Source organism: Carex rostrata, chromosome 30 (genome assembly GCF_964058835.1).
Source record: "Carex rostrata chromosome 30, lpCarRost1.2, whole genome shotgun sequence".
Lineage (NCBI taxonomy): Eukaryota > Viridiplantae > Streptophyta > Magnoliopsida > Poales > Cyperaceae > Carex > Carex rostrata.
Window position 1 is genome coordinate 1995730 of NC_135947.1, and position 72089 is coordinate 2067818.

The following is a 72089-nucleotide window of genomic DNA, read 5'->3' on the forward strand; positions in this document are numbered from 1 at the left end:
TAATAACATGTCTAAGTAATTCGGACTTCACAGTTAGGTCCTTCACCCTAGCTACCTAGACCATAAGCTTTTGTTAGTCTCTTCTTTCCTCGAATATTGGTACTTCATGATTAAGTCCATCATACCAATATCTGATTCAATTTGAGATGTCCTAATTAGGGTTTGATATCACGGTTAGGTCCTTCACCAAGTCTCTAACCTTAATTTCTATAGTTCCGGCTTAGATTACAAATTGGTTAGATCCTAATCCAAACCTAAGGTATTTGCATTCATAATTTGATATTCTCCTCTCATCCTAGCAATATTGGTTCTTTCGAATTCACCACGGGACTACATCAATTTCAAATACCAACTATGTAGTTAACACAAATGATAAATCACAGAAATTAACAATCAAATCCCATAAAACAATCATAATAAAAACAAATAACCGAATAAAATAGAATTAAACAAATTCATGTATTGACCTAAACCCCTAGAGAGAGGTCCACTCTCTCTTGGAGAGATCCATTACAAAAATTGGGAAAAGTAAGAAGAAATATAATAAAGAAATAATTACACCCTTTATCAAATTAAAAACCTCAATCTTGTCGAAATCTTGGATAGATCTTCTTCTTCTTCTCCTTCCTAGAAAAGTCTCTGGAACTCTCAGAATTGCTACAGATTTATCGTTATATTTTATGGAAATGGACATGCACTAAGGGGTGATGAGAGAGATGAGAATGATGCCTTGAATGAGAATAAACCTCCTCTTTTATAGCCAAAGACCATGCCCAATTTAAAGGCTAGAAAGTAGGGTTAGTGGGTGCTATCTTTGGATTGTTTCCCAGACTGTGATGTCTAAATTTGGCTGTTTAAAACGCGTCCTTGGTGCGCCAGAAATAGAAAAAACTGTCAAAACGTGTAATTCTGGCTATCTGCGGGTCCAGTGCGTCTGCACTGGTGGTGAGTGCGGATGGCTGGGCCGCACTGGCCTTGAATTCCTGAACAATCTGAATCTTTCAAAAATCGGCTAAGTACTGAGTGCAGATGGGTTGACCTGCACTGGCTGTGAGTGCGGACATATTACGCTCGGACTTTTTCTTCTAAAGTGCTAAGGTGTTGGAAATTCGGCTAAGTGCTGAGTGTGTCCGCACTAGATTGAGTGTGTCCACAATGGTAGCCTTTTTCTTCATTTTTCATCGTTTCCTACAGTCAAAAGCCAAGCAAATGCAGTAACTTGATTCTAGGTGTATTCTAATAACTTTTTATTCAAAATACATGATATTTGGTGTTGTTTTATGATAAAATCTAGATCGAATGTGTATATAATTTATGCTTATCATGTAAGGTGTAAAATCAAGGCTAATAAAATTTAGAACCCTTGTTGCAACTATATTAGTCAATTTACAAGGGCATGAACCTACCACAATAGTATAGATCGGAGTGTTGAACCACAATAACAGTTTTGGAAAATTAAATTATATTTATTTAATAAGCTATCCAATTCAGGTTTTGTGAGTTGGTGATTAAAACTAAATTAATTAAACTAAAATCTAATTAGGGGCCAAATTCTCCTATTTTGTAGTAATGAGCAGTAGGGGCCTTGTATTTTTTTGGTTAGATATTAATACTTTCAGTGTCATATGTAAAAAAAACTTAGATATTTATACCTTTGTGGATATAAATACTTAGAAGATAAGATATTAGCACTTAAAAAAAATTAATACTTTGATGCATAACTTGTTATGATAATATCTTTTCGAGTTCCCCAATCATTCCTACGTCAACCTTCCTCTAACAAATATAGTTGACCTGATAGGTATAAATACTTCAGTGTATAAGTATAAATGCTTTCAATACTTAGATATTAATACTTTCAGTGTCATATGTCAAAAATACTTGGAAGTATAGGTATAAATACTTGTACGGCAAGGTATAAACACTTGCGTGACGACGAGCTTGAAAGTACGTCATCATGGATCTCATTTGAAGGAGAAAATTGCGTAGATATTTTAGAAAAAAATTCAAATTGTGTAGTTTTTGTGGTCCCGTAGGAAGTTATATGTATGCATTTAATTTTTGGTGGTCCCCGGGTACTGTAGCGCAGCTGTATCGCGGGTACAGTATGAGTACTATAGCGCGGGTATTGTTATCTTCGCGCTACATAATCCATGCAATAAATAATTGTTCACATTATAAGGATAAATACTTCCGTACATAGGTATAAATACTTCCGTTCATAGGTATTAATACTTTAGGAAAAAAATCGAATTGTGCAGATTTTGTGATCCCCACAAACAGTTATACTTTTCACATTTAATTTTCAGTGGTCCCCCTACAGGTACAGTGCGGATACTATTATTAGCTCCCATCTACTAATTATAATAGTACATGAACAACAATATTCTCAATAAAACAATGGTCACACTGTCTCTAACGTCACTAGTGGAAAAACTGGAATCAGGATCGGCTATAAGAAACAACCGATACTAATACCTATCTGGATCGTTTTTATTAATAAAACCGATCCTAAAAACTAATAAGATCGGATTTTTTGGTCAATCGATCCTAATTTATGAACTTTTGGTATCAGTTCTTATTAAAAATCGATCCTGATAGTATCAGGATCGATTCTAACAAACAACCGATCCTAATTAGCATATATTAGAATCGGTTGTTTATAAAAAAACCGATCCTAATACTATTAGGATCGGTTATTTGAAACAACCGATTCTAATACTTTTTTTTTCAAAGTTGGTTCTGCAAAGCAAAAAAATAGAATTAGGATCGGTTGTTTATAAACAACCGATCCTAATAGTATCAGGATCGGTTTTTTATAAACAACTGATCCTAATACTTTTTTTTCAAAGTTGGTTTTGCAAAAAAAAAAAATTAGTATCAGGATCAGATTTTTATAAAAAACCGATCCTGATACTAATTTTGTTTTTTTTTTTTGCAGAACCAACTTTGAAAAAAAAATAGTATTAGAATCAGTTGTTTCAAATAACCAATCCTAATACTATTTTTTTCTTTGCAGAACCAACTTTGTGTGGTGCGCTGTATGTAGTCTAAAATGCTCTGTTCGAATTGAAAGCAAATTGGCACAGTGATAGCTTCAAAATTGAGATAGCAAATTTCATTTTATAATTAAATTTAAGTTTAATTGATTTATGAATTGAAATTTCTACAAATTAGTTTTTTTTTCAATATTTCAAAATATTTATGTTTGTAATTTTAATATTGAGAAGTATATGTAATTAGGCATTTGTGTTATATGTAATTAGTGTGGTGATTAATAGAATATATATATGGCTGTTGTATATGGCATATGGTTCAATTATAATTTTTTTTTGATGAAAGTTAATGTAATTTATATTATTAAAATTTATGTGATAATATAATTAATTATTTGACATGGATATTTCATTTTGAAGTCATTTTGACTATTGAATTTTTTTATACAATCATGCATGATGCATCAATGACTTGTGCCATATAATAATATACATAGGACTTGAACCCTTGTTGTGTGGGGTTGTGAAGGAACGAATACGAACATCAGCATTTGGTCGATCGGAACCGTTAAAATGAAAGAATGTCATATTAATTTCACCATTATAAAATTTGATATAATTCGGGATTCGTTTACTAGTTCATCAAAGCAAAACAATATAGCAACATCGCACGACCGTAAATAATTTACGTTGGATCAAAACTTACAGTTGTCGGGCCTTCGGCACTTTTACGTTATTAATGTTCCATGTTATATCTTGATCATTTTAAAAATTATTACATGTCATTTAATTATAGACCCACCATTGGATGATCATGCAGAAATGAACGGTCTGCATTCCATTTAACAATTTGATGCCATTAATAATAATAAAATTGTACAAAATTGATCATAGTAGAGTTGATTTGGCCATACAAACACAAATAAATAAATTTTATATTTTTCACATTTTTCTTAATATTTATCTGTGTACATGCATTACCAAACAGAAAAGAAAATAAATGGTAGCCGTTTGATGGTTGATAGACCATCAATATGAGTGGGGTTTACCTCAGTGATCTTTCTTATATATAGTATTAGGATCGGTTTTTTATAAAAAACGATCTTGATACTATTTTTTTTTCAAAGTTGATTCTGCAAAAAAAAAAAATTTTAAAAAAAATAATACTATTAGGGTCGGTTTTGTATAAAAAACCGATCCTAATAGTATCAGGATCGGTTTTTTATAAAAAACCGACCCTGATTATTTCTTTTTTTTTTTTGCAGAACCAACTTTAAAAAAAAAATAGTATCAAGATCGGTTTTTTTATAAAAAACCGATCTTGATACTATTTTTTTCAAAGTTGGTCCCGCCAAAAAAAATTAGTATCAGGATCGGTTTTTTTATAAAAAAACCCGATCCAGATACTATTAGGATTGGTTTTTTATAAACAACCGATCCTAATGATAACTCCCTATTTAACCTGCTTAGGGTTCTTCTTATTTTCATTTCGCGCCTCTCATTTTCAACTTAGCGTCTCTCTCTCTATCTCCGTCTCTCCCTCTGTACTCTTTGTGTCTCTCTCTCTGTCTCCGTCTCTCCCTCTCCTCCGTGTCTCTCTCTCTCTTTCTCTCTGTCTCTTCCTCTCAAAGCCGAGCCTCTCGCACCTCCGGCTCAATTGTGTTAGTTTTTAATTTTTTTTATTGTTTCAAAAATTAATTAATGGTGTTTGTATATTGTTTTACAGTCTTGAGGACATCTCGCTCAAGTTACTTAATCATCCGGCCGATCAACTATCACGGTATTAGCTTTATCTAATTTTCTCATTATTATACTTTAAAAACACATTTTTTTTGTATTTTTTATTGTAAAATGTTTTTCCATCTAATTGTTACCTTTATTTTTATTTTTAGGATCTTTTTTAATCTCAAGTGATGTGATTGCAAAAGAGGTAATTATTGATTTTTTTATTGTTGTGCTTTACATTAATTGCATAAATGTGTGTTAATTAAAGAAATAGCTCAATTAGTCACTTGTATGTTTGTTAATTAATTTTTTTTGGATTTAAATTTCTTGTTATAATATGTAATGCTTCACAAAACTTTTTATGAACATGAATTTTTTGTAATAATTTAAGATGTGTATGATATTTAATTTATGATGTGTATATGATATTTGATTATTGTTTCTTACTATGCAAAAAAAAAAATATTTAGGATGCTGGCCAGCAAAATATATATGGAAGCTGGTCAAATAAATAAAAATATTATTTTAGCTTCAATAAAACATCAGGATCGGTTATTTTAAACAACCGATCCAGATTACTACTATTAGGATCGGTTATTTTTTAAAAAACCGATCCAGATTTCAGATCCTCATTCCAAAAAAAAAAAAAAAGTATTAGGATCGGTTTTATATAAAAACCGACCTTGATAGTGCGTATCTGGATCGGTTCTTATTCAAAAACTGATATAGATATGTTATTTTTAATAAAAAAAAAATTTGAAAATATTATCAAGATCAGTTTTATATAAAAACCGATCTTAATAGTTTGTATCTGGATCGGTTCTTATTCAAAAACTGATCTAGATATGTAATTTTTAATAAAAAAAATTAAAAAATATTATGAAGATCAGTTTTATATAAAAACCGATCTTGATAGTATGTATCTGGATCGGTTCTTATTCAAAAACTGATCTAGATATGTAATTTTTAATAAAAAAAAGTTTCAAAAAAACTATCAAGATCAGTTTTAAGATCAGTTTTATATAAAAACCGATCTTGATAGTAAGTATCTGGATCGGTTCTTATTCTAAAACCGATCTAGATAACATCTATTAAGATCGGTTTTATTAAAAAACCGATCCTAATAGTATCTATTTGGAACGGTTCTTTAAAAAATATAAAACCGATCCTGATAGTATCAGTATCGCCTTCATCAGGATCGGTTGGATTCTGATACTGATATGTGTATATAACCGATCCTGATTCCATATTTTCCACTAGTGTGTAATCTTCTGCAAAACAATGATTTTGTATATATCTAAATAAATAGTAATTTTTTTCCAAAACATATATTTTTTTTTGGTATCAATGCATATTTTAATATAGAGGTCATAATAAAAAGCAGCTAAGAGGAATTTTGGCACCGATTTTTTACCCCCTTAAATTGCCAACTTCCGTTTCAAAGAAAAAAAGAAATCACCAAATTTTTTTCTTGCCCAAAAAGAAAAAGCCTATAACAATCCAGTAGGCTTAAATCAGCCTTGAAGCAACCATGTCAGAGTACCCAGTTCCCACTATGGGTTAGCACAATTGAATCAAAATAAAATCGGCCGATATTTACCCAAAATACTTTATCAACTAGTTTTATTTAATAATAGATGGCCCAATGAAAATAAAACTGGACCATGTTTACCGAAAATACTTCATGAGCTAGTTTATTTAATAAAAAATGGCCCAATGAAAATATCAACGTCCTTTCTGAGAAGTGGACACTAAACCATCAAGATGGAAAAAGCAGTCTCACCAATCGCAAATTCACTACTCAACGAAGTTTCCAATTCTCGCTCGAAAGCTCAGAAATGTGGCATTGTGCTTCTTTGTATCTGTCTCTAGCACCCGTGAAATCTCACCGGGTTGTTTCTTTCTCGTGCACGGGAGCCCGCTTAGTTCGGATCCGGTGTGTCTCTTCACCTTCCGTTGTCCATCTAAGGTCGCCTCGCCCGTGATAAAACCAGCTTCTTCTCCATCCAAGGTAAAAACTAAGTGATCATTGTTGTAGATCTATTTATAGATGTCATGGTGGTTTGAATATCAATTAGGAGTGCCGTTACATGAATGAAAGGAATTTAGATTGCAGGGTTCTCTCAGGATATCTTGTTTTTCAATTGGTACTATTGTTTAGGAGAATTGAGTATTGCTCTGATTTATTCCCAATTTCATATTCAGTTCAGTAGAAATGATCAAATGAGGTCAACTCCATAGCTTATTTCTACAAATTATTGCAAATTTATTGGGTCACACTCAATTCAGAAGTCTTTTTAGGTTTGTGGTGACTTTAGATTTAGTTTTGTGTACCAGCTGTTTGGTACCAATATTGTAATGAACTCTTTATAGTTTCAATAGGTGCTGGTGGATATGATTGACATTTATCAAAAACATAAACAGGGACTGAAAGTAGATTAGTTTCCTTTCCATCTATGCAACTCATTGTAGATTTGGTCTGTGTAGGTGACGAGCTCCAACTTAAACAGTTACCATTCAAGGTGACCAAGATGGGATCAAATTGGGCTTATCTCCCAGCAGAGTTGTTAATCCCCATATCTGAGAAGGCTTCCACCACCAATGTTCAATATGTTCATCTGCGGACAGTTTGCAAGGCATGGCAAAGAGCCTTAACTCCCAACCCCTGTCATCTTCCTCGCCAACCCCCCTGGCTTCTCCTTCCCCCTCGTGGTGTTTACAACCGAAGTGGCCTCGAAAATTGCCACCTATCCTTTTACGATCTCTCTCAGTCCAGAACCCATCAGTTTGGGTCATGCTAGTGTGTTACAAGAGTGTATCGTTGCACAACCCCATCCCCAGAAGGTCCATTGAACTTCCTTTGATGCCCCTCCAACCATTTCTAAAAGGGGGAGCTCTATTCATTCGGTCTCAACACTTTATGTACAAAAGGTAGTGTTGTCTTGCAATCCGTCAGAACGTGGTTATGTTGCTATTGCTTGGTTATTGGATCTGCCAAAGTGGGAGTTGGGCTTCTGCCGAATAGGTGATACTCACTGGACTGGAATAATGATGAGGGATGCGTGTCAAACTTTGATGTACACAGTGAATGCTAAACTGGAAGTGTTAGCCTATGACCTTGAGAGCCTTACCATGAGGACCTTTCCTTCTAAAATCAACTTCAACGGCATGCGTTATCGCATACATCTAGTTGAGGGAGATGCCGAAGATGACGGCCCCTTGTAGTCCTCACCACTGAATACCTCGGAAAGCCTAAACAAATTTATGTTTACAATCAGATTAATTATGAGCAGCAATGGTGTCAAGTAAAGAACATTGCAAATAGTGTTCTATTTCTCAGTCGTGATAATATATTTAACAGTTGTGATGATTGCACTAAACACTACTACTGTCACACCCTGACAACAGGACGGACAACTTGCCGCGCTCATCTGCGCAAAGCGATTCCATAATCATACGCAATATATATATACATACATTACCAATGACAAGACAAGAGCCACAACACATGAATAAATTTTTCTTTAAAGTTTAGAAATTTACATGAAACAAACAAATTGAAAATAAACCTATTATGGTACAATAAAATCCAATCGAAATACCATAACAGATTTATTTAAAGTGAACCAAATACTCATCTTTGTGGCATGTCATGCAGTCCTCTAGTTCGGCATCTCACAAAGTGAAACAAATTGAAAATAAACCTCTTATGGTACAATAAAATCCAATCGAAATACCATAACATATTTATTTAAAGTGAAACAAATTGAATATAAACCTCTTATGGTACAATAAAAACTAATAGTATCAGGATCGGTTTTTTTATAAAAAATCGATCGTGATAATAATTTTTTTATTTTTTTGCAGAACCAACTTTGAAAAAAAAAATAGTATCAGGATCGGTTTTTTTATAAAAAACCGATCCTGATACTAATTTTTTTTTCAAAGTTGATTCTACTAAAAAAAAAATTAGTATCAGGATCGGTTTTTTATAAAAAACCGATCCTGATACTATATATAAGAAGAATCACTGAGGTAAACCCCACTCATATTGATGGTCTATCAACCATCAAACGGCTACCATTTATTTTCTTTTCTGTTTGGTAATGCATGTACACGGATAAATATTAAGAAAAATGTGAAAAATATAAAAATTATTTATTTGTGTTTGTATGGCCAAATCAACTCTACTATGATCAATTTTGTACAATTTTATTATTATGAATGGCATCAAATTGTTAAATGGAATGCAGACCGTTCATTTCTGCATGATCATCCAACGATGGGTCTGTAATTAAATGACATGTAATAATTTTTAAAATGATCAAGATATAACATGGAACATTAATAATGTAAAAGTGCCGAAAGTCCGACAACTGTAAGTTTTGATCCAACGTAAACTATTTACGGCCGTGCGATGTTGTTATATTGTTTTGCTTTGATGGACTAGTAAATGAATCCTAAATTGTATCAAATTTTATAATGGTGAAATTAATAGGACATTCTTTCATTTTAACGGTTCCGATCGACCAAATGCTGATGTTCGTATCCGTTCCTTCACAACCCCACACAACAAGGGTTCAAGTCCTATGTATATTATTATATGGTACAAGTCATTGATGCATCATGCATGATTGTATAAAAAAATTCAATAGTCAAAATGACTTCAAAATGAAATATCAATGTCAAATAATTAATTATATTATCACATAAATTTTAATAATATAAATTGGGTAAATTTCACTTTAGGTCACTAAACTTTGTTATTTGTCACAAATTGGTCACTCAAGTTTGATTTGTCCCTTTTGAGTCACTCAACTTTCTTATTTTTCCCAATCAAGTCCCTCTATTTTTTCCATCCAAAATTTTAACGGAATATGCTAATTCCGTTATAATTTTGGATGAAATATGCTAATTCCGTTAATATTTTGGAGGGAATGAGTATATTCCGTTAATTTTTTGGACCGAATAAGAATATTCCGTTAAATTTTTGGATGGAAAAGTATAGAGGGAGTTGATTGGGACAAATAACAAAGTTGAGTGACTCAAAAGAGACAAATCAAACTTGAGTGACCAATTCGTGACAAATAACAAAGTTTAGTGACCTACAGCGAAATTTACCCAATATGAATTACATTAATTTTCATCAAAAAAAATTAATGTAACAACTGATTGGTTTTGCAAAAAAAAAAGAATATAGACTACATACAGCGCACCACACAAAGTTGGTTCTGCAAAAAAAAAAAAAATAGTATTAGGATTGGTTATTTGAAACAACTGATTCTAAAACTATTTTTTTTTTCAAACTTTGAAAAAAAAAGTATGAGGATCGGTTGTTTATAAAAAACCGATCCTGATACTTTTTTTTTTCAGGATCTTTTCATCATTGCAACCATTCAGAGTGTGGAGAGAGAGAAAGCAAGCATGTGAAGTATCAAGTATGTGATATCGGCCAATTTTGCATTCCATTTGTATAACTCATATGTTTATTCAAGGAATAAAAAAAAATTATCTTTCTAGTTTCTTAAACAATATGTATTACTTTCCATAAGTAAATTATGAATTAGGATCGGTTTTATTGATAATAACCGATCCAGATACTATCTGGATCGGTTTTATTGATAATAACCGATCCAGATACTATCTGGATCGGTTTTATTGCTAATAACCGATCCAGATACTATCAGGATCGGTTTTTCGTAAAAACTGATCCTGATAATATCATGATCAGTTCTAATAAAAAACTGATCCTGATAGTATCAGGATCAGTTCTAATAAAAAACTGATCTTGATAGTATCAGGATCGGTTTTTAGTAACAACCGATCCAAATAATTGAACTATTAGGATCAGTTTTTTTATTAGAACCGATCCTGATACTATCAGGATCAGTTTTTACGAAAAACCGATCCTAACAGTTCATAAATTAAGATCGGTTCTCTATAAAAACTGATCTGAATAGTTTTTAGGATCGGTTGTTTTGTGAAAACCGATCCAGATAGGCCGATCCTGATTCCGGTTTTTCCACTAGTGACATGAATGGTAAAACCTGACCTTCCGTCTTTTATTTAACTACCGAATCCCTTTAGTTTATTTTCTTAACTACCGAATCCCTTCAGTTTATTTTCTGAAAACCGCCAAGTCTTTAAATACAAAGCCAATTAAATATCCCATCGTATACAAAGCAATAATTGATTTGTTTCCATTTTGTCTCAAAACCGCCTATATGCTCTCTATATATCAATTAAAGAATAAAATAAGCAATAAGACATTGCTAAAAATCAAACAGGAATTCTCTTTGGCACTATATATATCTTCTGCTCCTCTTTTCCTTGCACATCTGATCAAGAAAAAAGATGTATATCTGAGTTGAATTTTGAATCCGTCTCCATGACTATGAACTATCGTTGCAATCTGATTTGAAATTCTGAATTTCTCTCTATCAGGTAACCGGACTTCTCTATAACTGTGTTTTCGTTTTGTATGGTTGATTTGAATATTGGTATTACATATTGAATTATGATGGCATATTTAACCGGATAGTGGGTCTGAGGTTGAAATTTTGATATGTGATTGTAGCCTCTCATTGTTGGATGGATTTCCCAATGGGTTGGCGGCCTTCTAATGTTGGATGGATTTCCCATTGGATTGGCGGATTTCCCAGTCCGCTCCTCCTTATTTTATAACATGTGTATATGCGCTATTTTTTCGGTCTCATGACTTTATGTACGAAAGGTGGTGTTGTCCTGCAGTCCTTTAGAACACGGTTCTGAAAATTGGAATCGAAATTGGAATCGGTTCTGAAAATTGAAATCGACCGAATCGGATAGAAAACTCTGTTTTTTTTTTAACAGAAACACATTTTGTACTAAATTTGTCAAATAACCTACTCCAAAACTCATAATAATTATATTTGAAAAGTAACAATGAAATTTATAGTGCGTGTACATTATTAGCTCCCATCTGCTAATGGTTACATTGTTTGATCGGGGCAAGATCCGTTTTTCCTAACGGAGACAAATAATTTTGGTAAGATGTTAATTAATTTCAAGGAAAAAAACAAAAGCCATAATAAACATGTGCAAAACGCAATGCACATATTTGGATTTTTGTGCCCTAGAATTTTGTAAATGAATTGTATTTCGTTTACCTTTCTAAAATTGCTTTCTGAAGTGTTCAAGAAAAAAATTCGTATCAAGAAAAATTTCGTATCAGAATCTAGCTTGAAAATGTCCTAATTGAGTAGTACTAAAATGTCTTTCGTGTTGTTAAATTATGTAATACATGATCTTACTTTTAAGGAATCAAATGAAATTATTTCACCATTTCTTTTTCTGTTTTCTATAATGCAGATGGTAGATAAATGGATAATTTGATAATTGATTAAATGGACAATTTGGCAGTACATGAGGTGGAGGAAAAATTATTTATGGCATTTTTCTAAAGATGATTCTCAGGAAAAGAAGTTGATGCTGTTAACTATTTGGTTTCTACTTTAGATATAAATATCCACATTTACCGGTGTGCTAATCTGGTGTTATTTGTTTGTCTTTAAAAGGACTTTATGATGTATGATGTATCAATTTGGCTTAGTATTGTGGCTTGAATGTATGCTAGTAATATGGTAATAATGGGGCACTCTTGAGGCAATTTCACTGTAATGCAATATCAGTTTGCTAATGTTAATGTGGTGCGATATATATCATGTATATTCTTTCATTTCCAAAATGTTGTATAATGTACAAATCATTGTTGGACATTTGAGCTTTGGTGCTAGTTGAAACTGGACGTCAATTTTTATTTTTATTTTTAATGTCTAAAGCATTGATTCTATACATGAATGCATTCGGATTGTTAAATCATTTAGTTCACAAAATTCTATAACTACACAATATAACATAACGGTAAGCATGGTTCTGAAACTCGGAATCGGAATCGGAATCGGAATTGAATACTTGACCGTGAAATCAGAATCGAATGAATTGGTCGAAATCGGAACAATCGGATCGGAAACTCGGATTTTTTTGGCAGAAGCATATTTTTACCAGATTTGTCAAATAATTCATTCCAACACTCAAAATAATTAAATCTGGACATATAACTATCAAATTTGCACTGTATTACTTAAAAAAATAATATTTATCTAATTTAAAAACAATAAAAAATGAATAAATTCACAAAAGACAAATGAAATATTTTATTTTAACTTTTATATTTTCTTATTTTATTTTGTATATGGTTCATAGGAAATATTTTATTTCATAAATAATTAATGTTTTAATTTTACTCATGGAAAAATAATAAACAACTAAAATAAAGTCGCTATTTAATAATTAACCGGCCCTTAATTAGACAATCTAAACATCTCTTTTTAATAAATGTTGGTTAATAACCTGTCCCAGTCCGCTCCTCCTTATTTTATAACATGTGTATAGAGTCTAGACATGGTCCACTATAAACCATGTTAAAATTTCAAAACAGTGCTATACATCATACATAAACCTAGTCTATTCAGTATTTTATAAGGATTAAATCTTTCTTGTTCTTCGTTCTCAATCAAAATTACTCCCCTCTTCCTGCTGGCGAATCCCCAAATCCTTCCGACTCTTTCATAAAATACAAAATTGACTCAATTGAATCACCAAAATACAAAATTCTTTTCTTCTGCTGACTGTTTTCTCGACCTACGACAGCACAACCGGCTTTGAATTGGCTCAACTCGGAGTAAAACTCGGTTAACTCGGCTTGACAAAGCCAGAAAATCGGGAAACTCAGCCGAGTCAAGCTTCATCTGAGTTTTGCTGAGAAACTCGCGTAGGCACGAGACTCGGGTATAACTCGGCCCGGTCCCGTCCGATTTTTCGAACCATGATGGTAAGACAAGAATTTCAGGATATGCGTAATAAATTGTATAGTAAACATGAAAACTATACACGATTCAGAATTTTGTATGAAGCTCTTTCATCTGAAATTTTGCAACTGGTATACTCATTTCTTCAAGAGACAAATTTTTAAAATAAACTGGTGCACTCATTGTACCCTATACGACAAATTTTCTTTCGTAACAGTGGAATTCTATAAGATAAAACTAGAGGAGTTAAAAAAGATGATTACAAATGGAGATGCATTATATTTGGACTCCCAGAAGTGAAACTGGACCAGAAAAACATATCAAGTTACATAAAATTTTGTGTTAGGAGATGATCTAAAATAATACAATATTAAATAGGAATGAACCATAAATAACATTTTTATTACAATGAAATTACTAGAAGGGATACAACAGTAGTAATAGACTTAAAAGCGAAGGAGTACATAATTCTGGGATGTAATTCATGAAATTTAAGGATAAACTTCAATGATTGATCGAACACCGAGGGAAGCAACAATCTTGTAAGAAGTAAATCCTGCTTCTTTAAATAAGTTCCACCACTCCTCCTCATCTCGCTCCTTTCCATTCACTACCGTCATCATTAAAATATCAAATAACAGCTGTGATTCTCGGTGCATACTACCAACCGAACCAACAACCATCTCTATAATGATGACCTTACCCCCAGCATCTCTTGGAGGAATCGCCTCTTTGCATCGTTGTAATATCTTTATGCAATCTTCATCGCACCAATCATGGAGGATCCACTAAGTGAAATTGTAATTGATGGAAGATGATAAATTTATGTATGCTAGTAATTGATATTAATTAAGACACACAAACACAGAAAAATATACTAACAGGATTTTTTTTTACTGTACCTTGAGAAAAACAGCATTAGCAGGTGGAATGTTGCTAAACATGTCTCCTGAAACAAATTTTACTAAACCATCGGTTGGAAGGTGGCCTACTACTTGAGGCAGGTCCAAAACAATGCACTCTATTTTTGGAAAAGCCTTAGCTATTGCAATAGCAACAGATCCAGATCCACCACCTACATCAACTAAAGAAGATATTCCCTGGAATACATTACCATGGTCATTGATTATATAATCAGATATAAAGGAACTATCACTTTTCATTGCATCGTTGAACAGCGTGTTAAATTCAGGCCTTTGGCCTGTCAGTTCCCATATGGTGCAACCATGGCCCATCTGACAGTTGTCAAGCTTATCTTGTTTGAACCAATCACCCAAATAAAGTGATGGTTTAACTAAAGTAAAATCCAACATAGCTAAAGGAAAAGGCAACAAACTCGATGAGTCGGCTTTGTTAATAACAAGGCGTGAGATCGGAGTAAGGTCATAGACTGCCTCTTTGTTGTTGCTAGTATCCTGAACAACTAGGAAACCTAAATGAGTAAGCATGCGCAGAAGGCGCCACAAATTAGGTTTGTTGTTTATGGGAAGTGAAAGCGCTGCATGAAGCTCATGAAGTGTCATGGGCTGGCCATTGTTGTGGATTGTAGTGGGAATACCGAGTTGAATTGCACATTTTAGAGTCATGGATTTGAGAAAACTGAAGGTTAGGTTCCATAACTCTGCTTGAGCATTGAGCATGTCACGACACTCCATGTTGGCTTTTAGTTCAGTTTTTGGGGTGCTCTTAGGAGGGTTGGATATATGGATGTTATTGCTTTTTGGTTTCTGCTTAGTGCTTAATTATGATGGAAATTTATAGCGAGCTAGCGGAATGTTTGCATTGTAAACCAAATATTTGGACTTAATTTTATATTGAAATAAGTCATGCATATATATCCAATTAATAATGCACTCAGTTGAAATTGAGCATGTTTACTTTAATAGACAAAGGAAAAAAAAAAAAAAACTTCTGTTGACTAGTATATATACGCACTTAATTTTTTTTAATACCCAAGTATATAAATATATAGAAAGTTCAGAAAAATAATTAATAATTAACTTCAAATCCTTGGTTGCATAATATTAGCTGTATACACTAGAACTGTAATGATGAGTATTTTAGAGATACGAAATTGTGCTTGAATTATACTTTTTTTGCTTTTAAATTTGTTACCTTTAATACGTTAAAGAAATATTTGTTGCAAGCGCACAACCGATCAATGTAGTATTTAGGGTGTCGAACCACAGAGAGTATGATAGATACTTAGCTTAAACTTTGTCAATTAGTTTCATAAAATAAAAGAAAATAAAGTGCAAATAAAGTAGAATATTAGGGGGTTTGTTCTATCAATTCTAATTTTGAGTTTAGTACCCTAAGAAAGGAGTTTTTAAACAAAGAATTAAATAAAACAAAGAAAATGAAAGAAAGTAAAGTGCAAATAAAGTAGAATATTGAGAGGTTTGTTCTATCAATCCTAATTTTGGGTTCAATACCCGATGAAAGGAGTTTTTAAACAAAGAATTAAATAAAACGAAGAAAATAAAGATTGGTTTGCTTTTTAGTTGAGTAGATCTAAGGGTATTCGGTCTACACTCCCTCGATAATTCTATCTATTCGGTTTTGTTTAAATTCATGTATAATTTGATGAGGTTTCTAACCTAATATGTCATTAAGGTTTACTTTAGTGAAATAATAACGTGTCTAAGTAATTCGGACTTCACGGTTAGTTCCTTCACCTTAGCTACCTAGACCATAAGCTCTTGTTAGTCTCTCATGTCCTCGAATATTGGTACTTCACGATTAAGTCCATCATACAAATATCCAATTCAATTTGAGATGTCCTAATTAGGGTTTGACTTCACGGTTAGGTCCTTCACCAAGTCCCTAACCTTAATTTCTATACTTCCGGCTTAGATTACAAATTGGTTAGATCCTAATCCAAACCTAAGGTATTTGCATTCATAATTTGGTATTCTCCTCTCATCCTAGCAATATTGGTTCTTTCGAATCCAACACGGGACTACATGGATTTCAAATACCAACTATGTAGTTAACACAATAATAAAACAATCATAATAAAAACAAATAACCGAATAAATAGAATTAAACAAGTTCATGCATTGACCTAGATCCCTAGAGAGAGATCTACTCTCTCTTTGAGAGATCCATTACAAAAATTGGCAAAAGTAAGAAGAAATAGAATAAAGAAATGATTACACCCTTTATCAAATTAGAAACCTCAATCTTGCTGAAATCTTGGATAGATCTTCTTCTTCTCCTTCCTAGAAAAGCCTCTGGAACTCCGAGAATTGCTGCAGATTTATCGCTGTATTTTATAGAAATGGACATACACCAAGGGGTGATGAGAGAGATGAGAATGATGCCTTGAATGGTAATAAACCCCCTCTTTTATAGCCAAATACCATGTCCAATTTAGAGGCTAGAAAGTGGGGTTAGTGAGTGCTATCTTTGGATTGTTTCCCAGACTGTCATGTCTAAATTTAGCTGTTTAAAACGCATCCTTGGTGAGCCAGAAATAGAAAAAACTGTCAAAACATGTAATTTTGGCTATCTGCAGGTCTAGTGCGGTGGTGAGTGCGGATGGCTGGGTCGCACTGGCTCCAACTTTCTTTATTTAACTTCCTGAAAATTCTACATATTTCTCTGAGTGCGTCCGCACTAGCTGTGAGTACTGAGTGTGGATGGGTTGACCCGCACTAGCTGTGAGTGCGGACGCATTACGCTCAGACTTTTTCTTCTGAAGTGCTGAGGTGCTGGAAATTAGGCTAAGTGCTGAGTGCGTTTGCACATGTAGCCTTTTTCTTCATTTTTCATCGTTTCCTGCAATCAAAAGCCAAGAAAACACAGTAATTTGATTCTAGGTGTATTCTAATCATTTTTTATTCAAAATACATGATATTTGGTTTTGGTTTATGATAAAATCTAGATCGAATGTGTATATAATTTATGCTTATCAAATTCCTCGAAGCTTGAACCTTGCTTGTCCTCAAGCAACATTACAATTCGATCTCTAATTTAACCCCATATCAACTATACATTTCTCAAATTTTTGAAAAATTTGTATTATCTTGCCAAAATTTAAAAATCTCAATGTAAATTTTCTACAAATCTAAAGTGCAACCCTTAGTTAATCATGCTTCACCCCATAATTTGATTACTCTAACTTTCATTTCCTTAAAGGTTTAGAATTTGTAAACTTTGAATATCTAAATTTGTTACAAAAAATGCATTATTATTTGTAGAAATTCTTTTAAAAACCCCCCCAATCTTGAATTAAGCTTATGTTAGAAAGTCACGGACTTCATATGTTAATATTTGCAAAAAAAAAATTCTTTTGTTGCTTTTATTTTATGACACTATAATTTCTTTATCCTTAGGACAAAACCGGTTAGTTATAGGTAGCTAATCCATACCCAACCGTTTTGAAGTCCATAGGGATGAGGTGGTTTTGAAGAGGTAACTAGTGCCGGAGGTTGTTCGGTCCCAAGTTGATCCAAGCCTCTTCAATTTCAACCCACCTGATGAGCCTTACTCTTTCCAACCCAACGGTATCCACCAAGGTGTAACCTTCCACCTCATCATCCCCGAATGGAATTTGCAAGTGTCAGACAATTTTTGTGATGATGTCCCCAATGCGAACTCTACCGCACGTCTGCCTGTTATGTGCCACATTTTCCATATGCTTGGCCAAGTTGTACCAGAGATTCGGCATGTAGCCCATCTCATTATTATTCTTCGGAGCATGCAGCACACATAAACCATATATCCGAAGTTGAAGACCGATGCGGTCTCCCCTCGGGCAAAGAGAGTGTGAGAAAGTACCCTTTAGAGATAATGGATTGCCGGGTGGGGGACATTCTTGACCTGTTGACGATCGAGGTAGCCATCACAGCAGGTGAGGATGCGGAATTGATGCTCTGGCATGTCATTGAAGAAATAGAGGACAGTGCGCATCAACTTGACATTCTCAGTTGGCAACCCGAGATCATTCATAAGTTCGGTGGTGTGCAGTTCATGATGAAATCCCCCAAGGTTAAAGCTCATGAAATGCGAGGCCCGGTCAAATTCATAGGGGGAGAGGAATTTGATGGTGAGGTTTTGGTAGGTTTTGACCTCATCGCATAGGAACCCCCACAGCCCAAGATTCTCGGTAAGCATCAGCACCGTGGCTGTGAGTCCCAACTCATTGAGGGTGCTTTGACAGATCCATCTGGACGGTTCGAGGATTATGTTGAACGTGAGAAGGTTCTTCCTTATCTCTTGGTCATTGTTCAGTGGCTTGGCTGGTCGATACTGAGGTGCTTAGTTACTACTTTGAGCTTTGCTCTTCTCAGCCCTTGACCTCTTGGATTTTCTCAACATTTTCACTACAATTAAGAAATGGAAAGAATTAAGATTTTCGAAATTTTTGGTGAAATCTGACGGAGTGCGGACGCAGTGGGTACATTTGGTTCCATTCTGGTGCAATTCTGACTTTTCCTGAGCCTAATGCGGACGCACTGGCTCTCAGTGTAGGTGGTCTAGCATAATGCAGACGCACTCAAAGTCTATTTTAACCATTTTCACCAATTTTGGTACCATTTCACAGATCTAACTAGTAAATAATAAAACTAAGAGTAAGGAGAGATCAAACCTCATCGTAGATCGCAAAAATTTCAAGAAAATCCGAAGAAATATGAGATTTGGCAAAACGGTGCTTGAACGGCTTGAGAGAAGGGTTGAACTTCAGTTTTGGGGAGAAAAGAGGAGGAGAAGAAGAAAGTGGGTAGAGAAGGGAGATGAGAGGGAGAAATGAGGGGAGAAGAAGGGTTTTCGATTTTGGGAAGAGAGAACCGGGTTTTGGAGGTTTGAAAATGAAAAAGGCGGGAAGAAAAATGGAAGGGTCGGCTTTCAAGAGAAGAGATATGGGCTCGAGTGTGGACGCATTGAGTCCAAAAATTTCAAATTTCTGAAATTTCCAAAAAATTATGAAAATTTTAAAACTAACCTCGGGTGCGGACGCACTGGGGATAGTGCAGATGCACTAGGCAAATGAGTGCAATTTCCAGGCTGCCCAAACCTTTTGTCTGGGTCAGTGCGAACGCACTTAGGCTATTCTGTCTATTTTTCGCCCTGAAAGTCTCGCAAGGTCAGTGTAATGGAAAATTTGAAAGAATTAAATTTGAACTAAGTAAAAAATTAAAGTGCAAAAAGGAAAGAAAAACAATAAAAAGCTTGGGTTGCCTCCCAAGAAGCGCTCCATTTTACGTTGTGAGCTCGACATGATTCGTTCTCATTAATGAGTGTATGGGTCTTCAAGGAGAGTGCTCTCCTTTTTGCCTACCGGAGTCACATAATTTAAATGTTTGAGGCGTTGTCCATTCACCTTAAATGACCCGGTTCATTTGCTCCAAATCTCAATTGCTTCGTGGTTGAACACCCTATTTACCTTGTACAGGCCATTCCATTTTGATCTTAATTTTTCCAGAAAGAGTCAGAGTCTTGAGTTGTACAATAGAACCATGTGTCCTTCCTTAAAATCTCGTCTCAATATGCGTTTATCATGCCACTTCTTCGTCTTCTCCTTCTAAAGCTTGGCATTTTCATATGCATTGAGGTGCAACTCTTCCAACTCGTGAAGGTTGAGGATTCTCTTCTCACTGGCAGCCCTCATGTCAAAATTTAGGGCCCTAATTGCCCAATAGGCTCTGTGCTCGAGTTCAACCGGCAAATGACACGGCTTTCCATATACAAGTTTGAAAAAAGTCATACTTATGGGTGTTTTGAAAGCGGTCTAGTATACCCAAAGAGCTTCATCTAGTTTGAGAGACCAATCTTTTCTTAATGTGTTCACCACTTTTTGTAGGATGCTCTTTGAGGATGGTAGGGTGTGGTCACCTTGTGCTTTACCCCGTATTTGAGTAGAAGATTGTCAAATTTGCGGTTGATAAAATGAGAGCCACCATCGCTAATCACTACCCGGGATACTCCAAACCTAGGAAATATAATTTTCTTAAAAAGCTTTCTTACCACGGCGGAGTCGGCGATTGGGCTGGCCACGGCTTCAACCCATTTCGATACGTAATCTACCACCACAAGGATGTAATTGTTGCAAGAACTCGGAAAGGGACCCATGAACTCAATCCTCCAAACATCCAATAGCTCTACTTCTAAGATTCCGTTGAGGGGCATCTCATGTCTTCGTGATATATTTCTGGTTCTTTGACATTTATTTCACGTAAGCACATAATTCCTTGCGTCTTGAAAGAGCGTGGTCCAATAGAACCCAGCTTGAAGAACTTTTACGGCGGTTTTGTCGGTTGAAGCATGTCCTCCATAGGCGGATAAGTGGTAACAATGGAGAATTTGCTTGGCTTCCTCTTGAGGTACACATCTCCTATGAATCCTATCTACCCTCAATCTAAACAACAACGGTTCATCCCAAAAATATTGTTTTACATCGGAAAGGAATTTCTTCCGTTGTTGAAAGGTTAGATCCGGGCGTATGATTCCGCATGCTAGGTAGTTCACGAAATCCGCATACCATAGCACCTCTTAGTTGTTGACTGCATAGAGTTGCTCGTCGACAAAGGAATCATTAATGGGCATGTCATTCTCTTTCGGTTCATTGGTAATGCATGAGAGGTGATCCGCCACTGAATTTTTGATTCCCTTTTTGTCCTTGATTTCTAGGTCGAATTTTTGGAGTAGGAGGATCCACCGAATTAGGCGTGGTTTGGCTTTCTTTTTGTTGAGAAGATATCGGATTACCGCATGATCGGTGTACACAACCACCTTAGATCCCACTAAGTAGGATTAAAACTTGTTGATAGCAAATATGACGGCTAAGAACTCTTTTTTCGTGGTTGTGAATAAGATTTAACACAGTATTAGTTAGGGTTTAGATCATTTGTAGAGTTCTTCTGTTTTGGAGAAAGGGAAATAATGCTTAGGTGCTTGTGAAGGATATTTTTCTTTTTTACTTGTAAACAAGTATTGTTTCCTTTCCATCTCCTCAACTCATTGTAGATTTGGTCTGTGTAGGTGGCCCAGATGGGATTGAATTGGGCTTATCTCCCAGCAGAGTTGTTAATTTTCATATCTGAGAATGCTTCCACCACAACGTTCAATATGTTCATCTTCGGGCAGTTTGCAAGGCGTGGCGAAGAGCCTTAATTCTCATTTCTTGTCATCTTCCTCGCCAAACCCCCTGGCTTCTCCTCTTCCCTCGTGCTACTTTCCGTCCAAGTGGCATCAATAATTTCCACCTTTCCTTTTACAACCCCTCTTAGTCCAGAACCCATCGGTTTGAGTTGCCATACGTGAGCAACAAGTGTTGGATTTAGAGGCGTGGTGAAGAGCCTTAATTCCCATTCCTTGTCATCTTCCTCGCCAAACCCCCTGGCTTTTCCTCTTCCCTCGTGCTACTTTCCGTCCAAGTGGCATTAATAATTTCCACCTTTCCTTTTACGACCCCACTTCGTCCAGAACCCACCGGTTTGAGTTGCCATACGTGAGCAACAAGTGTTGGATTTAGATACGTCTAAATGCAATAAATTAAATTGGACATGCGTGCATTATCATTATATGTCTAATACTGTCATGAATATTAATGTCAAAATAAGTGATTAATTAAGGAATGACATTATACGTATTCCAATTAGGGTTTGGAACCAAAAATGTATAGAAATAAATTTGATTAATTATAATTGTGAATGGACCGATTATAGTTAGTCTAACTAATATACATATGATAATTTCAGCACTTACCTAAAATTAGTGTAAACTAATTTTAGCACTAACCTGGAATTATTTTTGGCTATAGTTATTTTGGCATGTTCTTTTTAGCTATATATGGTTATTTTGGCATGTTACGCCAATTTTAGGCTATGGTTATGCTAAATTGAGGACCTAGCACTTGTATTTAAAGGCTGAGTCTCCAAGGCTTGCAATGATCATCACAATTGTCTGCTCCATTGAAGACAAGATACTTTGTCATATTTTTTGGATAGCTAGAGAAAAGAAAGAGAGGATTGCAAGTTCTTGGAAGGACTCGAGAGCCAACAACTCACGTCAAGACCAGGAGCTTATCAACCTAAAGCATTGGAAGCTATCTGATTGATAGCATACAGAGGCTTTCGAAGATGGAAAGTAAGTTCCGCTGTGCATTAAGTTTAATTTCTTACATAGGAGTAGATCTTGGTTAGGGTTTCAAGTAATTAGGAAAACCTACAAAATAAATCCAACACGTGGTATCAGAGCCAAGTTATGTAGGAATTAAGGTTTTAATGATCTAGATGATACCCTTAAGCCATCTTTATTAAGTTTTAATTGCTTTATATTTTGTGTCAAATTTAATTGTTGCAATTAGTTTGATAAAATTTGCTTTAATTAATTTTTTATGCATTTTTTTTTTGAAATTTCAAATTGTGCCATTCTTTGCGCTTTGTGCAATCTTCGAGAGGTTTTGTTTGAGATTTTGATTTGCATAATTTATTGATTTCTTGGAATAATATGAACGTGCCCTAATTTGCGTTCAAAAGGTTTTAAGTTATGCAACAATTTAGGGTTTTAAAATTCGAATTAGGGGCAATTAAGTTCGTTTTTTTTCTTTTCAGTTTTCCGGGTCTGAAATTGATTAGCCTCTAGATCATTATACCGGTTACAGACCTTAGGAACAATTGTAAGTAATTATTAAGTAAAGTATGCAATTATTAGCCTAATTAGTTATAGAATTTAGCCATTATCTATAATTAGTATTTAACTAATTAAGGGTAGGATAAAATAAAAAAAAGAATTTGGTCATGTTTATAGCTAATTTGAGGATAAGATTATTTAATTATTTATAAACAAGATTATTTGGTTATTTCCAAATATAAGCACAAAGTTTTAGTTTTATCTAAATAGAAGCGTAAAGTTATTTGGATATTTCTGAATAACATTATTTCATTATATCTAAATAAAAGCATAAAGTATTTCTAAAAAATATATATTTTGGAGAATACTAATTAAAGTGTTTCTAAAGCCTAGTATTTATTTTTGATGAATATAGTTAACATATGAAAATTAGTTTATTCTAATTAAAGCTCCCATTAGTTACTATACTCTAATTAGGACGAGTAGTCATTTTAGGATACGTCCTAGAATAGGCTTTAGGCATAGTTTTAGGATCTATTTAAAGGCAATTAGGATTTACATGTGTCATTAATTTTATACAAGTTGAGCACTGATTGTTTGCAAATGAACCTCTATGTGCAAAACAAGTGCAGGGTGGCACATGACAAGTTTAAAATGACATGCTAGAAATGGATTTGAGTGTTAGCTTTCCCAAAGGAGGGTTAGTGCTTGCTGAAATTATTTAGTGCATAAGGGTAGTGTATTTTAATAAGTTGCAACACACATGGACTAATGATGTCTAGAAAAGCATCGGGGGCTTGCAGTATAAGTGATCCGTCTGTGATCCTCCTCCCCTCGTTGACTGGCCTGGTCGTTAGTTCATGGATATGTTAATTTGACCCAAAGGTTGATTGACAAAAAAGTTACATGTTTGTACTTTATTCACTACACCAGAGTGCTTGAAGGTAATGATTGCACCCAAAGGTGTTTCATTACTGAATGATGTTTTGGCTAAAGATTTAATGGAGCAAATAGTTTTACACAAGCCTTTAGATAGATTTTAGAATTATGATTAAGGATCAAATTGTGACGCATCGTATCTAAATTATTTCTTTGTTCTTGAATTTTCAGATCTAAACATAATGTCAAATCTAAGTCAAATTAAGCCCCTCATGGGGAACAATTTCAAACAATGGGAGGAAAAGCTGAAATTAGTCTTAGGGATCATGCAATTGGACACATCACTGAGATTTGATCGCCCCAATCCTAATAAAGAGGGTGAGAAAACTCCCCAAGAGAAGGCTGATATTGCAAAATGGGAGCATTCAGATCGCATGTGCATAATGGTGATGAAGCAAACAATCCATGAGACTTTTCGAGGCATAATACTTGATACAAAAACCGACACTATTAAATACCTTAAAATTCACAAAGAGTAAAAAGACTGAAGTTAGTACACTCTTTGTGAAGTTGGCAACAATAAAATACAAGGGAAAAGAAGGGATTAGAGAGCATGTTATTGAGATGACAAGACTGCAACGTGCCTTGATAATTGTCAAAGGGAGACGTGGACACTATCTGAGTTTGAGACTCAATTGGTGCAAGAGGAAGAGAGACAAAGAATGACTAAGGGAGAAAGTGTTCATGTAGTAACATCTAATCCCAAGGGTAAAGGCAAGAAGCGCAAGTTTACTGCCAAGGAAAAGGAACCCACCAATGCAGCTGCAGACAAAGATGAGAAGAAGAGAAAAAAAGATACTTCTGATGATTCAGAACAAAGGAGATGCTTCTTCTGTAAAGCACCTGGGCATACAAAGAAATTTTGCACCAACTATCATGCATGGAAGGCAAAGAAAGAAGGTATGTCTCTTGGTTTAGTTTGTTCTGAAGTTAATTTAAGTTCTGTATCTAGATATACCTGGTGGTTAGACTCAGGTGCAACATCTAACATCAGTATATCGATGGAAGGATGCCCAAGTTGCCGCAAGCCAAGTGAGGCTGAGTGCTACATTTACGTGGGAAACAACAACAGAGTCAAAGTAGAAGGAATATGGTATTTTAGATTATTATGCAGGACATGATTTTATTTGTATTTTGATGCATTAGTGGTTCCATCCTTCAGACGAAACTTAATTTCTATTTCCTATTTGGACAAGAAATGTTTTGTATGTTCATTTGGTAATGGAAATTTTAGTTTATATCAAAGTTCAAAACAAGTTACTTTTGGTGTCTTGTCTTCTTATGATAATCTTTATGTTCTAGATATAGATACTTCACATTAAGAGGTTTTGCATATAGAAACTAGAAAACGTAAATTAACTTGCGAGAAATCAGCAACATTATGGCACAAGCGATTAGCACATATTTCTATGAAAAGAGTTGAACGTCTTATGTCTAATGATATTCTCCAACCTTTGGATTTTACAAACTTAAGTGACTGCGTAAATTGTATAAAGGGAAAACAAACTAATAAACGTAAATATAATGCCAAAAGGTGTAATGACGTTTTAGAATTGATTCATACCGATATATGTGGTCCTTTTCCAAAGGCTACAAGAAATGGTCATCGGTATTTTATCACATTCATAGACGATTATTCTAGGTATGGCTATATTTACTTGATAAAGGAAAAGGCTGAAGCTTTAGACGTGTTTCAAAGTTTTAAAGCGAAAGTTGAGTTACAACTTAACAAACGCATAAAAGCTGTCAGATCTGATCGTGGTGGTGAATACTATGGCTGATATGATGGATCAGGAGAACAACGTCAAGGTCCCTTTGCAAAATACTTAGAGGAATACAGAATTGTGCCTCAGTATACATTGCCAGGTTCATCTGCAATGAATGGTGTTGCTGAGAGGCGCAATCGCACCCTTAAAGACATGGTGAGAAGTATGATTACTCGTACAACTCTACCTGAGAATTTGTGGGGAGAAGCCTTAAAGACTGCAACATATATACTTAATAGAGTACCTACTAAAGTGACTAATAAGACCTCTTATGAGATTTGGGTAAGTTGCAAGCCTAGCCTTAATCATTTTAGAGATTGGGGATGTCCAGTTGAAGCTAGGCCTTACAAGTCACAAGAAAAGAAACTGGATGAAATAACTGTTACTTGTTAATTTATTGGGTATTCTGAACGCTCTAGGGGTTATAAGTTTTAGAATTCAAAACAACATATAATTTTCGAGTCAGGAAGTGCGAAATTCTTTAAGGATAATGAGTTTGTAGGGGGAGATATGATAAAAGATAATATTTTCTAAGAAAAAGAGACGAATAAGGATGAGATTAAGGACCAAAGTCTTGATTTTGTCCAAATTTCGATTCCGTCAAATATTGAAAATACATCTAATGTCAATAGGCAAACTCCATCTCAAACAGAGGCTTAGCATGATGTAGAGAACACAAATAGACCTGAATCTGACTCAAATCCTGACATTGTCATGAGTGATGTTGTTGGCTATGAGCCTGTGAGAGATTTAGAAGTTGGCAATGATGTTCCTTCTCCTGTTAATGATCAAGTTGTAGAAAATCTTCAACGAAATATAGAACCTGCACCAATTAGGAGATCTACTAGAGAGAAAAGATCTACAATATCGAAAGATTTTGTTTATCTTCAAGAACATGAGTTTTACATTGGCATGATTGAAAATGATCCTGTAAATATCAAACAAGCTATAGAAAGCTCTAACTCTCAAAAGTGGAAGATACCATGAATGAAGAGATGAAATCCATGTATGACAATGATGTTTGGGATATTGTTCCATTGCCTAAGGATAAGAAATCCATTGGTTGAAAATGGATATTTAAGACTAAGCGGGATTCTAAAGGCAATATTGAAAAATACATGGCATGTCTTGTTGCAAAAGGTTTCACACTGAAAGAAGGCATTGATTATAAAGAGACATTTTCTCCAGTTTCATCAAATGACTCTTTAAGGATTATATTGGCACTGGTAGCACATTTTGATTTAGAGCTCCATCAAATGAATGTAAGGACAGCGTTTCTCAATGGTGACATTGATGAAACAATTTACATGAAGCAACCAGAAAACTTTGTATCAGGTGAATCAGATTCTATGATTTGCAGACTTAAGAAATCCATCTATGGGCTTAAACAGGCATCTCGACAATGGTATTACAAGTTTCATAAAGTTGTTAGCTTATTTGGGTTTCAGTCTAACTTAGTTGATGAATGTATATATCTTAAGTTCTGTGGAAGTGTGTTTATTTTTCTAGTTTTATACGTCGATGACATATTGCTTGCTAGTAATGATAATGATATGTTGCATCAAACAAAGAATTTTTTATTTAAGAACTTTGAAATGAAAGATATTGGTGATGCTTTATTTTTTCTAGGGATTGAAATACTTAGGGATAGATCCTGAGGTATTCTAGGTTTGTCCCAAAGGAACTATATCGATAAGGTTTTAAACAGATATGGCATGCAAAATAGTAAACCGGGAGATACCCCTGTAGCGAGAGGTGATAAGTTTAGCCTTAAACAGTGTCCTCAGACTGACTTAGATAAGAATATTATGAAAGATATCCCCTATACCTCCGTTGTTAGCAGCATCATGTATGCACAGGTGTGCACACGTCCGGATATTGCCTTTATCACCGGAATGCTAGGAAGATATTTAAGTAACCCAGGAATGAAGCACTGGAAGTCAGCCAAGTGAGTGCTAAGATACCTTAAAAGAACAAAGGATTACATGCTCACGTATAGGAAATTGGAATAGCTCGAGGTCATTGGATATACCGATTCTGATTTCGGTGGTTGTGTAGATGGCATGAAATCAACATCAGGATACATCTTTATGATGGCAGGCAGTGCCGTCTCATGGAAGAGTGCTAAATAGACTATCATAGCATCTTCTACAATGGTAGCCAAATTTGTCGCATGTTATGAAGCCTCAAACCACGGTGTATGGCTCAAGAACTTTGTCACAAGGCTGTGTGTTGTGGATTCTATCCAAAGGCCACTAAAATTATTGTGTGACAATAATTCTGCTCAAGCATAGTTGTAAAACAAGTAAAAGAAATGATAAAAGAAATAGCCATGACAAAACCCGAAGTACTAAGAAGATTAGTCGAAAACTTGCGTCTTTCGCTTCTCAACTCTGTTTTCAAGCTTAGCCGCCAAGTCCAAACCCTAGAAAATGCTCCTCTTGTCCAGAATGACCTATCTGGTGCAAGAAATATCACTTATAAGCTTTTCTGACTGACCTTCCATCAATAGGCCTTGTTTCCAGATTCTGAATTTGTTTTTGGAAATGCCTGACACGACCCATATAAAATCATGTACGGGCCGTGTGCCTATGTTCCTTCTTTGGTCGAGTCAGCGGTCGTGTCTATGGTCAAGGCGAGGTTGATACGGTACGCACAAGATGCTACACGGACCGTGTAAAAACTTTCAAAATCCATATTTTTCCTCGATTTCGCCTGATTCCTGCAAAATAAGAACAAACTTGCAGTAGTACCATATTCTATAGATATTTCAATGAAATACGACCGATTTAATAGTTGTAAACACAGGTTTTGGTACAAAATACAGATCGGGATATAAATAAGTTTGCGAGATATCAAATTTCTCCAAGCTAAAATCTTGCTTGTTCTCAAGCAAAAATTCCAACTTAAGTATCGGGCTGGTCTTTGGACTCACCTAAATGCAAATTAAGTTCCTAAATGTGAAGAATTTACGTGAGTTTTCTATAGTTAAAAATCTCGAGAATCCTTTTGGTTAACAACTTGGACTTTCCTTTATAAATTTTGATTCACCCCACAAATTGACTAATCAAACTTCATATTTTAAGATGCTTCAATAGTTGTAAAGACTAATTACTCGAATTGATCAATATTTCATTCTTTCACTAAATCAATGCCCTCATTTTTGGTGATTACTCGTTTTGCCCCCCAAGCTTGGAACAAGCTTAGGCTAGAAAATCGCGGACTTTGTGTATTGATATATGCAAAGTTTTGATTTTCCACTACTTTTTCTCTTTCTTCTTTCTCTTTTTTTTTATATATTTTTTATTTGGGACTTATTGCTAGTACTCTTATGTTTTCCATCTTTTCACCATTCATTTATTTTATTCATTTGCATATACAATGAACACACACATCTAATGATATTCTTTCATACCAATAGATATCTCAATCTTTCTTTTATTTAAAAAATCTCCATTTCCCTATTTTAAAAGGCACAATTCAATTTCAAAATGCTTTCTTGATACAGTTCAACTTTTCATCTTTTCAATTTTTCAAAACATCTGTTCGCACAAAAGTGTATCACAAAGTTTCAACACAGCAAGCAATACCTTTTAAACCTTGAGTTAACTTCCGATTAAGACTGCAAGTGCACAATCCTATCGTATAGTAAAATGAGGTATCGATCCACAGGACGGTTCAAATATAAACTGGACTCTACTTAAATTAATTAGGTACTAGAAGTGGGAAAATGTTGATTTGGTTTGTTTAAAACTTTAAATTCATAAATTTAATTGCAATAAATAACTAAAATAAAGTTTCCATTTAATAATTAACCGGCCCTTAATAAGACAATCTAAACATCTCTTTTTAATAAATTCAGGTTAATAACCTGTCCCAGTCCGCTCCTCCATATTTTATAACATATGTACGAAAGGTGGTGTTGTCCTGCAATCCTTTAGAACACGATTATGAAAATTGGAATTAGAATCGGAATCGGTTATTTGATCATGGAATCAGAATCGGGTGAATCAGTCGGAATCGGCCGAATCGGATCGGAAACTCTATTTTTTTTAACAGAAACACGTTTTGTACTAAATTTGTCAAATAACCTACTCTAAAACTCATAATAATTATATTTGAAAGGTAACAATCAAATTTATAGTGCGAGTACTATTATCAACTCCCATCTACTAATTATAATAGTACATGAACAACAATATTCTCAATAAAACAATGGTCACACTGTCTATGATGGGGGAAAGATCCGTTTTTCCTAACGGAGACAAATATTTTTAGTAAGATGTTAAATTCAAGGAAAAAAACAAAAGCGATAATAAACATGTGCAAAACGCAATGCACATATTTGGATGTTAATTGTGCCCTAGAATTTTGTAGATGAATTGTATTTGGTTTATCTTTCTAAAATTGCTTTGTGAAGTGTTCGAGATATAATTCGTATCAGAATCTAGCTTGAAAATGTTATAATTTAATAGAACTAAAATGTCTTTCGTGTTGTTAAATTATGTATTACATGCTCTTACTTTTAAGTAATCAAATGAAATTATATATTTCACCATTTCTTTTCCTTTTTTTCTATAATGCAGATGGTAGATAATTTGATAATTGATTAAATGGACAATTTGACAGTACATGAGGTGGAGGAAAAATGATTTATGACATTTTTCAAAAGATGATGATTCTCAGGAAAAGAAGTTGATGCTGTTAACTATTTGGTTTCTACTTTAGATATAAATATCCCCATTTACCGGTGCTAATCTGGTGTTATTTGTTTGTCTTTAAAAGGACTTTATGATGTATGATGTATCAATTTGGCTTAGTGTTGTGGCTTGAATGTATGCTAGTAATATGGTAATAATGGGGCACTCTTGAGGCAATTTCACTGTAGTGCAATATCAGTTTGCTAATGTTAATGTGGTAGGATATATATCATGTATATTTTTTCATTTCCTAAATGTTGTTTAATGTAGCAATTAAAATATAATGGTTAATCATATAGCTTGTATGAGGTTGTAAAAATCATTGTTGGACATTTGAGCTTTGGTGCTAGTTGAAACTGGACGTCTATTTTTATTTTTATTTTTAATGTCTAAAGCATTGATTCCAAACATGAATCAATTTGCATTCAGATTGTTAAAGCATTTAGTTCACAAAATTCTATAACTACACAATATATATAACATAACGGTAAGCATAGTTAAATTAAAATTGCATCCCTTACCATGCGGCCATTCGTGAGATCTACATGAATGGTAAAACCTGACCTTCCGTCTTTTATTTAACTACCAAATCCCTTTAGTTTATTTTCTTAACTACCGAATCCCTTTAGTTTATTTTCTGAAAACCGCCAAGTCTTTAAATACAAAGCCAATTAAATATCCCATCGTATACAAAGCAATAATTGATTTGTTTCCATTTTGTCTCAAAACCGCCCATATCCTCTCTATATATCAATTAAAGAATAAAATAAGCAAGACATTGCTAAAAATCAAACAGGAATTCTCTGTGGCACTATATCTTCCGCTCCTCTTTTCCTTGCACATCTGGTCAAGAAAAAAAATGTATATCTGAATTGAATTTTGAATCCGTCTCCATGACTATGAACTATCGTTGCAATCTGATTTGAAATTTTGAATTTCTCTCTATCAGGTAACCGGACTTCTCTATAACTGGGTTTTCGTTTTGTATGGTTGATTTGAATATTGGTATTGCATATTGAATTATGATGGCATATTTAACCGGATAGTGGATCTGAGGTTGGAATTTGATATGTGATTGTAGCCTCTCATTATTGGATGGATTTCCCAGTGGGTTGGCGGCCTTCCAATGTTGGATGGATTTCCCATAGTATTGGCGGATTTCCCAGTCCGCTCCTCCTTATTTTATAACATGTGTATATAAGCTATTCTTTTGGTCTCATGACTTTATGTACGAAAGGTGGTGTTGTCCTGCAGTCCTTTAGAACACGGTTCTGAAAATTGGAATCGAAAATTGGAATCGGTTATTTGACCATGGAATCAGAATTAGGTGAATCAGTCGGAATCGACCGAATCGGATAGGAAACTCTTTTTTTTTCTAACAGAAACACGTTTTGTACTAAATTTGTCAAATAACCTACTCCAAAACTCATAATAATTATATTTGGAAAATAACAATGAAATTTATAGTGCGTGTACATTATTAGCTCCCATCTGCTAATGGTTACATTGTTTGATGGGGGCAAGATCCGTTTTTCCTAACGGAGACAAATATTTTTGGTAAGATGTTAATTTCAAGGAAAAAAGCAAAAGCCATAATGAACATGTGCAAAACGAAATGCACATATTTGGATTTTTGTGCCCTAGAATTTTGTAAATGAATTGTATTTGGTTTACCTTTCTAAAATTGCTTTATGAAGTGTTCAGGAAAAAAATTCGTATCAAGAAAAATTTCGTATCAGAATCTAGCTTCAAAATGTCCTAATTGAGTAGTACTAAAATGTCTTTCGTGTTGTTAAATTATGTATTACATGATCTTACTTTTAAGGAATCAAATGAAATTATTTCACCATTTCTTTTTTTGTTTTCTATAATGCAGATGGTAGATAAATGGATAATTTGATAATTGATTAAATGGACAATTTGGCAGTACATGAGGTGGAGGAAAAATTATTTATGGCATTTTTCAAAAGATGATTCTCAGGAAAAGAAGTTGATGCTGTTAACTATTTGGTTTCTACTTTAGATATAAATATCTCCATTTACCGGTGCTAATCTGGTGTTATTTGTTTGTCTTTAAAGGACTTTATGATGTATGATGTATCAATTTGGCTTAGTATTGTGGCTTGAATGTATGCTAGTAATATGGAAATAATGGGGCACTCTTGAGGCAATTTCACTGTAATGCAATATCAGTTTGCTAATGTTAATGTGGTAGGATATATATCATGTATATTCTTTCATTTCCAAAATGTTGTTTAATGTAGCATTTAAAATATAGTGGTTAATCATATATTAGGTTGTACAAATCATTGTTGGACATTTGAGCTTTGGTGCTAGTTGAAACTGGACGTCAATTTTTATTTTTATTTTTAATGTCTAAAGCATTGATTCTATACATGAATGCATTCAGATTGTTAAAACATTTAGTTCACAAAATTCTATAACTACACAATATAACATAACGGTAAGCATGGTTCTGAAACTCGGAATCGGAATCGGAATTGAATACTTGACCGTGAAATCAGAATCGAATGAATTGGTCGGAAACGGAAGAATCTGATCGAAAACTCGGATGTTTTTGGCAGAAGCATATTTTTACCAGCTTTGTCAAGTAATCCATTCCAACACTCAAAATAATTAAATCTGGACATATAACAATCAAATTTGCACTGTATTACTTAAAAAAATAATATTTATCTAATTTAAAAACAATAAAAAATGAATAAATTCACAAAACACAAATGAAATATTTTATTTTAACTTTTATATTTTCTTATTTTATTTTGTATATGGTTCATAGGAAATATTTTATTTCATAAACAATTAATGTTTTAAATTTACTCATGTAAAAATAATAAACAACTAAAATAAAGTCGCTATTTAATAATTGGACCCTGATAACAATCCCCGCAGGTCTATCCCCGCAAAATACCCCGCACAAACTGCCAAAAATATCATGGGGGGGGACCGCCCAGTCATTAATGCTCCGCAGAAACTCTTAGTATTTAACTTGAAGCATCAAAGTATTTATCTTGAATTCGCAAAGTATTAATCCCTATGCAATGATCTCTATTTAGGAAAGAATAAATCAACCCATGAGTTGTCCCCGCACAAAATTTCCTTTTTTTTTGAATCATCCCCGCACAACTGGGACCATTAAATAAGCAATCCCCTCATAAATACTTGCCATTTATCCCCGCACAAATTTTCCTTTTTTTCTGGATTGTCCCCGCAAAACTGGGGACCATTAAATAAACAATCCCCTCACCCAATGATAAATACTTCTCAGACATAAGGATAAATATTTTATGATACATTGATAAATACTATATGTTACATGAATAAATACTTATCAGACATAATTGCAACTTTTAGTACAATATCAATGATAGATACTTCTCAGACATAAGGATAAATACTTTATGATATATGGATAAATACTATATGTTACATGGATAAATACTTCTCAGACATAATTGCAACTTACAGTAAAACATCTGTGACAATGATAAATACTTCCCATATATAATCGTAAATACTTGTCAGAACAACGATAAATATTTTCTTGAACTTTGTTCTTGAACTTGTCAATAAGTAATGTTTAATCAAATCAAAGTATTATCATGTCAAGGACAATGATAAATACTTCTCAGACATAAGGATAAATACTTGTCAGAACAATGATAAATACTTTCTTGAACATCAATAAACAGATTAATATTTATTAGCGGGAATTGTTATTAAAGGATAGTATAATTAATGCGGGGATTGTTATTAAATGGCAGTAATTAATGCGGGGATAAATGGAAATTCTTAGAGGAATTAATGCGGGGATAAAAGACAATTAAGGGAGTTAATTTGGAGAGAGAGAGTGCGGGGTTAAATGGGGGGACAGAGTTGAGGGGATTGTTATAATTATTCTTAATAATTAACCGGCCCTTAATTAGACAATCTAAAAATCTCTTTTTAATAAATCTTGGTTAATAACCTGTCCCTCGTTATTTTATAACATGTGTATAGAGTCTAGACTAGAGGTGCTACTTTTACCCGATTACCCAGATCCGATCCGGAACCGAACCGGATCTGACCCGGAACCGACCCGGATCCGATTAATTTGGATAGGGTATGGTTTAAAAAATATAACCGATTAAATTATGGGTATGGGTACAAAATTAATAATTTAATATCCGACCCGGATCCGAACCGGAACCGATACTGTAATGGGTAGGATATGGGTATCATTTAATTATCCGACCCATAACCGGACCCGACCCGATACCCGTATAAATACCCGATAAAATATATATTAATAACTCTGCATCAAGCTTTTGTGTTAGATAATATATTTCAGCTGAGCTATAATTTGATAAAACTTAACCAAATTTATGCTACTGTTTTACACTACCCTTTAATTACATCCTTAACTAGCCCTTTAATTATGCTCTTTAATTTTTGTTCTATATTATACACATGTGACACATGACACTTGATTATCAAATTTATTCTTCCATAACCAGCTTATTTTATACCTTTTTTCTTCTATTACATTCAATTCATAGATTTATTTGAATTATAGAAAAGGAAATCATCATCTCTAATATTTTACTTTCTAAAAATTATATCTCCTCCATCCTCCTGAATTCAAAAGCTATTAACAAAAAACTGAATTCAATATTTTTTGTTACACCATGAGTACTCAAAACAACTAACAACCAACTAATAATTTAGAGTTATTATTTTTATTTTGCTATGTAGCATGATATATTTTATTATTTATAAACATGATTAATAGTATAATTTTTATTTTGCAGTAGTTTTTAATTTATATTGTAATGATTTATTATATGAGATGTTTAAGAAATTATAATTATATTTAAATGTAAATAATTTCTCGAATACTTTGGAGTTGTGACCTATACCCGCTCTGGATCCGGAACCGCCCCGTATCCGAACCGGACCCGATAATCCACAAACAAGTTACGGGTATCTATCTACCCGGAACCGAAAGACTGGACCCGAAATATCTACGGATAGATAGGTATCCGGATCCGGACCCGACCCGATTTGAAACAAATAAGTATATGGATCGAAATTTGGACCCGAACACTTTTAGGGTCCGGGTCCAAATATAATAGTACCCGGACCCGACCCGACCCGATAGCACCTCTAGTCTAGACATGGTCCATTATGAACCATGTTAAAATTTCAAAACAGTGCTATACATCATACATAAACCTAGTCTATTTAGTATTTTGTAAGGATTAAACCTTTCTTGTTCTTCGTTCTCAATCAAAATTACTCCCCTCTTTCTGCTGGCGAATCCCCAAATCCTTCCGCCTATCTTTCATAAAATACAAATTTGACTCAATTGAATCACCAAAATACAAAATTATTTTCTTCTGCTGATTGTTTTCTCGACCTACGACAGCACCACCGGCTGAGACTCGGTCCTGGTTAGTAGAACCTGTCATTTTTGCTTTGAATCGGCTCAACTCGAAGTAAAACTCGGTTAACTCGGCTTGACTCAGCCAGAAAATCGGGAAACTCGACCGAGTCATTTGAGAAGCTCGCGTAGGCTCGAGACTCGGGTAAATTTCGGCCCGGTCCCGTCCGATTCCGAGTTGACTTGGAATCGGCCGATTTTTCCAACCATGACAGTAAGGCAAGAATTTCAGGATATGCGTAATAAATTGTATAGTAAACATGGAAACTATACACGATTCAGAAGTTTGTATGAAGCTCTTTCATCTGAAATTTTGCAACTGGTATACTCATTTCTTCAAGAGACAAATTTTTACAATAAACTGGTGCACTCATTGTACCCTATACGACAAATTTTCTTTCGTAACAGTGGAATTCTATAAGATAAAACTAGAGGAGTTAAAAAAGATGATTACAAATGGAGATGCATTATATTTGGTCTCTCAGAAGTGAAACTGGACCAGAAAAATATATCAAGTTACATCAAATTTTGTGTTAGGAGATGTTCTAAAATAATACAATATTAAATAGGAATGAACCATAAATAACATTTTTATTACAATGAAATTACTAGAAGGGATACAACGGTAATAGACTTAAAAGCGAAGGAGTACAGGATGTAATTCATGAAATTTAAGGATAAACTTCAATGATTGATCGAACACCGAGGGAAGCAACAATCTTGTAAGAAGTAAATCCTGCTTCTTTAAATAAGTTCCACCACTCCTCCTCATCTCGCTCCTTTCCATTCACTAACGTCATCATTAAAATATCAAATAACAGCTGTGATTCTCGGTGCATACTACCAACCGAACCAACAACCATCTCTATAATGATGATCTTACCCCCAGCATCTCTTGGAGGAATCGCCTCTTTGCATCGTTGTAATATCTTTATGCAATCTTCATCGCACCAATCATGGAGGACCCACTAAGTGAAATTGTAATTGATGGAAGATGATAAATTTATGTATGCTAGTAATTGATATTAATTAAGACACACAAACACAGAAAAAAATACTAACAGGATTTTTTTTACTGTACCTTGAGAAAAACAGCATTAGCAGGTGGAATGTTGCTAAACATGTCTCCTGAAACAAATTTTACTAAACCATCGGTTGGAAGGTGGCCTACTACTTGAGGCAGGTCCAAAACAATGCACTCTATTTTTGGAAAAGCATTAGCTATTGCAATAGCAACAGATCCAGATCCACCACCTACATCAACTAAAGAAGATATTCCCTGGAATACATTACCATGGTCATTGATTATATAATCAGATATAAGGGAACTATCACTTGTCATTGCATCGTTGACCAGCGTGTTAAATTCAGGCCTTTGGCCTGTCAGTTCCCATATGGTGCAACCATGGTCCATCTGAAAGTTCTCAAGCTTATCTTGTTTGAACCAATCACCCAAATAAAGTGATGGTTTAACTAAAGTAAAATCCAACATAGCTAAAGGAAAAGGCAACAAACTCGATGAGTCGGCTTTGTTAATAACAAGGCGTGAGATCGGGGTAAGGTCATAGACTGCCTCTTTGTTGTTGCTAGTATCCTGAACAACTAGGAAACCTAAATGAGTAAGCATGCGCAGAAGGCGCCACAAATTAGGTTTGTTGTTTATGGGAAGTGAAAGCGCTGCATGAAGCTCATGAAGTGTCATGGGCTGGCCATTGTTGTGGATTGCAGTGGGAATACCGAGTTGAATTGCACATTTTAGAGTCATGGATTTGAGAAAACTGAAGGTTAGGTTCCATAACTCTGCTTGAGCATTGAGCATGTCACGACACTCCATGTTGGCTTTTAGTTCAGTTTTTGGGGTGCTCTTAGGAGGGTTGGATATATGGATGTTATTGCTTTTTGGTTTCTGCTTAGTGCTTAATTATGATGGAAAGGTTTGTTGCAAGCACATAACTGATCAATGTAGAATTTAGGGTGTCGAACTACAAAGAGTATGGTAGATACTTAGTTTAAACTTTGTCAATTAATTTCATAAAATGAGAGAAAGTAAAGTGCAAATAAAGTAGAATATTGGGGGATTTGTTTTATCAATTCTAATTTTGGGTTCAATACCCGAAGAAAGAAGTTTTTAAACAAAGAATTAAATAAAGCAGAGAAAATGAAAGAAAGTAAAGCACAAATAAAGTGAATATTGGACGGTTTGTTCTATCAATCATAATTTTGGATTCAATACCCGAAGAAAGGAGTTTTTAAACAAAGAAAATAAAGATTGGTTTGCTTTTTAGTTGAGGAGATTTAGGGGTATTCGGTCTACAATCACTCGATAATTCTATCTATTATGTTTTGTTTAAATTCATGTATGGTTTGATGAGGTTTCTAACATAATATGTCATTAAGGCTCAATTTCGTAAATTAATAACATGCTAAGTAATTCGGACTTCACAGTTAGGTCCTTCACCCTAGCTACCTAGACCATAAACTTTTGTTAGTCTCTTATTTCCTCGAATATTGGTACTTCATGATTAAGTCCATCATATCAATATCCGATTCAATTTGAGATGTCCTAATTAGGGTTTGATATCACGGTTAGGTCCTTCACCAAGTCTCTAACCTTAATTTCTATAGTTCCGGCTTAGATTACAAATTGGTTAGATCCTAATCCAAACCTAAGGTATTTGCATTCATAATTTGATATTCTCCTCTCATCCTAGCAATATTGGTTCTTTCGAATCCAACACGGGACTACATCAATTTCAAATACCAACTATGTAGTTAACACAAATGATAAATCACAAAAATTAACAATCAAATCCCATAAAACAATCATAATAAAAACAAATAACCGAATAAAATAGAATTAAACAAATTCATGTATTGACCTAAACCCCTAGAGAGAGGTCCACTCTCTCTTGGAGAGATCTATTACAAAAATTGGCAAAAGTAAGAAGAAATAGAATAAAGAAATAATTACACCCTTTATCAAATTAAAAACCTCAATCTTGTCGAAATCTTGGATATATCTTCTTCATCTCCTTCCTAGAAAAGCCTCTGGAACTCCGAGAATTGCTGCAGATTTATCGTTATATTTTATGCAAATGGACATGCACCAAGGGGTGATGAGAGAGATGAGAATGATGCCTTGAATAGGAATAAACCTCCTCTTTTATAGAGACCATGCCCAATTTAGAGGCTAGAAAGTAGGGTTAGTGGGTCTAAATTTGGCTGTTTAAAACGCGTCATTGGTGCGCCAGAAATAGAAAAAACTGTCAAAACGTGTAATTCTGGCTATCTGCGGGTCCAGTGCATCTGCACTGGTGGTGAGTGCAGATGGCTGGGCCGCACTGGCCTTGAATTCCTGAACAATCTGAATCTTTCAAAAATCGGCTAAGTATTGAGTGCGGATGGGTTGACCTGCACTAGCTGTGAGTGCAGACATATTACGCTCAGACTTTTTCTTCTAAAGTGCTAAGGTGTTGGAAATTCGGCTAAGTGCTGAGTGTGTCCGCACTAGATTGAGTGTGTCCACACTGGTAGCATTTTTCTTCATTTTTCATCGTTTCCTACAGTCAAAAGCCAAGCAAACGCAGTAACTTGATTCTAAGTGTATTCTAATAACTTTTTATTCAAAATACATGATATTTGGTGTTGTTTTATGATAAAATCTAGATCGAATGTGTATATAATTTATGCTTATCATGTAACGTGTAAAATCAAGGCTAATAAAATTTAGAACCCTTGTTGCAACTATATTAGTCAGTTTATAAGGGCATGAACCTACCACAATAGTATAGATCGGAGTGTTGAACCACAATAACAGTTTTGGAAAATTAAATTATATTTATTCAATAAGCTATCCAATTCAGGTTTTGTGAGTTGGTGATTAAAACTAAATTAATTAAACTAAAATCTAACAGTGATCTACTGAAAAGGCAATGAAATGAGTGTTTTTTTTTTCTTTTTCTTTTGCATCAAATTAAGCCCGTAAGCAAATGAGATGAATTACTAGGGCTTAGGCTACCGTCATACTTGACTCAATTTTGATTAAATTTTAATCTAAAGTTGATACTAATGATGTTTGAGGGTTTCTAATCAGCAATTGCTAATCATTCAACTTCATGGTATGGTAAAAGTGCATGAAATTATGTGATTAGCATAATTGGTTTAAACAAAGGGTTCCCAAACTTAACTCGAACGTTCATTGCCAAATTCTCCTATTTTGTAGTAATGAGCAGTAGGGGCCTTGTATTTTTTTGGTTAGATATTAATACTTTCAGTGTCATATGTAAAAAATACTTAGATATTTATACCTTTGTATATATATATATACTTAGAAGGTAAGATATTAGCACTTAAAAAAAATATTAATACTTTGATGTATAACTTGTTATGATAATCTCTTTTCGAGTTCCCCAATCATTCCTACGTCAACCTTCCTCTAACAAATATAGTTGACCTGATAGGTATAAATACTTCAGTGTATAAGTATAAATGCTTTCAATACTTAGATATTAATATTTTCAGTGTCATATATCAAAAATACTTGGAAGTATAGGTATAAATACTTGTACGGCAAGGTGTAAACACTTGCGTGACGACGAGCTTGAAAGTACGTCATCATGGATCTCATTTGAAAGAGAAAATTGCATAGATATTTGAGAAAAAAATTCAAATTGTGTAGTTTTTGTGGTCCCGTAGGAAGTTATATGTATGCATTTAATTTTTGGTGGTCCCCGGGTACTGTAGCGCAGCTGTATCGCGGGTACAGTGCGAGTACTATAGCGCGGGTATTGTTATCTTCGCGCTACATAATCCATGCAATAAATAATTGTTCACATTATAAGGATAAATACTTCCGTACATAGGTATAAATACTTTCGAATTGTGCAGATTTTGTGATCCCCACAAAAAGTTATACTTTTCAATTTAATTTTCAGTGGTCCCCCTACGGGTACAGTGCAGATACTGTAGTGCGGATACTATTATTAGCTCCCATCTACTAATTATATATAATAGTACATGAACAACAATATTCTCAATAAAACAATGGTCACACTGTCTCTAACGTCACTAGTGGAAAAACTGGAATCAGGATCGGCTATAAGAAACAACCGATACTAATACCTATCTGGATCGTTTTTATTAATAAAACCGATCTTAAAAACTAATAAGATCGTATTTTTTGGTCAACCGATCCTAATTTATGAACTTTTAGTATCGGTTCTTATTAAAAATCGATCCTGATAGTATCAGAATCGATTCTAACAAACAACCGATCCTAATTAGCATATATTAGAATTGGTTGTTTATAAAAAAACCGATCCTGATACTATTAGGATCGGTTATTTGAAACAACCGATCCTAATACTTTTTTTTTCAAAGTTGGTTCTGCAAAGCAAAAAATAGTATCAGGATCGGTTTTTTTTGCAGAACCAACTTTGTGTGGTGCGCTGTATGTAGTCTAAAATGCTCTGTTCGAATTAAAAGCAAATTGGCACAGTGACAGCTTCAAAATTGAGATAGCAAATTTCATTTTATAATTAAATTTAAGTTTAATTGATTTATGAATTGAAATTTCTACAAATTAGTTTTTTTTCAATATTTTAAAATATTTATGTTTGTAATTTTAATATTGAGAAGTATATGTAATTAGGCATTTGTGTTATATGTAATTAGTGTGGTGATTAATAGAATATATATATGGCTGTTGTATATGGCATATGGTTCAATTATAAAAAATTTTTGATGAAAATTAATGTAATTTATATTATTAAAATTTATGTGATAATATAATTAATTATTTGACATTGATATTTCATTTTGAAGTCATTTTGACTATTGAATTTTTTTTATACAATCATGCATGATGCATCAATGACTTGTGCCATATAATAATATACATACGACTTGAACCCTTGTTGTGTGGGGTTGTGAAGGAACGAATACGAACATCAGCATTTGGTCAATTGGAACCGTTAAAATTAAAGAATGTCATATTAATTTCACCATTATAAAATTTGATACAATTCAGGATTCGTTTACTAGTTCATCAAAGCAAAACAATATAGCAACATCGCACGACAGTAAATAGTTTACGTTGGATCAAAACTTACAGTTGTCGGGCCTTCGGCACTTTTACGTTATTAATGTTCCATGTTATATCTTGATCATTTTAAAAATTATTACATGTCATTTAATTACAGACCCACCGTTGGATGATCATGCAGAAATGAACGGTCTGCATTCCATTTAACAATTTGATGCCATTAATAATAATAAAATTGTACAAAATTGATCATAGTAGAGTTAATTTGGCCATACAAACACAAATAAATAATTTTTATATTTTTCACATTTTTCTTAATATTTTATCCGTGTACATGCATTACCAAACAGAAAAGAAAATAAATGGTAGCCGTTTGATGGTTGATAGACCATCAATATGAGTAGGGTTTACCTCAGTGATTTTTCTTATATATTGTATCAGGATCGGTTTTTTATAAAAAACCGATCCTGATACTATTTTTTTTTTGGCAGAACCAACTTTGAAAAAAAAATTAGTATCAGGATCGGTTTTTTATAAAAAACCAATCCTGATACTATTTTTTTTTTCAAAGTTGGTTCTGAAAAAAAAAAAATTATCAGAATCGCTTTTTTATAAAAAACCGATCCTGATACTATTAGGATCGGTTTTTTATAAACAACCGATCCTAATACTATTTTTTTCAAAGTTGGTAAAAAAAAATAGTATCAGGATCGGTTTTTTATAAACAACCGATCCTAATGATAACTCCCTATATAACCTGCTTAGGGTTCTTCTTATTTTCATTTCACGCCTCTCATTTTCAACTTAGCGTCTCTCTCTCTGTGTCTCTGTATCTCCCTCTCAAATTCTCAGTACTCTCTGTCTCTCTCTCTCTGTCTCCGTCTCTCCCTCTCCTCCGTGTCTCTCTCTCTCTCTTTCTCTCCGTCTCTTCCTCTCAAAGCCGAGCCTCTCGCACCTCCGGTTCATTGTGTTAGTTTTTAATTTTTTTTATTGTTTCAAAAATTAATTAATAGTGTTCGTATATTGTTTTATAGTCTTGAGGACATCTCGCTCAAGTTACTTAATCATCCGGCCGATGAACTATCATGGTATTAGCTTTATCTAATTTTCTCATTATTATACTTTTAAAACACATTTTTTTGTATTTTTTATTGGAAAATGTTTTTCCATCTAATTGTTACTTTTGTTTTTGTTTTTAGGGTCTTTTTTAATCTCAAGTGATGTGATTGCAAAAGAGGTAATTATTGATTGTTTTATTGTTGTGCTTTACATTAATTGCATAAATGTGTGTTAATTGAAGAAATAGCCCAATTAGTCACTTGTATGTTTGTTAATTAATTTTTTTTGGATTTAAATTTCTTGTTATAATATGTAATGCTTCACAAAATGTTGGTTCTTGAAAAAAAAGAAAAGAATTAGGATCGGTTGTTTCAAACAACCGATTCTAATAGTTACTATCAGGATCGGTTGTTTAAAGAACTGATCCTGATAGTTTCTATTTGGATCGGTTATTTAACCGATCCAGATTATTGTAGTATCAGTATCGCCTTCATCAGGATCGGTTGTATTCCGATACTAATATGCGTATATAACCGATCCTGATTCCATATTTTCCACTAGTATAACGGAGGCAAGATCCATATTTCCTAACGGAGACAAATATGTTTGGTAAGATGTTAAATTCAATCAACAAAAATACAACCAAAATTTTTAAAAACACCATTTTCGGAAAATTAATAAACCAAAACACCATTCCTGAAATTTTTTATTAAAAACACGATGGCCGCTGTGCTTAGAAACGACGACATTATAGGTGGCCACTTCGGGAGCCAGCGGACCCCTCCTATGGGTCGCTTTGGGGGGCAGCGGCGAAACTGGATTTAGCTTTTTTTTGCTTTTTTTTTTTTTTTTTTTTTTTTTGGAAAACAAATTTTTTTTTTTGTATTAAAATATTAGAAATGTTGAATATATTTCTTTGAAAATAGATGAAATACAATATAATTTGATTTATTAGAAATGCTGCAACAAATAACTCGGATCAATATTTTTCAGGTCGGATTTTTCACGGCTGTAAGAAAAATTAATATATTTCTTTATGTGTTATTGGAAAGTAATAAAAATACTTAGATTCTGAGTTATTGATCCCGGTTCAAAAGTCACTTCTAGATAATCTGGAAAATATTGTGATCTTTCTAATACATTTAATTTATAAAAAGTTATATCTATTTTGAGAATTATTTTTGAAAAACAATCATTAAATAAATTAAAGTTTTTATTTTTTTTTCAAAAATAGATACAACTTTTTATAAATTAAATGTACTAGAAGGATCATAATATTTTCTGGATTACCTAGAATTGACTTTTGAACCGGAATCAATAACTCAGAATCTAAACATTTTTATTTTTTTCCAATAACACATAAAGAAATATATTAATTTTTCTTACGGCCGCCAAAAATCCGGCCTGAAAAATATTGATCTGGGTTATTAGTTAATTGCAGTCTTTCTAATAAATCAAATTATATTATATTTCATCTATTTTCAAATAAATATATTCAACATTTCTAATATTTTAATACAAAAAATAAAAATAAAATAAAAATTTCTGTTTTCCAAAAAAAAAAAAAGGCAAAATCCATAAATCCAGTGTGGCCGCTGCCCCCAACTTTTTAAAAGGCCCCAATAAACGTGCCCACTGGCCTCCAAAGCGGCCACCTATAATGTGGCCGCTTCCCACAGAAGCGGCCATGCTGTTTTTAATAAAAAAATCCAAAACGGGTGTTTTGGTTTATTAATTTTCCGAAAATGGTGTTTTTAAAAATTTCGGAAAATACAATGTATGGTGGACAATCCCAATCCCTCCAAAAATCCAAATTTTCTTGTGGCTTTTAGAAAATAATAGAGTTCTTACCAAGAAAAAAATTACAAAATAAAGGTTGGCCCGGCCCCATACATTGTCAATTTTGTCCCTGTACGGAAACCACTTGTCATCTCTTTCTTTCTTGTACATTTACACAACATGTGTGGTTCTGGCTGGGACAAAGTCAGTTTATTTTTTATGAATGGAAGTCTATCGATGACATTTTTCTGTTCTCTTTTACACTAGGTGAATTACAGCAAAAAGCTTTCTTAATGGTGTTTAGTGCACTGTGTTGGACTCTATGGAAACATAGAAACGACATTATTTTTTCTCAAGCATCCATTAAAACTACTAGGTCTATTATCTTACTTATCATTTCTGTATGTGAATATTGGATAGGTCATGCTCCCAAGAAACTCAAACACAACGTCACAGAATGGCTTCCTGGAGACATCCACATCATCCCTTTACAGATGTTAGACCCAGTTACTCCACAGATAGTGCCGTATCAAGGTGCATATGTTGGGGCCGCAACTGATGGTTGAATGAAGATACCACACTTATCTTTTTGTCTAGATTCAGTTTTAGGATGTGTTTACCTCAGCCCATTGAAAAGAGGCTTAGTTAGTATCTTATTTTCTATAACTGTGTTTTGGTGGTCAACTAAACGTAGAGCTTATGTCTTTTGTTTTACTGCTGTGGTAATTAGCTATTATATGACTACGTGAATGGATAAAAACTGCTTTGTAAGTTACCACTAGTTTCTTGAATGAAACGGGCACTTGTTGCCTTTTTGTCAAAAAAAAAAAAAGTTGTTAAATTCAAGGAAAAAAATAAAAGCCATAATAAACATGTGCAAAACGCAATGCACATTTCTCCTTCTTCTTCTAATCTCATGATGCTTTATATTTGGATGTTTGGGCCCTAGAATTTTGTAGATGAACTGTATTTGGTTTACCTTTCTAAAATTGCCTTCTGAAGTGTTCAAGAAAAAATTCGTATGAGAATCTTGAAAATGTCAATTAAATTTCGTATCAGAATCTAGCTTGAAATTGTCATAATTGAGTAGAACTAAAATGTCTTTCGTGTCATAATCGCGCTTTATATTTTTATCTTCGTTTGTAAAGTCCAAATTATTAATACGAACTGCTCAACAAAATCTTTACATTTTAATCTTTATATTAAAATGTGCTTATATTTATTTTGGAACTTTTTTTTACTATTACTGTTTTTGGATGGTGTAATCTTCTGCAAAACAATGATTTTGTATATATCTAAATAAATAGTAATTTTTTTTCAAAACATATTTTAATATAGAGGTCATAATAAAAAGCAGCTAAGGGGAATTTTGGCACCGATTTTTTACCCCCTTAAATTGCCAACTTCCGTTTCAAAGAAAAAAAAAATCACCAAATTTTTTTTTTGCCCAAAAAGAAAAAGCCTATAACAATCCAGTAGGCTTAAATCAGCCTTGAAGCAACCATGTCAGAGTACCCAGTTCCCACTATGGGTTAGCACAATTGAATCAAAATAAAATCGGCCCATATTTACCCAAAATACTTTATCAACTAGTTTTATTTAATAATAGATGGCCCAATGAAAATAAAACCGGACCATGTTTACCGAAAATACTTCATGAGCTAGTTTATTTAATAAAAAATGCCCAATGAAAATATCAACGTCCTTTCTGAGAAGTGGCCACTAAACCATCAACATGGAAAAAGCAGTCTCACCAATCGCAAATTCACTACTCAACGAAGTTTCCAATTCTCGCTCGAAAGCTCAGAAATGTGGCATTGTGCTTCTTTGTATCTGTCTCTAGCACCCGTGAAATCTCACCGGGTTGTTTCTTTCTCGTGCACGGGAGCCCGCTTAGTTCGGATCCGGTGTGTCTCTTCACCTTCCGTTGTCCATCTAAGGTCGCCTCGCCCGTGATAAAACCAGCTTCTTCTCCATCCAAGGTAAAAACTAAGTGATCATTGTTGTAGATCTATTTATAGATGTCATGGTGGTTTGAATCTCAATTAGGAGTGCCGTTACATGAATGAAAGGAATTTAGATTGCAGGGTTCTCTCAGGATATCTTGTTTTTCAATTGGTACTATTGTTTAGGAGAATTGAGTATTGCTCTGATTTATTCCCAATTTCATATTCAGTTCAGTAGAAATGATCAAATGAGGTCAACTCCATAGCTTATTTCTACAAATTATTGCAAATTTATTGGGTCACACTCAATTCAGAAGTCTTTTTAGGTTTGTGGTGACTTTAGATTTAGTTTTGTGTACCAGCTGTTTGGTACCAATATTGTAATGAACTCTTTATAGTTTCAATAGGTGCTGGTGGATATGATTGACATTTATCAAAAACATAAACAGGGACTGAAAGTAGATTAGTTTCCTTTCCATCTATGCAACTCATTGTAGATTTGGTCTGTGTAGGTGACGAGCTCCAACTTAAACAGTTACCATCCAAGGTGACCAAGATGGGATCAAATTGGGCTTATCTCCCAGCAGAGTTGTTAATCCCCATATCTGAGAAGGCTTCCACCACCAATGTTCAATTTGTTCATCTGCGGACAGTTTGCAAGGCATGGCAAAGAGCCTTAACTCCCAACCCCTGTCATCTTCCTCGCCAGCCCCCTGGCTTCTCCTTCCCCCTCGTGGTGTTTACAACCGAAGTGGCCTCGAAAATTGCCACCTATCCTTTTACGATCTCTCTCAGTCCAGAACCCATCAGTTTGGGTCATGCTAGTGTGTTACAAGAGTGTATCGTTGCACAACCCCATCCCCAGAAGGTCCATTGAACTTCCTTTGATGCCCCTCCAACCATTTCTAAAAGGGGGAGCTCTATTCATTCGGTCTCAACACTTTATGTACAAAAGGTAGTGTTGTCTTGCAATCCGTCAGAACGTGGTTATGTTGCTATTGCTTGGTTATTGGATCTGCCAAAGTGGGAGTTGGGCTTCTGCCGAATAGGTGATACTCACTGGACTGGAATAATGATGAGGGATGCGTGTCAAACTTTGATGTACACAGTGAATGCTAAACTGGAAGTGTTAGCCTATGACCTTGAGAGCCTTACCATGAGGACCTTTCCTTCTAAAATCAACTTCAACGGCATGCGTTATCGCATACATCTAGTTGAGGGAGATGCCGAAGATGACGGCCCCTTGTAGTCCTCACCACTGAATACCTCGGAAAGCCTAAACAAATTTATGTTTACAATCAGATTAATTATGAGCAGCAATGGTGTCAAGTAAAGAACATTGCAAATAGTGTTCTATTTCTCAGTCGTGATAATATATTTAACAGTTGTGATGATTGCACTAAACACTACTACTGTCACACCCTGACAACAGGACGGACAACTTGCCGCGCTCATCTGCGCAAAGCGATTCCATAATCATACGCAATATATATATACATACATTACCAATGACAAGACAAGAGCCACAACACATGAATAAATTTTTCTTTAAAGTTTAGAAATTTACATGAAACAAACAAATTGAAAATAAACCTATTATGGTACAATAAAATCCAATCGAAATACCATAACAGATTTATTTAAAGTGAACCAAATACTCATCTTTGTGGCATGTCATGCAGTCCTCTAGTTCGGCATCTCACAAAGTGAAACAAATTGAAAATAAACCTCTTATGGTACAATAAAATCCAATCGAAATACCATAACATATTTATTTAAAGTGAAACAAATTGAATATAAACCTCTTATGGTACAATAAAAACTAATAGTATCAGGATCGGTTTTTTTATAAAAAATCGATCGTGATAATAATTTTTTTATTTTTTTGCAGAACCAACTTTGAAAAAAAAAATAGTATCAGGATCGGTTTTTTTATAAAAAACCAATTCTGATACTAATTTTTTTTTCAAAGTTGATTCTACTAAAAAAAAAATTAGTATCAGGATCGGTTTTTTATAAAAAACCGATCCTGATACTATATATAAGAAGAATCACTGAGGTAAACCCCACTCATATTGATGGTCTATCAACCATCAAACGGCTACCATTTATTTTCTTTTCTGTTTGGTAATGCATGTACACGGATAAATATTAAGAAAAATGTGAAAAATATAAAAATTATTTATTTGTGTTTGTATGGCCAAATCAACTCTACTATGATCAATTTTGTACAATTTTATTATTATGAATGGCATCAAATTGTTAAATGGAATGCAGACCGTTCATTTCTGCATGATCATCCAACGATGGGTCTGTAATTAAATGACATGTAATAATTTTTAAAATGATCAAGATATAACATGGAACATTAATAATGTAAAAGTGCCGAAGGCCCGACAACTGTAAGTTTTGATCCAACGTAAACTATTTACGGCCGTGCGATGTTGCTATATTGTTTTGCTTTGATGAACTAGTAAATGAATCCTGAATTGTATCAAATTTTATAATGGTGAAATTAATAGGACATTCTTTCATTTTAACGGTTCCGATCGACCAAATGCTGATGTTCGTATCCTTTCCTTCACAACCCCACACAACAAGGGTTCAAGTCCTATGTATATTATTATATGGCACAAGTCATTGATGCATCATGCATGATTGTATAAAAAAATTCAATAGTCAAAATGACTTCAAAATGAAATATCAATGTCAAATAATTAATTATATTATCACATAAATTTTAATAATATAAATTGGGTAAATTTCACTTTAGGTCACTAAACTTTATTATTTGTCACAAATTGGTCACTCAAGTTTGATTTGTCCCTTTTGAGTCACTCAACTTTCTTATTTGTCCCAATCAAGTCCCTCTATTTTTTCCATCCAAAATTTTAACGGAATATGCTAATTCCGTTATAATTTTAGATGAAATATGCTAATTCCGTTAATATTTTGGAGGGAATGAGTATATTCCGTTAATTTTTTGGACCGAATAAGAATATTCCGTTAAATTTTTGGATGGAAAAGTATAGAGGGAGTTGATTGGGACAAATAACAAAGTTGAGTGACTCAAAAGAGACAAATCAAACTTGAGTGACCAATTCGTGACAAATAACAAAGTTTAGTGACCTACAGCGAAATTTACCCAATATGAATTACATTAATTTTCATCAAAAAAAATTAATGTAACAACTGATTGGTTTTGCAAAAAAAAAAGAATATAGACTACATACAGCGCACCACACAAAGTTGGTTCTGCAAAAAAAAAAAAATAGTATTAGGATTGGTTATTTGAAACAACTGATTCTAAAACTATTTTTTTTTTCAAACTTTGAAAAAAAAAGTATTAGGATCGGTTGTTTATAAAAAACCGATCCTGATACTTTTTTTTTTCAGGATCTTTTCATCATTGCAACCATTCAGAGTGTGGAGAGAGAGAAAGCAAGCATGTGAAGTATCAAGTATGTGATATCGGCCAATTTTGCATTCCATTTGTATAACTCATATGTTTATTCAAGGAATAAAAAAAAAATTATCTTTCTAGTTTCTTAAACAATATGTATTACTTTCCATAAGTAAATTATGAATTAGGATCGGTTTTATTGATAATAACCGATCCAGATACTATCTGGATCGGTTTTATTGCTAATAACCGATCCAGATACTATCAGGATCGGTTTTTCGCAAAAACTGATCCTGATAATATCAGGATCAGTTCTAATAAAAAACTGATCCTGATAGTATCAGGATCAGTTCTAATAAAAAACTGATCTTGATAGTATCAGGATCGGTTTTTAGTAACAACCGATCCAAATAATTGAACTATTAGGATCGGTTTTTTTATTAGAACCGATCCTGATACTATCAGGATCAGTTTTTACGAAAAACCGATCCTAACAGTTCATAAATTAAGATCGGTTCTCTATAAAAACTGATCTGAATAGTTTTTAGGATCGGTTGTTTTGTGAAAACCGATCCAGATAGGCCGATCCTGATTCCGGTTTTTCCACTAGTGACATGAATGGTAAAACCTGACCTTCCGTCTTTTATTTAACTACCGAATCCCTTTAGTTTATTTTCTTAACTACCGAATCCCTTCAGTTTATTTTCTGAAAACCGCCAAGTCTTTAAATACAAAGCCAATTAAATATCCCATCGTATACAAAGCAATAATTGATTTGTTTCCATTTTGTCTCAAAACCGCCTATATGCTCTCTATATATCAATTAAAGAATAAAATAAGCAATAAGACATTGCTAAAAATCAAACAGGAATTCTCTTTGGCACTATATATATCTTCTGCTCCTCTTTTCCTTGCACATCTGATCAAGAAAAAAGATGTATATCTGAGTTGAATTTTGAATCCGTCTCCATGACTATGAACTATCGTTGCAATCTGATTTGAAATTCTGAATTTCTCTCTATCAGGTAACCGGACTTCTCTATAACTGTGTTTTCGTTTTGTATGGTTGATTTGAATATTGGTATTACATATTGAATTATGATGGCATATTTAACCGGATAGTGGGTCTGAGGTTGAAATTTTGATATGTGATTGTAGCCTCTCATTGTTGGATGGATTTCCCAGTGGGTTGGCGGCCTTCTAATGTTGGATGGATTTCCCATTGGATTGGCGGATTTCCCAGTCCGCTCCTCCTTATTTTATAACATGTGTATATGCGCTATTTTTTCGGTCTCATGACTTTATGTACGAAAGGTGGTGTTGTCCTGCAGTCCTTTAGAACACGGTTCTGAAAATTGGAATCGAAATTGGAATCGGTTCTGAAAATTGAAATCGACCGAATCGGATAGAAAACTCTGTTTTTTTTTTAACAGAAACACATTTTGTACTAAATTTGTCAAATAACCTACTCCAAAACTCATAATAATTATATTTGAAAAGTAACAATGAAATTTATAGTGCGTGTACATTATTAGCTCCCATCTGCTAATGGTTACATTGTTTGATCGGGGCAAGATCCGTTTTTCCTAACGGAGACAAATAATTTTGGTAAGATGTTAATTAATTTCAAGGAAAAAAACAAAAGCCATAATAAACATGTGCAAAACGCAATGCACATATTTGGATTTTTGTGCCCTAGAATTTTGTAAATGAATTGTATTTGGTTTACCTTTCTAAAATTGCTTTCTGAAGTGTTCAAGAAAAAAATTCGTATCAAGAAAAATTTCGTATCAGAATCTAGCTTGAAAATGTCCTAATTGAGTAGTACTAAAATGTCTTTCGTGTTGTTAAATTATGTAATACATGATCTTACTTTTAAGGAATCAAATGAAATTATTTCACCATTTCTTTTTCTGTTTTCTATAATGCAGATGGTAGATAAATGGATAATTTGATAATTGATTAAATGGACAATTTGGCAGTACATGAGGTGGAGGAAAAATTATTTATGGCATTTTTCAAAAGATGATTCTCAGGAAAAGAAGTTGATGCTGTTAACTATTTGGTTTCTACTTTAGATATAAATATCCACATTTACCGGTGTGCTAATCTGGTGTTATTTGTTTGTCTTTAAAAGGACTTTATGATGTATGATGTATCAATTTGGCTTAGTATTGTGGCTTGAATGTATGCTAGTAATATGGAAATAATGGGGCACTCTTGTGGCAATTTCACTGTAATGCAATATCAGTTTGCTAATGTTAATGTGGTAGGATATATATCATGTATATTCTTTCATTTCCAAAATGTTGTATAATGTACAAATCATTGTTGGACATTTGAGCTTTGGTGCTAGTTGAAACTGGACGTCAATTTTTATTTTTATTTTTAATGTCTAAAGCATTGATTCTATACATGAATGCATTCGGATTGTTAAATCATTTAGTTCACAAAATTCTATAACTACACAATATAACATAACGGTAAGCATGGTTTTGAAACTCGGAATCGGAATCGGAATTGAATACTTGACCGTGAAATCAGAATCGAATGAATTGGTCGAAATCGGAACAATCGGATCGGAAACTCGGATTTTTTTGGCAGAAGCATATTTTTACCAGATTTGTCAAATAATTCATTCCAACACTCAAAATAATTAAATCTGGACATATAACAATCAAATTTGCACTGTATTACTTAAAAAAATAATATTTATCTAATTTAAAAACAATAAAAAATGAATAAATTCACAAAAGACAAATGAAATATTTTATTTTAACTTTTATATTTTCTTATTTTATTTTGTATATGGTTCATAGGAAATATTTTATTTCATAAATAATTAATGTTTTAATTTTACTCATGGAAAAATAATAAACAACTAAAATAAAGTCGCTATTTAATAATTAACCGGCCCTTAATTAGACAATCTAAACATCTCTTTTTAATAAATGTTGGTTAATAACCTGTCCCAGTCCGCTCCTCCTTATTTTATAACATGTGTATAGAGTCTAGACATGGTCCACTATAAACCATGTTAAAATTTCAAAACAGTGCTATACATCATACATAAACCTAGTCTATTCAGTATTTTATAAGGATTAAATCTTTCTTGTTCTTCGTTCTCAATCAAAATTACTCCCCTCTTCCTGCTGGCGAATCCCCAAATCCTTCCGACTCTTTCATAAAATACAAAATTGACTCAATTGAATCACCAAAATACAAAATTCTTTTCTTCTGCTGACTGTTTTCTCGACCTACGACAGCACAACCGGCTTTGAATTGGCTCAACTCGGAGTAAAACTCGGTTAACTCGGCTTGACAAATCGGGAAACTCAGCCGAGTCAAGCTTCATCCGAGTTTTTCTGAGAAACTCGCGTAGGCACGAGACTCGGGTAAAACTCGGCCCGGTCCCGTCCGATTCCGAGTTGACTCGGAATCGGCCGATTTTTCGAACCATGATGGTAAGGCAAGAATTTCAGGATATGCGTAATAAATTGTATAGTAAACATGAAAACTATACACGATTCAGAAGTTTGTATGAAGCTCTTTCATCTGAAATTTTGCAACTGGTATACTCATTTCTTCAAGAAACAAATTTTTACAATAAACTGGTGCACTCATTGTACCCTATACGACAAATTTTCTTTTGTAACAGTGGAATTCTATAAGATAAAACAAGAGGAGTTAAAAAAGATGATTACAAATGGAGATGCATTATATTTGGACTCTAAGAAGTGAAACTGGACCAGAAAAACATCACAAGTTACATCAAATTTTGTGTTAGGAGATGATCTAAAATAATACAATATTAAATAGGAATGAACGATAAATAACATTTTTATTCAATGAAATTACTAGAAGGGATACAACAGTAATACACTTAAAAGCGAAGGAGTATCCTTTGGTTTTTGCAATTGAGACTTTGCTCAGAGAGGCTTTAGTTGATAAAAAAAATACAGGAAACAACTTATCTGTGTAACATGACACAATGGCATCATATCCAATAACAATACCAATTGGTAATAACAGGTATGATCAAACAGCTGGTATGAACTGATACCGGCTCTCTAGGTACAGTAAAAGGTACTTATAGAAAACCGGCACCAGGAGATATGCCTCGTGGAGTAACCACTCGGTTGCTAACTATCCAGAAATGATCATGAGCCAGAATACTACAATCACTGTAAAAAGATTGCTGGTGTAGAAGAAAAAAATGGAGCCGTCCAGTTAAATCCATAGTAGGAATAATCGGTATCCAGATCGGGATCGGTTCCGGCCGATATCGATACTGGATCGGGGTATCGGCCGGTATCGGCCGATTCGGATCGGAAAATCGGACTTTTAGGCCATAAGCTTGTTTTACACTAAAAAAATAGAAAAAAATTGACAAAAAATTAATTTGTCAATAATTTATGTTTAGATAAATAATTACAATCAAATAATCCACTAATACAATATAATACAAGAATTAAAACTATAAATGGAGTAAATTGAATAATTCACAGATGACTAAATTGAATACAATATAATACACTAATCCAATATATTTTTCTTCTATATATTTAATAAATATATAGAAGAAAAATAGAGGAAGAAAATCAAAACATTGTGAAAACATGAAAAAACAATTCAAAAATAAATATAAAAATGCAAAATAATGTGGAAACAGTTGGGTCCAATGACAGCGCTAAATATGTTTCATATCTTACAAGTAGGGGTGATTAATGAGCGAGCATGAGCGAGTTAGGGTATGCTCATGCTCGCTCATTAAGTAAATGAGCGAGTTTAAATGAGCGGATAAATGAGCGAGTTATAAATGAGCGAGCTTTTAATGAGCGAGTTATGAGCGGCTCATGAGTTATGACTTATGACTCATAACAAAATTATATAGTGAGCCCACGCATAACAAAATTTGCTAAAAGTGATCATAACAAAATCCAACAAATTGTCATAATTTATTTAAATGAGTGAGTTGTTATGACTATTACTTGTTTTGGGTTTTAGGCGGAGGTTTTGGCTCTACCGATTTAAAAAAAAAAAATGAATATGAAACTATGAATATTAGTATATTACACAAGATTAAATGTTATATTGTGCTCACTATATTGCACAGGATTAAATATAAAACTATGCTCACTATCTATCAATCTTAATGAGGCAAGGTTGATATTACACATAATTACATAGGATTAAATGTGGCAGGGATTAGATGTGGCAAATTCTTAATGAGCGAGTTATGAGCGAGTTGGGTCATGCTCATGCTCGCTCATTAAATAAATGAGCGAGTTGTTAATGAGCGAGTTTAAATGAGCGGATAAATGAGCGAGTTTAGGCGAGCTTTTAATGAGCGAGTTATGAGCGGCTCACGAGTTATGAGCGATTTACTCACCCCTACTTACAAGTGGTCCATATCTCAAACAGAGTTTCTTCGTTGCTCTTGGTTCATAATGAACCAACTGTTTTTTTCTATTTAGGTACTTCATGGACTTGTACACCGAGTCCATTTAAGATGTATATATTTGTCTTTCTTCTCCACAGCGGCCTCATTCCTTCTTTCTTCCCAAATCGACTACGGCATTTTCCGACAAACCCAAATTGACTCAAAGAAAAGGCAAAATCGGCTTATCTTATAAAGAATCGCCTCCAAATCGTAAGAATCAGTCTGGAATTGGTCGAGACTCGCCTGATTCGGCCGAATGAGCACTGTTTAACCCGGTTTTTCGATGAAAAATTGGTCACCGCGTAACTCGGTCAAAAATCGGATCGGTGTCGTCCGATTCCGATCCGACTCGGCCGATTTTTCATACTATGGTTAAATCTCTAGTTGTAAAGTTGACTAATTTTAACAAACATAATGGAGCCTGGAGGTCTAGTAAGTCCTTATCCGATTATTCTCCATTTGTTGCCATACCTGTAGCCCCTCCCCTGTTCAACGTATCTCAACCTGAAATTATCTCCTTAACATCACATGGTCATCCCCTGTTCAAGGGTATTTATAGATAAAACCAAGACAGTAGAAGATCTACTCAGAGTAGTGCAGGAGCAATAAGAGTATTTACGTACATTGAAGAATGAAGTTTTTCTAATTTAATATTTTTTGTATTTTATGATATTGAACCATATTCAACTATGTTGAATCTTTTTGTAACTCATTAACAGGTTTCTTCTTGAAACCTTTAATCAATAAAACAAATAGGGACCTGATCCCTATTTTTCCTCAAAAGAAAAAAAAACAAAACAAAAAAACATCACATGGTCATGGAAGAATTAAAGTCTGAAGTAAATATTATCACCTCTACATTTACACCAATAAGAAGCCAATGCACCTATATTGGCATGCAGGTACGCTAGTTATTAGTTTGCAAGATACATTATTAGAGCATAAACGATCACATGTCCAGCACTTAGTTTCCTCCATATTAATTTCAATTGACTAGAATAATGATTATTCAAATTCGAGGCAAATTAATTACTCACACATCTGGGCACAACTTTTCCAATATCAGAAAAGAGTTTAACTATATATTATCGGAAATGTCAAGTCATTATTTTATTATGTTATAACTGTTTCGGTCAAATACAAACTGATTACAGTTGACTTTTAAACGATATGGTTTTGAATACCAGTTGCTCCAAATTAATTTTATTTCTGCATTGAGAATTTAATATTATTGGATGTGTGAACATTATCATGTCTGTAAAATAATTTTGTTGCTATGTAAATCTATTCTGCCTAAAAATTCCAATTTTTAGAAAGAGTATATACTCCAAAATAATATAAACAAACTGCTGGATGTGCAAGGCGCATGTATGGCATATCACTTATTGTTCCAAGACATTTTTGTTTCCAAAGTTTGTTTAAACAATCACAACCCGTCACCTAATGAATACCCGGCCGGGCCGGCCGTCACATAATATAATCAATACCTCTCAATTAATCGTCAATATACTCCCCTAGCAGAAAAACTGACTTGCATTTTGGATCATCTATTATATAGAAAATAGAAGAAACATATATGAGGATATATTCCAACCACAGGAGCACAATATAGTACCCTATGCAAGTTGCAATTGATTAGGTATTGGCAAGTATTGTAGTAGGACATCTCTCGTTTATTGTATTTTCTCTTAAGTACTATACCTATAGAGTTTTAAATTTTTTTTCTTGACTAATAGAATTTTTTGTTGGAGGAAACTAGACCGCATTTAAATCAGATTGGCCGGCAAGTATTATATTGTAGTAGGACATGCAAGTCCGGTCTAGTTTCCTCCAACAAAAAATAAGATATATGTTACGTAAACTTCTTATAATTCTCAATTTAATAATTCAATCTCCATATGTAACATGTATCTCTTTTTTCATAACAAAACCCCGGGCTCCACTAAAATATAAATAGATCGATAACCTAACGAATATGTTAAAGAACAAGCATTGCCACAATTAGTAATATACCATTAAACTCAAATGAATCAAAATAATTAATACCAACAGAAAAAGTAAAACACTAATAAATTTAATATTCCAACACCACCCATTGCACCATGCCATTTGAAAAGTTATTGAGATAGCCACCCATTGGTAAAATTAAGGTGCATTTAATTTGCAAATGACGATAGACATGAGTGGAATAGTACATTGAGAGTATATTATTTGTACATTGAGAAAACTAATCCGATATTTTCTAAAGAAAAAAAAAAGATAACCTAATTTGCCAACACTAAAATGAAACTAAAATGCCCTTCGTTATTGTTAGATATATAGGTAATGGACAAATCCTAAAACTTGTGCTAAAGCTTAAATTATTCAATATGCATCTCTCATTTTTTTTGTTTTGTTTCAGACTCTAATCTAAATGGTTTGTCTCTGGCTAATATGGAGAGTCTTAACATCCTCAGTTAACATGCTGAACTGATTAGCATCATCTTCAAAAGATTGCTATATATAAAAAAAAAATATTGTGAATAATAATCTCACATAATATTTTAGTTTGAATTAATTTGTAATAAACAATTGAACGTCAATAAACCTAGTATATGTATTTGATTGGAGTAAATTTATTGCAGGACTTGCGTTTTTTATTTTTCTAGTATAATATTTATGAAATATATTTAATTCCTATATAAAAATTATGACACTTATATATATTAACCTGGTAAATATTTTAAATGATAGTTAGAATTGTTTCATGCCTGAAACTTCGGAAACTGTTCGAGTGTGCCAAAAGATGGGTTCCAAGTAGTAGGGGTAGTTTTCCATGTAGTCTGCTCCCATGGATAGTTTATTTCTTCTATAGCTCTATTATTGAAGGACGAAGATTTTTCATCATCAAAACTTGTACCAATTTGAGAGATTCTTGAATCTAAAGTAATGAAATTGATATGCAGAACAAATAATCAAATTCAACTTTATAGTTTATATGTCGACAATGGTGGTGAAACGTCATACTTTTGATATTGTGGCATATGATCCAAATTCCATTCCATCCCTTCCTCCTTCATACAATGTGTTTCTTCAAATGGTGGATGCATTAGGATCTCTTCTTTGTTTGCAATTGTTGGTTGAAGAAATAGAGAATCATGTTGCACTACTGAAGAGGTTCCTGCTTGTTGTGGCTGCCTTTGCACTAGCCCTTGGGTTGTTTGCAGCAATGTACTGTCTTGAGGTAGCATCTACACACAATTTTAGAGTGTAGTACATATCATTTTTTAGTAATGATAATTACACTTCTTTTGATTTTGGTTCAAAGTCCACATGCATAATCACGATCAATATTCTTTTGTCTTAAGGAGGTACTTCACATTAACATCATATTTTGTTTTGAAATTTATATCATTTAAACTTGAATGCATTCCAACGTAAAATAGTATTAATAACGTACTGATGGCAGAGGCACCGATGCAAATGTTGATGAACTTCTGAGCAAACTATTCTGTCATACAAAAGTAATGTTGTTGTATTAGCTAATTGCCTTGTTTTTGTTAGATTGTAATATTTTTAAAATGCCAAAGAAATGATTTAAATCCATTGGCTATTTTATATGAATAGTAGAGCAGACAATATTTGTTTGGCAGTATTTTATGTTTTTCATTGTATACTGTATTGTAGATACAAGATTATGTGTACTAGTGTAGATGCTAAATTCAGGCTTAACTAATATAAAATCTCAGCCCAATTAATTGCGGAAACATGATAAAAGGAAGAAGAATAAAATAAATATATTTAATACTTTTTAAGCTTGTGGGTACTATGATACTAAAAACCTAATATATACAGTGCCAAGAGTCAAGACTTTCTCATTGAAATATCAACTCTGCCTGGTTTAATTTAAATAACATAACAAATATAATTCATCGCCTACCTTCCTCTTAGAAATCTGATTAAGGACTCCCATCAACCTCATCTCACGTTCCTCAAGCTCTTGGTGGGTGTCAGACAATTTTAAGTCACCACACAAGTACCTTATGAAAAAAGATTGTAATATATGGTGCATTTTATGAAAAATCTAATTTCTATAACTCAACACAACACCTCCAACCAAGAAGCATGTATTGAGAAAATTCAATGATCAATGCTACCTAGGATGCATCTTATTTCTGAAATTTATGATCCACCATGAAGGGGATTATATTTTCACTAAAGATCAATGTTCATTAAAAAAATTGAATAGCTTTTGAGATTATATACTCTTTTCAAAATAAATAATTAGAGTCCTCAAAGGTATCATCTCTTAAAGTGTTGTAATTAAATATATAAGATAGCTATATTCATTTACTGATGCAAGTTTAAACATTTACAAAAAAATACTTTGTTTGATAAGGATGTTTGGATGGCTGAGGGGATCGACGTACTTCAAAATTTATATATACAGAACAGGATAAGGTACTGCCCATTGTGTTAGAAATTATTTCGATTTCCATAATGATTGTGAAATTTTTTTTTTGAATAATAGTGGCTGACGCCACTGATTTCATATTGAAACCAAAAAAGTACTTGTCAAGGTATCCAATGATTGTGAATTTTATAACTCTCATTAATGAATTGTGGAAATAATTTTTGACATGTTCTTTTACAAGGCCAAAAGTTGATATTTTAAATCGTTATATATAGAATTGCAGATTTTAAGACAAGTGAACTTAATTTATTTCATACTAATTAAGTAACAACTAACTGTGTAATATTGTTCAATTGTTGTAGTCTGGCTTCAGATTTCATCAGCTCTTGATTAAGATCCTACAAAAAGTAATAAATGTCATAGAGAATAAATATTAATTGAGTATATCGCTTGTACGCTCTTTACCAAATATTAGTTGGTTATTTCTTTACAGTTCTTGTCCTCTGTTGTATTTTTATTTTATTTTCAATTTGTGGTGGTTGTGTTTCAGGTGATCTATAAAACTCTTACGGTATCACTACAACAAAGTAGACACTTTTTGCGAGGGAAAAAACGCATTTATGACGGTAGTCCGCCGCAAAAAGAAAAAACTGAACAATGAGAGTAGTCCGTCGCAAAAGTCACTTTTTTATCTTCGCGAAAAGTCTCATTCTTGTTGTGTATGGGTATAACATGTGATTGTGGTGTGAAAAGAGAGAAGCGATCCAATTCAATCATTGTCTCATGTATTTCTACATGGTCCAAGAAATAGTATTTTTGATGTAAGCATTTGCAATAGAACAAGTACCTTTATTAGCTCCGACTCCTTGATTTGATGCAAATTGGAACTTGAACTTGCTTGATTATTACTGAAGAAAAAAAAAAATTACTAACATTAACATTTTGGATTGGAAGTGCCCTTATAATAGTTGATTAATTTGGTAAATAATTTGAACTTTGATGCTTCAATTACTAATATATCGGTATAATTTGAACTAATTCACATTTAATTAAAAATATAGTCTGCTTTCAACTTTATCCGATCCTCTTATTACTTCTTTCCAATTTATTATTTTTCTTCTTGCTTATTAGAGGAATCTGTTATGCCCCGAATTTTATTATTTATTTCTGGTTTTTTTTGTATTTAAATATTAAATATTGTCATAAAATGAGATATAATAACTAACATTATAACACATGTTTGCCTTTAATGTTATAATACTCATTAATTTTGTAGAGTAATCCATATCTTTGGAAATGTGTTTGTTAGGGATGCGAAAATTTTCAAAATGTCTTTGGAAATGTTTTGTGGTATATATATACCTGGATGCTTGTGTAACCCTGTCTGCTTGAGCTTTGAGATTCTCAAGATATGAAATCAAATTCTACATTGAATAAATTGAAATATCTTTTATGAGACCAAAAAAAATGTAGATATGCAAATTTAGAAAAAAAAAAAATCAATATATATCATTAAAGTAATTGGTGATTTCATATATCTATTAAACTAAAATTGTCTCACAACATTGATTAGTTAATACGCACCATCATGAGTTTAAAACTATTCTCATGTCTTATCATAGAAACAAAGTTAAGAAGGTTACAAGGAAATATTTTTTGAAATATAAGAAAAATGAATTGAAATACTACCTAATTAATTTTATATAATATTTTTTCCATTATGTTTTAATTAAATAAAATATCAAGATGTATATATGAAAACAAATCTTACCTCTTTGTTTGGGATGACCGCATTTCTTTCTCTAAATATAATCGAAAACCCAGAAAAAATAAAAAGAACAAACAAACAAATCAAATGTTTAATAATAAAATCTAAAGAATTTATAGAAAACGATAAAATTATAATGTAAAATTTTGATATGATTTTACCTTTTTTCTCTTTCTAGATCCGCAACTGTCTTTTCTTGATCTGAGATCCTAAGATATCTTATCAGTACATCCTCAATTCTAGCATACATAACAAAACTTAAATTAAACAGCTTCTCTTGTAAGACTGCTTAAACCACAAAATTGTAATACTGTAACTATTGCAACAAAATAATGACAATAAACATATATGCTAGAAATACTATGTTTCTAAACCTCTAGCAACTAAAGGAAACATAATACATAATAAAAAATCGCATCATATAAAAAGCAATAGAATACGAGCGGGATGGGGAATGGTTGAAATGACGATAAATATCAAGCATTCTAGCTATGTGACACAAAAGTCCCACAAAAACTAAAAGACAAGTTCTTCATGACGACTATCACGCATGTGATATTGTATGGTGCAGAAAATAAATGTAGCAGAGATACGTATGTTGCATTCAATTTATGGCCATACAAGATGAGATCGAATTAGAAACGACGATATAGGTACATACTTGGGGTAGCACCAATCGATTGAAGGCTCATCCAATACCATTTGAGATGGTTCGGGCATCTCCAATGGAGGCCTCCTGAGGCATCGGTGCATACTGGAATTATAAGTCATATCGAAAACACAAGCTAGGGCAGAGGTTAGCCAAGAAAGTAGTAAAAAGGGAATTGAAGGAATGAATTTATCTAAAGAGTTGGTTTCGGAGAGAAGTGTGTGGAAATTAGTAATCCACTTACCAGAACCATGACCTATGAAATATTGCTTAGGAGTTGTTTAGAGGTAGTATTATATGCTTCAGGTCATGGAGCTAGTGCTTTAGGGTCAAAGATGTAGAACTTAGAACTTTGACCTCTATCTAGTATAGTGTAAGCATAACATAGTTAGTATTATTATATTAATATTATTACTATCAATATTGGTACCATTATTACTATTTGTATCACTACTACTACTAATACTATTAGTATTCTTATTGTAGTTGTTGTTCTTATTATTATTACTACTGCTACTACTACTAGTACTATCAAACTTGACTTTGTGCCTTGTGACTATGATTGAGTTTCATGTCTAGCCTACTTTAATTTGTTTGGGACTAAAAGCTTGGTTGTCGTTGTATCACATAGAAAGCAATGTTATTAGAACCGGATCAAACATCGACCTGGTAAAGCTTCAAATTAACGGTTCACTAATCGGACCGGTGATTCAACCGATTCAACTACTGGATTTCCAAAACAATCATAATAAGAGTCAATATTGAGTTCATAAAATGGATATGAAGCAAGAGTACATACTATAATCTCAACAACGGAACTTATTAGAAAATAAAACAAAATTAAAATTTAGACATGAGTAATCTGCATCATTACGCCTTATATCTTATTCAATTCTGTTTGTTCTAGCAATTACATACATTATGTCTTCCGTATTGAGTTGAGTTGTAATTATTTTTTATTGCTTTCTCTAAAAACATTGCTATGGTACAAGCTGATATCATCATTTGTGGTACCATTATGATATCCATCAGTTGGCTAGACTTAAAAAGTTCAGAGAAATATCCAAACTCAATCACCATGGCTATCATAGACGTACGCATGGTCCAACATATGATTGTCATTCAAGTTTTTAATTTATTTCCTCAATATTTGCATGTATATATGTCACTAATCACTATCACGTGGATTTTCCACCATTTAGGTTGGACATCTATAACTATATATTACACTTAATTAAAGGTTTCAAATTAAATTAAAGCATCAAGAGCTGACAATATTATTTTAAAATTAAATTAGCTTGGACTTCTGAAATAATATTCACTGAAATTTTTATTAATAATAATAAAAAAGTAATCAAATTAAAGAAAATTAGATCACTTTTTCTGAGATTTCGAGAAATAACATTTTGTTCGATTACCCAACCCAATTCCATTTGATAATTCAACATAATTTTTTTAAAAAAATTATTTTTCTCAGTTCCGCTGGATTATTCAGTAGGATTAGTTTTCTTTTATTTAAGCATATGAATCTGGTAAAATTCGCAAATAAAAAAAACTAATTTCACTGAATAATTCAATAGAATATGACAAAAAAACAAACAAACAAAGACCATTTCTACTGGATAATCCAACAGAAATGTCATATTTTAACTTTTCAAATTGTGATGTCATTTTCTTTAATTTAATTAATTTTAAGGTTATAAATAAAAAATTGGTGCTATTCAAGTCTCAAAGTATTTAAAGAAAAAAAATTGGGAAATCAATCAAATTACTTGCTTCGAAGTTTTTTTGCAAAAATAAAGTTGATTGAATTGTAAAACCAATGATTCTTTAAACACCAAATAACACCTGTCAGTTACTCACCTATTCCGTACAGTAATGGAAAAAAAAATACAAAATTAGAACTTTATCAGAACTGATTAACACTAGAAAGTACCATATAGAAGGTACCAACCATGACTACTATCAGCACTAACCAAGGATTTTCAGTTGTGCTTTGGAGAGACTAAAGGTGCGCAACTCCAGTTTTGTTTGGGGAAGAAAGAAGAGAACGTCATTCGTGCTTACGGAATGAGAGAGAAAGGCGAATCTTTTCCTCTAAGGCGGACGATAAAAACAGATCGAGAGAGAAAGACAGGACAGATGAACTGAATTTTTATCTCTTTGTTTCAACGATTTTCTAATTAAATCGGACAGTTCAACTAGCTTATAGTGGTCCAATGATATGATCATATGATCGATTCTTTTAGAGAAACACTGATAAAAAGTACTCCAACTACCAAACTAGCTATTTCTAATATTTAATTAGAATTTCAACAGAAACAAAAGTATAAACACTTATTTCTAAAAAAAATATGCCTCGAGAAAATAAGGTTTACAACAACACGTGTGAAGATCATGAATCATGTTTTCAAGAAACAATAAATAATTAGTACCTACGACGACCCGAGAAGTAGCTTAACTTGCCAGAAGGAGAAAACATTATCAGTGCAACTTCAATGTCACATAAAACTGAGAGCTCATACGCCTTCTTGATGAGGCCACTGCGTCGCTTCGAAAAGGTGACCTGACGTGTAGTTGTATTCTGTATCTTTTTTATGGGAACCTTAACCCTGCCCATTTCTCTCTTGGAGTGCTGGAATACCAACAAGGGTTTTATAGAAAAGCAAAGGAAAGGTATGACGTCAAAGGGAAACGTAAGATGACAAATAGAGAGAGAGAGAGCTAAAGAGAGCAAACCAATGGGTGCTTTATAGGAAGATTGAGGGGGAAGGAGAGGAGCTTATGGTTTCTCGCTGCCAGGTCCACCCTTAACTTTGGGTCGGTTCAGACTCAATTAATCCTAATGTAAGTGGATTAATGTTTAAATAAACAAAAAGATAAATTAATTTGGAGTCTATCCAATAGTAAGACTACTTTTATATTTAGAAAAGTTATGGATTGATAGACATATCGGGTCGGATTGGGCCATGTTTAAATAGATTGAAACGGATCTTCTCAGCTTATCCCGGGTGTTGGGTTCCTTTGGTGCAATCATTGCGTGGCAATCAGTGTGGAATCCCAGGTATTTGAGTTCATTTTAATTTGTGTCAAATTACAAAACCAATATATATGACGAATGAATTGTGTAGTTTACTCATAAATTTATGAAATAATAAGTTTCTGTTATATGTGTCATTTTGTGATCTCATTAATGATCTCTCAAATTTGCATCCTACTTTGAAGGATCATGCACGCTACATTAAAAATATTATATATTCCAGGATATTTATTAATAATATAATATTTTTAGTTCATATTTAAATTCAATCAAGAACAAGGATACATTTTTATGTGAAGAAGAATATGTGGTGCTTTACTCGCTACACAGAGGATAACACAAAGATGGTGTAGGTTGTGGCCTGGTGAAGCTGTTTTTCTCTGCTTCACATAAACTAGCTAGTCTATTTATTGATTTCCTATTTTTTCTCCGGTTTTATTTCCAAATCGTACTTGACAGATAATAATAGATGCTACTGTCTACTTAGCATCTATCATGGACGCGAAATTTGAGGAACTATTTGGAGCAAATAAACAAAATTGTGCTTATCCTAAAGAATTTTATTATGTATGCTTTGGCGGTGCCTAGTTATTTGTTGGGTACATACGCGTACGTACTTGCGATTTTGGTACTTTGGAAAATAATGAAAGCTCTAGCGAAGGTGAAAGTGAACAAGGAAGCCAAATATGATTCAAATACGATAAGTACAGATCTTCTGAAAAAAAAAAAAAAACTACTTAAATTTAGGTATGTGCTAATTTTATTTAAAGAAATTAATTATGTAGTAGTCTTCCAGCTTCGTAGGAATGCATATTATACTAAGGAAACCTATACTTAGGTAGTTTAAATACTTTATACCTTAAAATGAATATCAGTTCCTTGAATGTCGTTATTTTAAAAATTGATATTCAGACCGCTAACTATTGATTTGTGTTGTGTTGGGTCCCTAACCTGTTTTGTAATAGTCGCTTATGAAAACACATCGCATATCACTTGTGTAAATAAGCTGAAAATATTTGTTGTCCGCTTTGACTGTTGTTTAATGTTAACAATTGCAGGTTAATTACCTGATGCCAATAAGAGGAAATATGTTCTTTTTAAATCACGCGAGAAACCGAACAAGTACATATCACTTGAGAAAAAAAAAATCAAAGATACAATGCTTATTCATATTCAATTTCCACAGGGGAATGAGAGAGCAAACCGATCGTAGCTTTTATAGGAGCATTGGAATATGTTTTAACTGATACAAATCACTTGAGAAAATTAAAAATAAAATTCCTATCTTTCTTCTTTCTAACTTTACACTGCTGCAAACATGGGGAATTATAAACAACTGACAGTTTCTCATTATCTCATACATTTCGATTTGAGGATGTTTTCAGACAACAAACCACTTTTACTTGAATGGTTGTTGACTTTAAAGGGCAAAAATTTTATTTTTTTATTACCATTAACAAGAAAGAATGAGATGAATGTGAAAACTTGTAAGCACCTGTTTCATCTTTATTAGCACAGGACAATGAAACATTATATAAACTTATTAACTTTTTTAATGGATGTTAAGTAAACTTCCCAAGACGTACAATTGAGTCTTTTTATTTCTATCAATAATGAGGCATAATCATTTCTGTTCATTTCTACTTCTTGATAACACCAGCAGAACCTCCATAAGGTGGTTTCATTGGCTGTTTTCCTTTGTTTGTCAGTTGTAGAGCTTCCAATTCTTGTTCCAGAGGGAAAGAAGTTTCTTCCCTGTCCTTCTGCAAGTAATAATATACCATTTTAGTATGCATCATATTTCTCTTTTGATAAAATGTCACACATAGGGATTTGTTACTATAAACTCAGTTTACAAATGCATGCATTTGTGAACTCTCATTTATATTTCTTGGCAATAATGTAAATTCTGTCTTTTAAATTACAAATTCAAACCACAATCTTACTGTAAGTAACAAGAGATTGCATTAATTTGGAATGTTATAATATATGTCGAAATCATTTTTACAACATTAAGATCTAGGTTGGAAGATCTTTAAAAAAAATTCTTCCATTTAAACTGTAGATGGTTGACCTTTGATCTTCTGTCAAACAAATATTATTTTATGCCCAAATTTTGCTTATGATGCGGAACGAGATCAACTATTTGAAATTTATCATTTGGATAAATGACCAATAAAAATTTACATAACGTAACAGTTTTTTAACCATTTCACATGAAAAGTAAATATTTTATGTGTATATATCTCTATCTGGCATGAAATAACATACCCTTGTGATAGGCAACGAAGAAGCAGTTGATGTTGCTGACCTGCTCAACAAATAATTCTTCACAGAAAAATAATGTCAGTTTATTAACATGCGGCCGTGATCAGCTATCTCAAAGTGACCGTTAAAAATCATCTCATAAAAGTGACCTTAATTAGAATATGAAATATATAGGTACAGAAGTGAAATGTGGATATGTTGCTAGTTTTGCAGGGGAAAAAAACAAACCTAATATCCCAGTATGCTTCTTTTTAATTATTATTTGTTAGTTCTATATATATATATATGTGTGTGTGTGAGATAATTTATGCAATATTAAAAATCAATCATCACTAGGTAAGATAGCTTCTGCAAACATGAATTACGATTCATGGCTGCTGAAAAAAATATATCATATATTTTTCGAACTTGACAAATAAATTTAAATGAAATGTATTATCATATATATATATATACATATATATATATATATATGCTAGCATAGTAGCATGCTATACATAGCATAGAGGCCCTCCATGCAACGCCTTGGATTTCGACTTTTCAAAATCCTAACGGTCGATCCGAACCGTTCATCTTGTTCTCCATATTAATATGTGTTTGGGGACCAAATTTTACATTTTTTGGAATTTTTTTACTATTTCTTTAGATTTATTGAAAATCACTATTTTCAGCAAATCTGGACCATAAAAAACAGCGATTTTCAATAAATCTAAAGATATAGTAAAAAAATTCCAAAAAATGTAAAATTTGGTCCCCAAACACATATTAATATGGAGAACAAAATGAACGGTTCAGATCGACCGTTAGGATTTTGAAAAGTCAAAATCCAAAGCATTGCATGGAGGGGCTCTATGCTATGCATAGCATGCTAGCATATTCCTATATATATATATATATATATATATATATGAGGAGGGTTCAAATGCACCCAAATTTTTGTGCACCCAAATGTACCCTATCATTTTTCTCTGTTTTCAAAGTCCAAATAGTTAATCCAAACCGTTAGATGCGATATATATATTAAGATGTGCTTGGAGACCAAATTTTACATTTTTTGGAATTTTTTTACTATTTATTAAGTCACTTTAAAAATCACTGATTCAATGGTCCAGAAAATGCAAAATCAGCAATTTTCAAAGTGGCTTAATAAATAGTAAAAAAATTCCAAAAAATGTAAAATTTGGTCTCCAAGCACATCTTAATATATAGATCGTATCTAACGGTTCGGATTGACTATTCAGACTTTGAAAAAGAAAAAAAATGATTTGAAAGATAGGGTGCATTTGAATCCTCCTATATATATATATATATATATATTGAGAAACAGCTAGGAAGATAGAATTGTTCGAACTTGACAAGCATGTTTCACGAATCATGGCTGCTGAAAAAATATATCATATATCTTAATTTAATTACCTTCCTCTTAGTAACTTCATCAAGAAAATTAAGGAGTTTTTTATGGAGTTCTGTCAGCTCGTGTGGAGAGTGATTTGGCTTTCTTATGTCACCAACAAACCTATAGAACAAATTACATAATTTGAATATGGCTTTACTTTAATTCAACCATGTTGCATGTCTTAATTTGAAATTTAAAGGTCAATGTTTTAAAATATACGTAGGATTCCTTTCTAATAATTAATACAGAAAAATTATTTAGTTTCAGGTTCTGGTTGTTAGCTATATATATTTATTTTTTTTGCATGAAAAATGAGGATCTAAGTCCTCATTTGTTTTTTGTTTTTTTAGTAAAAGTTGCAGATCAAGGTAACCAACTATTTGATATCCTTGTTATTACAACAAATAACCAGTTTTTGAACTGATGACCTCTCATATAAAGACCACGAGACTTTTCCACTAGATCAAAGACTAGTTCTTCTAAGTTCTCATTTGTTATATTGATTAGTAAAATTATACATTTATATATGTTCTGTCTGCATACTTGCAAAATGAATCATTTTTTTATTTCTATTGACAAAACTCTGATTATAATTGGGACACCGAAAAGTTATGAGAGTTAATATTATGTTCAAGAAGTTTCACTTGAGAAGGGCTAATTGCCCACTTCTAAAAAATAAAAATCTCTTTAGGCCAGATTAAATGCTAATTAACCTTGTAATTTCCTTCAAGGAATTCAGTTGCTTCCGAAGTCTAATCAGCTCTTCACGAATATCCTACAAATTACATAAAGCAACCCTTATTAACACCAACGGACCTTTAACACAAAAATAACAGTAACAATTTGGTAGCGTAAGGTCGACCCAGTGATTAAAGAAATATTTTGCTGTTGAACCCGAATTTACTAATGAATAGCAATACTATCCTAATTTTTGGAGAAATCATAAAACGATGCCTAAAATCTGAGCATGAGTGATGCAGGAGCATCCGAATCAGAAGCTTAATTTCAGCAAACAAAATCAGCAAAATATTTTCTTAGTTTAGTTATATGGTAATCATTTATATTTAGATTTGTATTTCCGAATTTAGCCAGTAGCTGACCACTGTCAAATTTCTCATTCAGTAATTCATATTATTTGTGTAATATGTTACCAAATATTAGCAACTTTCCTAATTATTTTCTGCATTGAATAATAGCTATATATATAACCCGGCTTGTGGGTGAATATATAGAAGACAATTTTTCTGGATATTTTTCTATAAAATTAAGGAGAGACAATTCTCCCTTTTATTTTGGTGTTCTCTCAAATTTATTCTCTAAAGATTATCAGCATGACACGCCTATAGAACAATCATCCGTTCTGTCCGGTGTCAATGAGCATTTATAGTTGTGACTGAAAAATATGCATAATTCATAGCTTAACAGTAAGATGATCTGTCTTTTTCATATTCTTTTTTGTTGTTGTATATCATCTGAATATATGCATGAATTTTTCAGGCAACATTATAATTGCATGCGATCAAATTTCACCATATATAGTTTTTAGTTCTTTTGAAAGTAATATGGCTATTGTTCCTACCGTACGTTTGTAAAATCCCAAAAACAAATCTTGTTTAAAAGGGATATACATTTCTAGATCATTCAATCAAGCAATTAAGCACCAAAATGAAGGGCGGGCAAGCGAGTTAATTTGAAAATTCAGAGAGAACCCCAATAACATGTACAAAGGTCCTTTACCTCAGTATCCCAACAACTTCTGGGCAAATCGGGAGTCGAACTTCCATTCTGGCTATAACATTTCAAGAGAGAAAATATATAAGACAAACATTCAAAGTTGATTTGATATTTAGAAAAGGTACTGATGAAGTACAATTCAAAAATAAACTGAATATTTGAAAAAAGAATTTAAAAATCAAAACCTAAATTGTCAAGATTAGTTAGTATGTTAAGCAATTTAAATATGTAAATTCCTTAATTTTCTCGATGTCTGATGATCAAAATTCAAAATGCATAAATATATACTTGGGTGCTTCTCTGGCCATGCCTTGAGTTTTGAGGTTTTCAATCAATACCATTAGATCCTGCATTGAATAAAATTGGTGATTAATTGTGTTTGGTTCCAAAATATATATTTGCAAAAATCGGTGATTCATTTGAATTGTCACGAGCTATATTAATTAACACTGATTTTTCATCCACATGGAAACTTTCACATGCCATTGTCCAAGCATGTGCTGTTAGAAATTTAGGTATTCGTTTGATTCCAAAATAATTGCTATAATTGGTAATACGACTTCACGCTCTTAATTTAGAGCACACTAATGTATTATAAAAAATAAAAATAAAAACAAGAGGATAATTTATAGAAGCTCTAGTTCCAATTCCAATAGAAGATTTGATAAAACATCAGTAAAAAAAATGTATTGAGATGTGCTGCACTACGTTATCACTAATACAGTTGAATTTTCTGAAATTAGGGTACAAAAGTCACACAAAAAAAGGAGGGAAAACCAACCTCCTTGTTTGAGATTGGCGCGCTGGACCTGAAAAAATAAAGTTCAAAAAGAGTACATGACAATTCAAAGAGAAACTTTTTAATAAAAGAAAAATTATTATATAAGAGTAATATAGATGAAGTTAATACCCATTTTTTTCTTCTGCGGAGCTAAGAAATTTTATTAGCACATCCTCAATATTCCTAATAAATAAATTAAGTAATGCTCGTAGTTAAACATATATAAATAGAAAATGCAATTGATTCAATAAAAAACGAGATTATATACATTAATTAATACCTTTGATTAGAAAAACAAGTCAATTTACCAGAAGGAGAGAGTATAATTAGCGCACAATCAATATCGCACAAAACCGAGATCTCATAGGCCTTCTTTAGGAGACCAGACCG

The 72089-nt window shown here is 33.2% G+C and overlaps 4 protein-coding genes across 5 annotated transcripts in view; all 4 read right to left on the reverse strand.

Moving 5' to 3' along the window:
• Nucleotides 1–13945: 13945 nt before the first annotated feature.
• Nucleotides 13946–15330, reverse strand: LOC144547085 (trans-resveratrol di-O-methyltransferase-like). Its single transcript, XM_078295690.1, has 2 exons — nucleotides 14473–15330; nucleotides 13946–14358 (listed from the first exon to the last, which is right to left on the reverse strand). Exons 1-2 carry the CDS (start codon nucleotides 15223–15225, stop codon nucleotides 14062–14064), a joined length of 1050 nt encoding a protein of 349 aa, XP_078151816.1. The 5' UTR covers nucleotides 15226–15330; the 3' UTR covers nucleotides 13946–14061.
• A 21322-nt stretch (nucleotides 15331–36652) lies between these two features.
• On the reverse strand, nucleotides 36653–37896 carry LOC144546838 (trans-resveratrol di-O-methyltransferase-like). The gene is made up of 2 exons (XM_078295408.1): nucleotides 37079–37896; nucleotides 36653–36965 (listed from the first exon to the last, which is right to left on the reverse strand). The coding sequence occupies exons 1-2, from the start codon at nucleotides 37829–37831 to the stop codon at nucleotides 36669–36671; spliced, it is 1050 nt and encodes a 349-aa protein (XP_078151534.1). The 5' UTR covers nucleotides 37832–37896; the 3' UTR covers nucleotides 36653–36668.
• Nucleotides 37897–58304: 20408 nt separating this feature from the next.
• Nucleotides 58305–65292, reverse strand: LOC144546995 (agamous-like MADS-box protein AGL66). Its single transcript, XM_078295596.1, has 11 exons — nucleotides 65220–65292; nucleotides 64916–65115; nucleotides 61993–62070; nucleotides 61835–61865; nucleotides 61426–61487; nucleotides 60911–60971; nucleotides 60400–60461; nucleotides 59590–59689; nucleotides 59110–59160; nucleotides 58677–58900; nucleotides 58305–58526 (listed from the first exon to the last, which is right to left on the reverse strand). Exons 2-11 carry the CDS (start codon nucleotides 65098–65100, stop codon nucleotides 58415–58417), a joined length of 966 nt encoding a protein of 321 aa, XP_078151722.1. The 5' UTR covers nucleotides 65101–65115; nucleotides 65220–65292; the 3' UTR covers nucleotides 58305–58414.
• A 1808-nt stretch (nucleotides 65293–67100) lies between these two features.
• LOC144547044 (agamous-like MADS-box protein AGL104) overlaps nucleotides 67101–72089 on the reverse strand; it is a 5073-nt gene continuing 84 nt past the window's right edge. Inside the window, exons 1-9 of one of the 2 annotated variants that reach the window (XM_078295651.1) lie at nucleotides 71980–72089; nucleotides 71829–71882; nucleotides 71700–71727; nucleotides 71207–71265; nucleotides 70922–70973; nucleotides 69898–69959; nucleotides 69205–69304; nucleotides 67792–67848; nucleotides 67101–67280 (exon numbers count right to left, since the gene is read on the reverse strand). The exon at nucleotides 71980–72089 is cut by the window's right edge and continues 84 nt beyond it. In XM_078295651.1, the coding sequence (XP_078151777.1) occupies nucleotides 67161–67280; nucleotides 67792–67848; nucleotides 69205–69304; nucleotides 69898–69959; nucleotides 70922–70973; nucleotides 71207–71265; nucleotides 71700–71727; nucleotides 71829–71882; nucleotides 71980–72089 (642 nt within the window). In that variant the 3' untranslated portion in view covers nucleotides 67101–67160. Of the gene's footprint in view, nucleotides 67284–67791; nucleotides 67849–69204; nucleotides 69305–69897; nucleotides 69960–70921; nucleotides 70974–71206; nucleotides 71266–71699; nucleotides 71728–71828; nucleotides 71883–71979 lie in introns of both variants that reach the window. The other variant, XM_078295650.1, reaches the window with a different exon arrangement.

Coding starts and splice junctions, on each gene's coding strand:
- LOC144547085 (XM_078295690.1), bottom strand. CDS start 15,225: ATGGAGTGTCGTGACATGCTCAATGCTCAAGCAGAGTTATGGAACCTA. Junction 14,359..14,472: donor CTAATGCTGTTTTTCTCAAG/GTACAGTAAAAA, acceptor AATTTCACTTAG/TGGATCCTCCATGATTGGTG.
- LOC144546838 (XM_078295408.1), bottom strand. CDS start 37,831: ATGGAGTGTCGTGACATGCTCAATGCTCAAGCAGAGTTATGGAACCTA. Junction 36,966..37,078: donor CTAATGCTGTTTTTCTCAAG/GTACAGTAAAAA, acceptor AATTTCACTTAG/TGGGTCCTCCATGATTGGTG.
- LOC144546995 (XM_078295596.1), bottom strand. CDS start 65,100: ATGGGCAGGGTTAAGGTTCCCATAAAAAAGATACAGAATACAACTACA. Junction 62,071..64,915: donor TACTTCTCGGGTCGTCGTAG/GTACTAATTATT, acceptor TATGTATGCTAG/AATTGAGGATGTACTGATAA. Junction 61,866..61,992: donor GATCTAGAAAGAGAAAAAAG/GTAAAATCATAT, acceptor GATTATATTTAG/AGAAAGAAATGCGGTCATCC.